Genomic DNA, 58,613 nt, shown 5'->3' with positions numbered 1-58,613 from the left:
AGAGACTGAAAATGCACTGTAGTGGAAATGCAGTGCACAGCTCCCACAGTGAGTGGGAACGAGAGGCTTCTAGGTCACACTGTCTGCCTGTTTTAGCGCTAGTGTGCATCTTGCTCACATCTTTAAACTTGGTTAAACTCACATCTTCACAAAGACCCTACTGTCTAAACACAGAAATGCACTCCATCCGAGAGCAACTCGCTGCATATTAAGGATCGGTTGAGGGCTGGGAAGTCCCCCTGTCAAATGTAAAATGGTAAACCAGATGTTGTTTCCTTGTTTTGCATTCATCCAGTCCCAGGTTGCACCCTGATAGAAAGCGAGACATGGCACATATTTCAGTCAATGTACAATTCTCAGGAAAGTATTGGTCAGGAAATAACTGGAGTGCTCTGACCAAAGACCAAAATATTTTGTACACAAGAAAGCGAATGTAACTGAACTAAATGACTATTGCCCCGTAGCACTCCTGTCATCATGAAGTGCTTTGAGTCTATTTAAGGATCATATCATCTCCACCTTACCTGACACCTTAGACCCACTTCAATTTGCATACAGCCACAATAGATCCACAGATGACACAATCGCCATTGCACTGCACACTGCCCTATCCCATCTGGACAAGAGGAATACCTATGTAAGAATGCTGTTCATTGACTATTGCTCAGCCTTCAACACCATAGTACCCTCCAAAATCATCATTAAGCTCAGGGCCCTGGGTCTGAACCCCGCCCTTTGAAATTGAGTCCTGGACTTCCTGGTGGTGAAGGTAGGCAACAACACCTCCACTACACTGATCCTCAACACGGGGGACCCACAAGAGTGCGTGCTCAGCCGCCTCCTGTACTCCCTGTTCACACTTGACTGCATGGCCAAGCACGTCTCCAACTCAATCAACAAGTTTGCAGACAACACAACAGTGGTAGGCCTGATTACCAACAACAATGAGACAGCCTACAGGGAGGAGGTGAGTGCCCTGGCCGAGTGGTGCCGGAAAATTAACCTATCCTTCGACATCAACAAAACAAAGGAGCTGATTGTGGACCTCAGGAGACAGCAGTGGAAGCACATCCCCATCGACGGGGCCGCTCTGGAGAAGGTAAAAAGCTTCAAGTTCCTCGGTGTACACATCACTGTCAATCTGAAATGGTCCACGCACACAGACAGTGTGGTGAAGAAAGCGCAATAGTGCTTTTTCAACCTCAGGCAGAAGAAATTCAGCTTGGCCCATAAGACCCTCAAACTTTTACAGATGCACCATTGAGAGCATGCTGTCGGGCTGTATCACCGCCAAGTACAGCAACTGCACCATCCACAACCGCAGGGCTCTCCAGAGGGTGGTGCGGTCGGCCCAACGAATCACCGGGGGCACACTGCCTGCCCTCCAGGACATCTACAGCACCCGGTGTCACAGGAAGGCCAAGAAGATCATCAAGGACCTGAGCCCCCTGAGCCATGGCCTATCAACCCCACTACCATCCAGAAGGCGAGGTCAGTACAGGTGCATCAAAGCTGGGACGAGAGACTTAAAAAGAGCTTCTATCTCAAGGCCATCAGACTGTTAGATAGTCACCACTAGCCGCCCCCCGCCCAGTACCCTGCCCTGAACTTTAGTCACTGTCACTAGGCGGCCACCACCTGGTTACTCTCTTAGAGGCTGCTGCCCTATGTACATGGTCATGGAACACAATGCTTGTGTTCCTAGCTCCAACAGTGCAGTAATATCTAACAATAATCATACATCTAAAAAGTAAACAAATGGAATTAAGAAATATTAGGACAAGTCCGTAGTATAAATATATATTTCTTAATTCCATTCGTTTAATTTTTAGATTTGTTTTGATTGTTAGCATTTCGCTACACCCACAATAACATCTGCTAAATATGTGTATGCGACCGATAACATTTGATTTGATTTGAAGTATGCATCCTTTTTACTGGGAGGCTATGTGAAATAGTTTTATTTTGGTGAGTTAGAGGGGATATAAAAGTCTTTGATAGGTTTGAATTCTGCTGGCAAAGGACCTTAGTGGCTTTTCAGAGAGCAGAATAGAATAGCACGGATCCGAAGGGAGTAGAATAGAATAGACAGAAACCAAATTAAATAGAATAGAAGGGAACATAATAGGCAAAAATATGATAGGTTTGAATGAATCTGTCTCATTATATGTTTGAAACATATGAACTAAGGTGGGGAAATTGAATATGTGGCCTCAGAAAGTTTTTATCTTTATTTTTTAAATGTAACCTTTATTTAACTAGGCAAGTCAGTTAAGAACAAATTCTTATTTACAATGACGGCCTACACCTATGGGACTCCCAAACATGACCGGTTGTGATACAGCCTGAAATAAAGGTTGGCCTGCTGCATAAAAATATGAAAACTAGCCTACTCTGACCATAAAAACTGTAAGCTCTCCTCTACACATCCCACCTGCCCACCCTCCACCCTCCACCTATTCCCAAATCGTTGGGATAGGAAGGAAATATACACCTGTGTGAAGCTAACCACAATATAGAATAAAAGTCCCCCATTGAAAGTGATTTCAAAATGATAGAAATAGTGGGAATTATGCCATATTTGGGCTAGATAATGTTAAACATTATGATCTTATATAAATTCAACAATTCAACAAAATATACAATATGAATGTTTAGTACATAGTAGGTTGACTGGTGACTTAATGTGGCTCATTTCACTCCGATTTCAAAGTCCCGCAATATGTGCTACGACACAAATATTAGTGAAAACCCTTCATAGTTGTGGTCGGTCTGTCACCGAGTAGGCTGATAACCCATTCCGTGGGTGCAACATCCATAGGTTATGCTGTACAGTGCATATAAGCATATAAGCATGCCCCAATGCAATTCTAAAGTCTAATACATCCACAGTGCGATTTTTTTAGTGTTGAATTAGTTGTCCTTGGTTGCATTTATATAACAACATTCAGACCTTGTTTAGCATTATCTATTGCAAATATGGCATGATTCCACTATTTGCATCCGTTTGAATCACTTTCAATGGGGGGGGATTTTATTTTGAAGGCGAACCGCAAATTCCTCTATTGTGGCTTATCCTTATTGTGGCTAGCTTCACACAGATGAAATATACGTGGTGGGAGAGACGTGCTGAAACTCCTTTCGGTTTATCCAAAAAGATCTCTCAAGCTGCCTATAGCATTCGGAAAGAACAGAAACATGTAAGTATTCCGAAAGGTTCTTTATTGTGTTAGCATTCGATGTTAGGATACAACGTAGCTTCGCACGAACACGTAGAGCGCGAGGGACATTGCACGCACCCCGAATGTAAATATAGCCGACATAGCCAATTTTACAGTAGCCGACTTCATTCGATGTTACACTTTTTGATACTGTGTATCAGGACGTTGTTAGAATCAAAGTTACTTTATACAATGTTACTGTCGCACATGATATTTAGGCCTATGTGTTTCTCGTCATATCAGGGAAGTATTATGGTTGTGTGGAATGCTGAACTGTCCTCAATGTGTCACTGTCTGTTATTGTTGTTAAAATACAAACTGCTATGTAGCAGTAGCCTGTAAATCTATCACGTTCAAAAACAACCCGCTAAACCTGATCGACAATGGGCAATTCCACGAGAACGGAATTACGCTGAGACTTTCAGATTTGTCACTTTATGCCAAACAAAAACCATTGATTTCAAAGTTTAACAAATCATACAACTCTATGCACAAGGACTACGTTGGAGCAATTTACACATACATCTTCACAAAAACACGTTTACTTGGAGAACTGTGCAGATGCAACGTTTGGGAACAGTATTACGGTAAAATCTCCCTCGCGTTTTCCAAAAACGGTTAATTATCTGCTCAGAATTAAGATTCAAAGATGTCTGCAGAAAGAATGCGGTTTCAGCTGTGACATGACACCTTGACTTTGAGAAAATCTATTTTGGTTATTGAACTACACTGTCAGTGAAGTGGATTTACACCCAGTAACGGAATGAAATCATAGGTCCCCCTTTCAGTACTAAACATACATGATTAATTATGGATATGAACGTCATTTTATACAAGGTGATGCATCCTGAATAGGTACACAAAGGTAGAAATATGCAATATCATCCTTTGCATATATGGGTATTATTCTACACATTGGCTATTATTCTAATGAGCTCAGCCCCGAAACAAGACCAAATTTGGGTTGCTCAGTAAAAGACCAAATCTGAACCAATCATAGACGTCTATATTTCACAAGTTTGGACATCACAGTATGGCACATCACAGTAGAGTTCAGTACATTATACTGTACTCTAGTGTACTGCACTCTACTGTACTTAACTATACTCTACTTTTCTTTACTGTACTATACTGTGCTTCACTGTACTGTCCAAGAGTGCATAATCGTGAGGGATATAGAGAGCAGCTGTAGCTTCGCGAGGTAACTCGACCTGAATATGCAGTACATGATCCAAGTGATTTGATAGTTGATATTCAGCAGTCAAAAGTATGCCTTATTTACTTTGAAGAACTACAAAATAGTGATTTTTGTTAGACAGCATAGACGGCAGCTCTATAGAGATGAGATTAAAGAAATAATTGTCATCAAATGTAATATTCACAACTGAAATATTTTTGTCAAGTAATGTGAATAAAATATGGTTAATACGTGATAAGCAGTAATGGGCAGTCACTACCATCATGGGACTTTTATTCATTGTTTTATTCTGTGTCATGCATTCAACCAAAATAATCGAAACCAAAATGGGAAAAAAAAATATATAAATATATATATATATATATTAATAATCGATATATATTAATAATCGAGCCGAAACTAAACTGACCTCCAAAAAGCCAATCGCTCAGCATTACAGGGTAATCAAATTAAGATCCCACATCTGTATATGGGTCATTCTACAGAAGTGGTGAAAATTGGTGGTTAAAAAAAAGCTAATTCGCATCCCATTTTTCCCAAACTTTCAGTGCACATGTCTTCCAACATATCCCAGGTAGAAACACCTGTACAATACAGTGGCTTGTGAAAGTATTCACCCCTTTGGCATTTGTACTATTTTGTTGCCAAACAACCTGGAATTAAGAGATTTTTGGGGGGGGAGTGTTTATCGTTTGATTTACACAACATGCCAACCACTTTGAAGATACAAAATATTTTTTAAGGAGAAACAAACAATAAATAGGACAGAAAAAACAGAAAACTTGAGCGTGCATAACTATTCACCCCCCCAAAGTCAATACTTTGTAGAGCCACCTTTTGCAGCAATTACAGCTGCAAGTCTCTTGGGGTATGTCTCTATAAGCTTGGCACATCTAGCCACTGGGATTTTTGCCCATTCTTCAAGGCAAAACTGCTCCAGCTCCTTCAAGTTGGATGGGTTCTGCTGGTGTACAGCAATCTTTTAAGTCATACCACAGATTTTCAATTGGATTGAGGTCTGGGCTTTGACTAGGCCATTCCAAGACATTTCAATGTTTCCCCTCAAACCACTCGAGTGTTGCTTTAGCAGTATGCTTAGGGTCATTGTCCTGCTGGAAGGTGAACCTCCCGTCCCAGTTTCAAATCTCTGGAAGACTGAAACAGGTTTCCCTCAAGAATTTCCCTGTATTTTTAATTCCTTCAATTCTGACCAGTTTCCCAGTCCCTGCTGATGAAAAACATCCCCACAGCATTATGCTGCCACCACCATGCTTCACTTTTTTTGCATCGGGACCCAATTTGACCAGGTTGTCTGTCGCAACCCAATATTCGCATAAAAAAACAAATCGGCCAAAATGCAATCTGGAAAACTATTTTTAGTGCTATATTGACAGTAAATGTGACAATTATGACAAGGGAACAACATTCCCACCTTTTCCATTGTTTATAATTACATTTTGCCCATATTCTTGATTTAAGAATATGAATAAGCTCACTGGTTTGAGACCACAAGATCAACTAGATCTGCTAAATAGCGTTAATAGCTCTACATTGAAAATACTGGGATAAAAGAAAAATTGTTCAGGGATGAAGTTAGTTAAAAAAATATATATATATTTTTTTAACTAACTTCATCCCTTAACAATTTTTCTTGATATTTCTAAATACTTTCTACCTGGTTTTAGTCATTTCAGTTTAGACTGGAGTATTTTTTTCATGAACATTTATTTTTTAGACACCCGCTACCCACTCAAAAATCATTAAAAAATGTGGGTTGTGACTGATCAGATGAGAACTGCTGCATTACAGTACAGTACATTATAGATGTCTATGTTGTGGCCAATATTTGGGCTCTTGGGCGGTTTCAGCCCCCCTGCTGAATATGCATCTCAATAGTCTATACTTTTTCCTGTAGTGTGCACTTGTCCACAACCCACATGGTGGTTCTCTGTAGCTCAGTTGGTAGAGCACGGCGCATGCAACTTGCTGTCACAGACGCCATAATGGCACAGATACAAAGATGAGACCTATATATATTTCTATGGTGACTATTGTTTCAATTTTGACCGTTCCGGTTTGGACAATTTAAAAAAATGTATTTTGGACTTTAAAGAATCCCAATAGCTAACATATGGCTGGCTATCTTTAATTTGGACAGATGTATGTCCTAGGAAACATATATTTAAATCCCAAAACCGTAGTTTGAAAAATACATGAAGATATACCAACTTGCTTACTCATTTTCTCCAAAATGTTTGCAGACAGACTACTCACCATGTGGCCATGCTGGAGAGGGGTGCAATCCCCATCCCCTGGTGATAGGGGTGTGGCTTAAGGCACATTCATTCTACAGTATTTTTTATGTACAGTTGAAGTCGGAAGTTTCATTCAAACTCATTTTTCAACCACTCCACAAATTTCTTGTTAACAAACCTATAGTTTTGTCAAGTCTGTTAGGACATCTACTTTGTGCATGACACAAATAATTAGTAGATGATTTCACTTATAATTTACTGTATCACAATTCCAGTGGGTCAGAAGTTTATATACACTAAGTTGACTGTACCTTTAAACAGCTTGGAAAATTCCAGAAAATTATGTCATAACTTTAGAAGCTTCTGATAGGCTAATTGACATCATTTGAGTCAATTGAAGGTGTACCTGTGGATGTATTTCAAGGCCTACCTTCAAACTCAGTGCCTCTTTGCTTGACAATCAAAAGAAATCAGCCAAGACCTCAGAAAAAAAATTGTAGACCTCCACAAGTCTGGTTCATCCTTGGGAGCAATTTCCAAACGCCTGAAGGTACCATGTTCATCTGTACAAACAATAGTACGCAAGTATAAACACCATGGAACCACACAGCCGTCATACCGCTCAGGAAGGAGATACGCTCTGTCTTCTAGAGATGGACGTACTTTGGTGCGAAAAGTGCAAACCAATCCCTGAACAATAGCAAAGGACCTTGGGAAGATGCTGGAGGAAACAGGTACAAAAGTAGCTATATCCACAGTAAAACGAGTCCTATGTCGACATAACCTGAAAGGCTGCTCAGCAAGGAAGAAGCCACTGCTCCAAAACCGCCATAAAAAAGCCAGACTACAGTTTGCAAGTGCACATGGGGACAAAGATTGTACTTTTTGGAGAAATATCCTCTGGTCTGATGAAACAAAAATATAACTGTTTGGTAATAATGACCATCGTTATGATTGGAGGAAAAAGGGGGATGCTTGCAAGCCGAAGAACACCATCCCAACCGTGAAGCACGGGGGTGGCAGCATCATGTTGTGGGAGTGCTTTGCTGCAGGAGGGACAGGTGCACTTCACAAAATAGATGGCATCATGAGGAAGCAAAATTATGTGGATATATTGAAGCAACATCTCAAGACATCAGTCAGGAAGTTAAAGCTTGGGCGCAAATGGGTCTTCCAAATGGACCATGACCCCAAGCATACTTCCAAAGTTGTGGCAAAATGGCTTAAGGACAACAAAGTCAAGGTATTGGAGTGGCCATCAGAAAGCCCTGACCTCAATCCTATAGAAAATTTGTGGGCAGAACTGAAAAAGCATGTGCGAGCAAGGAGGCCTACAAACCTGACTCAGTTACACCAGCTCTGTCAGGAGGAATGGGACAAAATTCACCCAACTTATTGTGGGAAGCTTGTAGAAGGCTACCCAAAACGTTTGACCCAAGTTAAACAATTTAAAGGCAATGCTACCAAATGCTAATTGAGTGTATGTAAACTTCTGACACATTGGGAATGCGATGAAAGAAATAAAAGCTGAAATAAATCATTCTCTCTACTATTATTCTGACATTTCAGATTCTTAAAATAAAGTGGTGATTCTAACTGACCTAAAACAGGGAATTTTTACTAGAATTAAATGTCAGGAATTGTTAAACTGAGTTTAAATGTATTTGTCTAAGGTGTATGTACATTTCCGACTTCAACTGTGTTTCGGTATTGACATCAAAAGGTGGGACAGCTTTTTTTTTTAGGGCAAGGTGTTGAAAAAAGTGTAAAAAATTACAAATTAGATCAGTATCTTTCAATGTAATAGTGCTCAGTGTTTCCCCTAGGATTTTTTTTGCATAGTTGGTAAAGTTAGCGTGGGTGGGGGGTAGTGGGCGTGGCCAATGCTGCAGCCCTCCTCTCCTCAGATTGAGTTTTTTTAAAAGCTAATTTCCTGCAATTTTACACATTTTGGCATGGGACTGAGAGAACATTTTAGAGTTTTAAAGCTAGTTTCCTGCAATTCTACACATTCTGTCATGGAGCTGAGAGTACATTTGTAGTTTAAAGCTAATTTCCTGCAATTCTACACATTTTGCCAGTGCTAATGCTGTGTTCTTATGCTATCTGAGTAACTCAAACATTATAACAAAATCAATGCCATTTTTTTTTATGTTAGATTCTCCCTGAGTCTATTTTTTTGGTTGTTAGTTCTCAAAGATGATCTTATCAGTATATAGCTCCATTATCTTTTCTACATACTTTATCTGGTTTTAGTTGTTTAAGTTTACACTGAAAATGTTTTACCATCCCTATTTCTTTTTTAATCATATATTTTGGAGTGGCGGCAAAGATTTAGCAGTGGCGTCCCGCTAAATTAATTTAGGGGACACAATGATAGTAATATTAGAACAACTCAAGATGTTCTATTCAATTAAAAAAATACAAAAATAAGTAGAAGTTTGGGAGTCAGAGTTTGGGACAGCCACCTCTCAATAAAAAATAGCTCTATAAACAATACATTTGTACTACATTAATTAAAAAATGTTTCTTATTGCCTTGGATTAAATTAGAGCATATCATGATGTGAATAAATGTCCTAAGTTTGGAGACTTAACTGTTTTTTAAAAAGTCTTTCTTTGGAGTTGGGACTGCAATTTGCAGCACTTCTGTAGAATCACCCATTTAAGGAGTAGGTTGCCATTTGGTACACAGACCAAGTGTGCTGTGCTGCTATGTCTGATGGAAATAGTGATGCATACTTCAGCCGAGGCGGTACTCCCACTAATCCACTGTAACAAGGTTGAGGCTGCGCCCTTCAACCACTAGACAGCTGTTTGAATACAAGCAGGCACAAGTGGGCAATGCTGTAACATAGTCACACCACTGTTATGGTTTGGGGTTTTGTAGGGAAGTAGATGTCATACATTTGAAAGACCATCTCATCATTCTGAAGTCAAATGGGAGACATTTTAAAGTTGCTCGGCCTGAAGAAAGTGGAAAAACAAACACAAAATCATACAATGTGTGTAATCAACCATGACAAGGAGGATCTTTGTGCCTATGTGTAGCCAGCCTATATCATTCTGAAACATATTAACATATCTACTATTGTCTGGAGCTGAATGCAATGGAACCATGTCATTTGCATCCTTTTCATATAGGCCTACATAGCACACTGGCTGAGAACACCTACGCCAGAGCAATTTCAACCTTTCCAAATGTAGCAGTAGGTCTTCATATACTGTACAGCCAACTAAGCAGATGATTGTATTCAGTGAAGTGACAGGAAATGGAAATAACACATTGATGTATTACAATGTAAATGTACTTTTTTTTGTACTCAAGACATGTGAGGGCGCACTGAGATACCCGATGGGTTGGACGAAACTTTTCTCGTCAATCGTCTTCACATCATTTTGACTTTAACTGTAAACCAACCAATCCTCCAGTGTTAACGCAATGGAAAGGTCAAATGTTTTATTATCGAAATGCTGAAAGTGTGTGGGCGACGGAGAGAAACTGATGGTGCAGTTTGAGGCCATGTGGTGGCGAGTGATACGGGCGCTGGAGATGGGGGGTGTGAGCATGTGGGTCCGGGTAGGGGTGATGTTTTGTATGTTTGTATGCATCTGTATTTTTATCATTTGGATGTGTATATTTTGTATTATAAAAAATCAGTTATCAGGAAATGACACAATGTGAACCAGTGGTGTGAGCAGGTGGTTGATGTGGCCAAAACCAATAAAGGCCAATCGTCTAGAAAAAAGCTCCACATGTTTAATATAATAATATTAGCTATAATAGGTCTAACCATGTTATTACACCAATCAATTCAACACTGAAGGGAGTGAAGTGTATTTCTGGCAAAGTCAATCTCTTCTTACTTCATACCTGTGCGTTTCTCGTTTGTTTGCCCAAAAAACACACGGTGACTGTTTGAATAACTGAAAACCCCAAACCACACCTTTTTATTGCACTGTTCTATATGTCCCATATACTTTCCCCTATCAGTGATACGCGAAAGTAAGCATGTAACATAATGTAGGAGGGCGTGTGTTGATAGGTATTGGTTACAGAGCGGTTGAGTTTAGGGCCTTGTGCACTCGCAGTGGAAACAAGGACATGAGTCAAAGATGTGTGTGTGTGTGGCAGCTTGCATGTGTGGTCGACTATAAAAAGGTTGAATGTCAGCTTGGCCACATTCAGGTTCTCTTTTCTTCTTCTTGCTTTTTCTCTCTCTCTGTTTTCTGGTCCTAAAAATAATACCAAAAACTCAATTCCCTTGTGTGTGTGTGTGTGCAGGAAACCATGAGATTTGGGAGGCTAGGACTAAGACACAGCTGTACACATACAAAGAGAGCGAGAGAAGGGAAAACTGCAAAGAGAGAGGGTAAGTAGGGATAAAGTCAGAGGGAGGAGACAAGCAGATGGAGAGGGAGGGAGCTATTCTGAGGTCCTGGTACTTTGGCCCCAGGAGGGCCCCTGCTCTGCTCTGTGTGTCGCTCTGGACACAGGAGGTCTGCAGCCAGGTGGCTAGGTGGTCTTGCTTTTGTTCCAGCGCATCACTGACACCTGATTTCAGCTTGTCCGCTTATTATGGTCTTCAGTTTAGATAGTTAATTGAAGTCTTCAATTGTCTTATATTTTGACAGTTAGTTTTCAGCAATGTCTTTCCACAGCTAACACAGGTAGCATACAGTGTTGGTTTTCATTTGACGGTTTCGGCTTCTTTGGAAGCTGGTGTACAAAAAAACAGGGGTGTATCTATCTTTCTCTTGCTCGCGCTCTCTCTCCACCCCCTCTCTTTCTCCCTCTCTCCTCCCCCTCTCATTATCTCTGGTTGGTATGCAAACACTGTTTATCTTCCTTGTTGTGACCCCATTAGACAGATATTTTTGTTGCATTCCAGACACACTGTAATTAGGTTGAATGACTGAAAGCACATCCAACTTGTTACACTAGGCCTACAGTACACAAGTTGGATATGAAAAGAGCACCCAGTCTAGTAACTTAGTGCGGGACCCGTCCAGGCAGAGGGCACATTCGTAATGGCACTCTATTCTCTAAAGTGCTCTACTTTTGACCAGAGCCCCTGGTCAAAAGTAGAGCACCATCTACAGAATCGGGTGGCGTTTCAAAAAGCAGCCTGAGCGTATGGCCCAGGGAATGCAGTGAATGATCCATGAACACCAGAGCTTTTAATGGATATGTGCTGTAGCATTCAGGCCCATAGCCAGAGAGCCAGTCAAGGAGCATCAGCGTGTCCCAAGTGACAATTTTGTCGCGGAAATCAGCCTTGTTTACATAGCGGGGATGAAAAGAACATCATTTTTGGCTGTAATGGTCTTCCGAATTAGAAGCGTTAGCGCATCACACTGTTCATATAGCACTGGACGCTAAACAGCTCGAATCCCGTTGTGACGCTGTGGTGGACACTTTGGCGTGACGGGCCCCATGTAATGTTTTCACGGTTTCAAATATCTGTCCACAACGCCTCAGGCGACCTGTCTTCTCAACACCCTAACCTCACGGGAATGTCTGGAGGCTGAGAATGACTGAGCTCTCCTCTTACATCTTACTGTGCGTGTCTCTGCTTCCTCACCGCATAGTCACACACACGCATGCACTGAGCCGTGCATTGTTTGTACCGTCACTGCAGACTCTGTTCCTCATTTCCTTCGTTATAGCACAGCAGCAGTGTCCTGTCTGCAGGACACCGCTACTGTACAGACCTGTGTGTGTGTTAAGTTTTAATGTCACGTGCACAAGTGCAGTGAAATGGCTTTTTTGCAAGGTTTAAACCCAACAATGCAGTAATTGATATCAATGTAGTACTACAAATAACAAAAGGTAGTACAAAAACACACAAGGTATGAAAATAAGAAGAGCACGAGATAGTAAGAAAGCGTACTATATACAGGGTCAGTTTCAGTACCATATTTACAATGTGCAGGGATACTGGAGTGATAGAGGTATAGGGGTAAGGTGACTAGGCATAAGGATATATCATAAACAGAGTAGCAGCAGTGTATATGATGATTGTGTGTGTGGTGAGTCAGTATAAATGTGTGTGCATGTTATGTGTATGTGAGCAAATTATGGGTGTGGGCGTGTCAGTGTGCATGTGCGTGCGTCAACTCCGATTGTCTGTTTATCCATTTTGTTTGCTATTTATCAGTCTTATGGCTTGGGGATAGAAGCTGTTCAGGATACTGTTGGTGTCAGACTTGATGCACCGGTATGGCTTGGGTGGCTGGAATCTTTTCAGGATTTTCCTCGCCTTCCTTTCACACCACCTAATATAGAGGTCCTGGATGGCAGGGAGCTCAGCTCCAGTGATGTACTAGGCTGTCCCTCACCACCCACTGTGGTGCCATGGGATCGAGGGCGGTGCTGTTGCCATACCAAGCAGTGATGCAACCATTGAAAATGGTCTCAGTGGTGCAACTGTACAACTTTTTGAGGATTTAAGGGCCCATGCCAAACCTTTTCAACCTCCTGATGGGGAAGAGGCACTGTCACGCCTTCTTCACGACTGTGCGAGTGTGTAGTCCATTTATGTCCTTAGTGATTTGGACACCGAGGATGCCTACCATTGTTGTGTAATCAGCAAACTTGATGATGGAGTTGGAGGCGTGCGTGGCCACACAGTCGTGGGTGAACAGGGAGTACAGGAGGGGACTAAGAACACACCCCTGTGGGGCCTCAGTGTTGAGGGTCGATGTGGTGGAGGTGATGTTGCGTACCCTGGGGTCGGCCTGTCAGGAAGTCCAGGATGCAGTTGCAGAGGAAGGTGTTCAGTCTCATGGTCCTAAGCTTGGTCACGACAATGGTGTTTAACGCTGAGCTGTAGTCAATGAACAGATTTCGTCTATGAATCTATTGGGGTGGTATGCAAATTGGAGTGGGTCTAGGGTGTCTAGGGTTATGGAATTGATGTGTGTCATAACCAGCCTCTCAAAGCACTTCATGATTACATATGTGAGTACTAGAGGGTGGTAGTCATTGGCATGAAGCCTTAGAGTTCTTGGGAACAGGGATGATTGTGGTCATCTTAAATCATGTGGGGATTACAGACTGGGACAAGGAGAGGTTGGAAATGACTGTGAATTTGCCTGCCAGCTGTTCTGCGCATGCTCTGAGAACGCGCCCTGAAATACCACCCTGCGGTGTGTGTGTGTGTGTGTGTGTTGGGATCTCCAGGGCACCTGGCCAGGCTAAGTGTGTTAATCCCAGTGTGTTTACTCACCCAGCAGTGCTGTTCCTGTGCATCAGCCTGAACCCCTGAGCCACAGCCTTAACGCTGTGTGTTAGTTATTCCCACTGGGCCAGAGGTCACGTCACTACCTAGCAGCCCCTCTGAACACCAAATGCTCCCCCCAACGCTTCAGGCTCAACTTCAATGTTCCCCAATGCCCGTGATTGACGGGGGAGGGCGACATGGGAAACTGGCCTTGGAGAGATCCCATGGTCTGGGTGCATGCCATCCAGCCAGCTGAGCCTCACACTGGAGCGGAGCGGCCCGTTTGTAAACAGTCCCATGCCTCAGCCACGCTCACACTTCCTCCCCCTGGACAGACCCGGGGCGGCAGGAAATTTGGACCGTTGGTCTGTGTGCATGCTTGCATGGCCGGGCCTAGCTTTAAGCACCATTACCTCAACACCACATACAGGAGCTGGGGCCTCAGGCCTGGGCCCTTTGATGTCAGAAGGCTTTAGATAGTTGAAGATGCAGTCCAGGATCTTAAGCACTTACAAATTTGTAACATATTGTACAAATTTGAATGACATTTTTTTTGTTTTTAATATACTGTATATATTTTTTTTGCAGGATGTAACATATACTAAATGGATGACACAGTACATAATTGTGCACAATTTTTGGGGACGTGTTTTGGCTCGTGAGCACTACTTTCAAAACTCCTTGCTGAAATGATAGAAAATCTTTCGAGCGTCACTTTAAGCTATACTCTACCCTGACTATGGCCTCAATACAGCACGCTCACTATGGTCGTGTTCATGGGCACACTAAATGTTCAAACAGTTTGCAACTTAAAGAGCGTGTCTTATTGGACAGTTCCAGGTAGTCCATCCCTGTTTGGTCTGTCGTCTTCCGTTTGGTGCCTAATGAACACAACCCAACGGCCTCTGGTATTTGCAGTATCATTTTAAAACCGTCGAGAACATCAGCAGATGCACTTTTTGAAGCTTTGCACGGTGCGTCAGGGACTATGCAGGGGGAAGTTGTGCCGTAGTTAGTTCGACTAACCTATTGGGGAAAGTAGAAAAGGTCACTGAACGTTACCACATTAACATTTAGATGACCTGTTTTTCCTGCGCTTCGCATATAATTTATGGAAAGAAACACTTTGTTTTCAGAGAGATCATGAAGAGAGTTGGACTTGTGTTGAACTCATCAGTGTTTGGCTGTCATGGCATTTTAAAGGGGCAGTCTGGGATTCAAGGGGCTACAGGTGAGTAGGAGAGCGTAAGCAGCATAAGCCTTCCACCTCTCTCTGTAGCCAGCGTTGAAATGTTGACTTATGGCATTATAAACCCTCCCTAAGCCCCTTGTGAAATCTGCCCACTTGTATTCATATCAGGGATAAGCCGTGCCCCTCTGCTATTGGTGTGGTAGAGCGAGAGAGAGGGGAAGGGAGGGGAGTGTTGAATGTGACTGTCCCATAAAGAGTAGGAATGGTGTAGTAGCTGTGTACCGTTGACTACAGCTGTAGACTAGACCTAACTTATCGCTTCTTTGTCTGCTTAGCTGAAAGACCGAATTTTTGTATTTGTCTCTCTCCTATCGCTTTCCACTTCCTCTCTCTTTCTCTCTATCACCCCCCCAAACACGCACACTCCTCTTCCTCTCTCTCTCTCGCCTCCTCATCATCTCCTCCTTAGCAGCAGTGGAATGAGCAGGCTGAGGCGGGGAGATGCCTTACGTGGATCGGCAGAACCGGATCTGTGGCTTCCTGGACATCGAGGAGAATGAGAACAGCGGCAAGTTCCTCCGACGCTACTTCATCCTGGACACCAAGGAGGGTAGCCTGGTATGGTACATGGACAACCCACAGGTAGGACAGCAGAGGAGTACAGACGCAGACACACGTACACAGAACAGACACACGCACATACCTTGGGACGTGTAGTTCTGGACTACATGCATTTCACAGCGGAGATCATGAGTTGGGCTGTGACGCTCTCACTACCCTCAACAGTCGTCATTCTCTGTCTGTTTGCTTAACGCATGCATTTAGGCTGATGTCATTACTTGAATGGGCAGCAGCTGAAACTGACTCATGTACTTACTGTGTGCACTGTAGTAGGACAATGGCAGTCAGATGGATTGAATAGCTGCTTGTGTTTGGACTGAGCTAATCTCATAACGTGTTGGACTGGATTGATCTGTCTGGTCTGGCCAGACCTCTCTGGGCCCCATCAAGAAGAAATGTGTGTGTCGTCCGCTGGGGAGATGATGTTACATCTGGGATAACAAACCCCCCCCACACACACACACACACACCGCAACCCGTACGTCTGCCCAGCCATCCGTCGGTCCATTCGTCCGTCTACCTGTCCATCCCCCCCAGATCTCTACTCTTGTGACGTGTGGAGTAAGGCTCATGACCTGAGCTTTTTCATCTCTGAACTTCTTCTGGCATTTTACGCTCCCGTCGATATAAAGTCAAGATGCTTTACAGTTGGAACAGTAGTGCTCTATAGCAGGGGTACTCGAGTACTATTTGAGAAGGTCCGGTCACACAAATTTCCTAGGTGGCAAAGGTCCGGGTGGATAATGTAATTTATCCGCGTAGTAACACCCACCCCCAAACTGTTCACACCCCTCTTGTTGGTGGAAGAAAATGTTGCTGTTTTATAGCTAATTTCCTGCAATTGTATGCGTTCTTCCATGTCTTGTGTGCTTGTGATACCGGGGTCGAAGCCTGTCCCGTTCTTGTCCGTATTGACCCCGTTCTGGGTCCGGATCCGGTCAGCGGTCCGCCAGTTGAGTATGGAGGCTCTATAGTATAACAGCAGTGTTACTGATTTGGACATTCCTTTACATGGCATAAAATGACAAGAGAAAGGATTCATCTTGTAAACCTGATGTAGATGCTAACCAATCAATCAAACATCGGTGTAAACAGAAAATAAACTCTCCTGAGAATGCTGCTTTGCAGGCCATTTAAATGCATGTCATCTTGTTTGGCTGGGAGTGGGAGCTCAGTGAGGAATACTTGTACAAAGACCGATTTGGTCATGCCCCCAAAAAAAGATGTAATTTATTGATGCTGCCCTGGGCTCTGAATTATTTAATTCAGTTTAGTTTCCATCTCCTTCTCCAAGACCTGCTAAGGTTTCATGCTTTATCACTGTTGAATTTCTTGGATTCTCAGACAGTTTTCAGACTCTTAAGTTCTGTTCTCAAGTTCACTCCGGTTCTATTCTCCTCCGAACCTTCTCTAGCTGTCCCTTTGATTTCCTGTTCTACCACTGTCCTATTAATGCACTTTATATCATATTGTTTTCAGGTTTGCGATCTCACAATTTCTCTCTCCTCTCTCTCTCCGTCTCATGTTTAGAACCTGCCCAAAGGAGCTGAACATGTTGGCTCCCTCAAACTCTCTTACATCTCAAAGGTCAGTCAAGTTGTCCAATTATATCTTGTCTGACAGACACAGACATGGCAAACCACAGACTTAGGTGTGAACATCCAGTGTTTCCCTTAGGTTTTTATTTATTTGGTGGTGGCAACCGTGGTGGGGGTCATAATAGCCGTGGTCAGCACATTGGCGTGGTTTAAATGGGTCCATATTTGGCGGCAGAGAGAAAAATGTGCAGGTTTTTTTTGGCTAATTTCCTATTATTCTGTACATTTTTCCATGGAGCCGAGATATATATTTTTTTCCTTTGTGAAAACAAATTTCCCGCCATTCTATGCATTTTTCCATGGCTAATTCTGTGTTCTTATGCTCAAACATTATAATATAAAACCATTGGACGCCAATTGGGGCCCCTGGGGAGGTGCCCTGCGTGTCCTGTCAGTAATCCAGCCATGACAAAAATGCTCCTAAATTCATATTTATTTTTAAATTCTCCTTGACAGTCTAGCTTTTATTTATGGGGTTTTCTAGTTCTTAAAGATTATGATATAAAACAATACATAGGTAAATGATCTATTCTACATCCTTTCTGTTTAGTCATTTTAAGGTTCTGCTGAAAGTGTTTTTCTATTCCGAAAATGAATAGCAGCGATCGGGTGCCGTTGCTAAATGCGTATATGGGAAACATTAACATCTGCCCCACTTCCACTCATTCTCTTCCTCTCTTTCTATCACTCTCTCTCCTAGGTGAGTGATGCCACCAAGCTGCGACCCAAGGCGGAGTTCTGCTTCGGTAAGTCCTACAACCTCTGGATTTGACACAGTGGATCCGTGAACCAAATGTTTGCGACACTCGATGGTGGTTTTTATATGTGTATGAGTACTGTGTGTTCTGGCTAGCGCAGTGGTAAGTATTGTCTCTCAGTTTGGCGCTGGTTGGTGGCATTGTGCTGTCTGAGGGGGCTGTGAAGGAGGAAGCAGGGGCACTGGGGAGGGAGCGTTCGGGGGTTGGTAGTAGGCTTGTAGCGAGGAGGCCCCTAACCTTCAGCTATTGTTCATCAGCGTAGACCGGACAAACACACTGTAGGGGGCTTTGTCAACTCCTCTCCAGGGGATTCAAACGAGAAACCAGGGCCTCGTAACATGTGCTTTACACACACACACACACAATACTTAGGGTCTTCAGTGTCATTCTCTCAGGGCCCCTTCATACTAATTGGACTAGAATGAGTTAGTTCACTAAGGTGGATGATGTGAGGCCCCGTGCAGCTCATAGATGGTAGCCAGTAATTGCACTGTTCACCTGTCCCCTCCCTCCACAGTCTCCTTTTCCCTCTTTTCCTCCCTCCCTACGTTGCGGAGGTTTGGATGGGACAGTTTCCTATATGACGTGCTGTTGTTCAACAGGCCCTTTGTCCCTCAGCAGCCCCAGTCAGGAGTATAGCTCCCCCACACTCAATAGAAGGAAGCAGTAGGATGACCCGCCGGTAACTGCAAAGCGCTGGCTCGACCCAAGCATGTCATTGGATGAGGGGGGTGTCGGGGTCTCGCACTTTCCTGCATGACAGGATGCTGGCGTCCCAATCGGAACCCCCCCTCTCTAAATCTCTGGGCTATTTTTAGCCTAGTTATTTGCATGATCCAGATCCACTTTTGGATTCCTCCCCCAATAGTCCCATCAATCTATTCCGCCACTACACAGCTTTGTGTTGTGACTGCAGTTTCAGGACTAGCTACCTGACTGTCGAGGTTAACCTTCCTCAGCCCTGACTGAGTCTAACATATGGCCCTGCGCGTGTGCATTTGTGGGTTGGTGTGCTCTGGTGAAGCATTGTGAGGCTCATAGAAAAACGGAGAAGTTGAGTGGGATGGTGGAAGATGGATACACTGAGGGTACAAAATATTAGGAACAGCTGGTTTTTCCATGACAGACTGACCAGGTTAATTCAGGTGAATGCCATGATCCCTTATTGATGTCACTTGTTAAATCTACTTGAATCAGTGTAGCTGAAGGGAAGAAGACCGGTAAAAGAAGGATTTCTAAGCCTTGAGACATGGATTGTGTGTGTGTGCCATTCAGAGGGTGAATTGGAAGGGGTATGGTAGGTGCACCGGTGGAGAGTGTGAAGATGTGTGTAGTAATGGTGCTTAACATGCATTTTGAATGATTAACCCATCTTTGTATTTGTATTAAGCTTTGGATTGTGTATCAATTCACCCAGTCACTGCAAAGATACAGGCATCCTTCCTAACTCTGTTGCCGGAGAGGAAGGAAACTGCTCAGGGATTTCACCTCTTTAAAACAGTTAGAGTTTAGTGGCTGTGATAGGAGAACTGAGGATGGATCAACACCATTGTAGTTACTCCACAATACTAACCTAATTGACAAAGTGGAAAGAAGGAAGTCTGTACGGAGTAAAAATATTCCAAAACATGCATCCTGTTTGCAATAGAGCACTAAAGTAATACTGGAAAAAAGTTGGCAATTTTTGGGGGCAAACACAACACATCACTGTGTACCACTCTTTATATTTTCAAGCATGGTGGTGGCTGCGTCATGTTTTTATTTATTTTATTTAACTAGGCAAGTCAGTTAAGAACAAATTCTTATTTACAATGACGGCCTACGTTAAGGATATGCCCGTCATCGGCTAGGAGTAGGGAGTTTGTTAGGATAAAAATAAACTGAATAGAGCTAAGCACAGGCAAAATACTAGAGGAAAACCTGGTTGTCTGCTTTTCAACCGACACTGGGAGACAAGTTCACCTTTCAGCAGGACAATAACCTAAAACTCAACACAGTAAAATGTGGAAATAGTCAAGAAGTGTATCACTTCATTATCACTGCATTTTATAGATGGTGTCTAGTTACACTGTTTATGGAAAATAGTGTATTGTAGTATAGGGCCACTGAAATATGTATTGATTAGTGTCTCTTGAGGGTTGTTGAGGGCATCAGCAATGGTCCAATTGATAAAAGGCTGGATTTTTTTTAAATCACCAATTGCATAATTTCTATTACATTTGTTAACCAGCCACTGAACTAATGGCAACAGAATGATTAGGTAACATATTTCATTAAGTAACTTGTACGGTTAGAGAGCATCACTTTAAAATCATGATGGCCAGGGACAGAACAGATTGTAATCACCAATGTTCCTTTTTAGAGATCGTTTGTGTTTGCATGTCTTTGTGTTCAGAATATTAGTTTTATTAATTACCATCTTTAATAGTCTGTTGTATAGCAATGGCCAGCATTCTAAAGGTGTCCTCTGTCATTTGTTGAGTTATCCCAGCAAGTTCCAGATTTGGATCACTTGGGCTTGTATTATTTCTCAGTATGACAGATTTCCATAAAACAACCCCAATTATGTTTTGTAACATTATTGTTTCAATGATGAGTCAGTCTAGGTAGATCATTAGATCTGATGGCAAATATTTACCAAATTCTGTGGTTTTTAAGACAAGATCCACCCAATACAATGTTCCATTGTTTGAAATGGTCATTTTCAATGAGAATGTTTACATTCCAACTTGTCTCATCATTCCTTTATCAGCCTGCAAACATTCTATTGTGTAGACTCCCATAAACAAGATATGAAACTTAAAAAAGCGACTATTTTGGAGTGGCTATCATATTTTAATACCATCAAACTTTTGCCACCCCAAAGTGGACACATTTTTCCACTGGCCTGTGGACTAATAGAGTGCTATTTGGGATACAATAAAAGTTCTCAATAAAAGTTCTCTCTGGATTCTGAACTTGGGATCCAGTCGACTGTAAACAGCGTGATATTCTCTGAGTGTCAAGACTAGTTAGCAGGAATATATTACAGCAACACGTATGGGCCTAACTGACAGAACTGCTACTGTTCTCTTTTTGAAAACTGACCGGAAATCTGTCTATTTTTCTCTCTCAAGTCATCAATGCTGGTATGAGGAAGTTCTACCTCCAGGCCAACGATCAGCAGGATCTGGTAGAGTGGGTCAACGTGCTCAACAACGCCACCAAGATCACAGTGAGTGCCCCCCGCCCTGCTACCTGTCATAAGTAGCACTTTGTCACAGCCCCTACAGCACCACCTCCTGTAGTACAAGACTGCGCCCTTCTGAACCCCTCTGGGAAGGATCTGTTATTCACAATGAGGATGTGTTATCCCATTTCAGCTAGCATGAGTGGAAGTTTTACAGGACGAGAAGGGCGTGATGGAGGAGGATGACAGGGCAATACCACGCATGTGTCTACTGTAAAGTCAACAGGGGAGAGAAATACCTTATAAAACAGTCATTGCACACAGTGTTATGGTCTGCTGGGACCAGGAGCCCATGTCTGTCACCTAGAGGACATCCAAACCCCTCTGGATGGGGGGGGGGGGATCATTTCCCCTGAGTGCATCACTGAGGGCCAGAGCAGCGAAAGTGGCTTACTCTGCTCCTCTCCCTCCCCTCTGACTAGCCCTCGAATACACGCATGCACACACACATACACAGGCAGGCAGGTGCACGCACGCACACACAGACCAGAGCAGGCAGGACAAAGGGGAAGGCGAGTGTCGTGAGTCACGGGCTGTCTCTACAGATTTGAGGGCTTCCGAAAATAACGCTCTCCCTTTGAAAAGGCAGTGCAGGGACAGAACAGAGCTATGTCTCACTCCAATTACTCTTAAACCACATCCATGTATGAGGAAGGGACTGGGCGTTGAGTATAGTAACGTAATAATGAACTTTTTTAATGACTTCAATACAGTTGTGCTCATCATTGAATTATATCCGGCTGCTGACAGACTACAAAACCGTCTCACTGTTACTCAACAAGCTCCCATACAGTCTCACTGTTACTCAACGAGCTCCCACACACAGTCTCACTGTTACTCAACGAGCTCCCACACACAGTCTCACTGTTACTCAACGAGCTCCCACACACAGTCTCACTGTTACTCAACGAGCTCCCACACACAGTCTCACTGTTACTCAACGAGCTCCCACACACAGTCTCACTGTTACTCAACGAGCTCCCACACACAGTCTCACTGTTACTCAACGAGCTCCCACACACAGTCTCACTGTTACTCAACGAGCTCCCACACACAAACACACACTCTGTCAGGCATACAAAAGGCCCTACTACACACACTCCATATATTGTGCCACACACTGCTATTAATAGACCGATGGCTGTCAATGTTTGACTGTGTGTGTGCACTGGAGTGTGAGCCCTGGCCACTAGTAGAGGGGTGGGGATGTACCCTAATGCCTGCGGGCTGCAACACACACACACACACACACACACACACACACACACACACACACACACACACACACACCAATCGATGACCCCAGTCACCACAGTGTAGCAGTGGCTCTCTGAAGCCCCCAGGCTAGAGTTGATGGAAAATACACTAACAAGCAGGCAGGGAGTACATCACATCACTACAGAGACTGCAGAGGGACACATCTAACAAGCTATCGGAGCATGTTGTCCACTCTGCTGGTCCTGGACTCCTGGCTGCTGATGCACTCTGGGAGTTTATGTTTATTTAACATATTCCAGGTGCCAAAGTCGGGAGATGGCCAGCCCAGTGCAGAGATGCCTCAGGAGGTGCTGGGTTCCATGAAGCAGATCTCCTATAAGACGGAGATCATAGGGGGGGTACCCATCATCACTGCCACACAGGTAAGGAAGGATCACCAGTCTGGCCCAGCACTTAACGAACCCTAACCTTGCCCACTCATATGAACATGAGTAGGGTTGCAAAAAAATTCAAGTAACTGTAATGAAGTTTTCAGGTTTTCCAGAAGTCCTGGTTAGAATATTCCTGGAATCAAGAAGGAATAATTAGAATATCCAGGAATCGTTCGACCTGGGATTTGTGGAAAAAGTGGGACATTTCTGGAATTTTGGGAGAGTTACCGAAAACTTCTGGACATATCTGACATATATTTGAAGGCCACCTGCTCTGTTGTGGCTTGGAACAGTTCAGTCAAGTGTGGTTTCAGACATTTACAAGCAGTTACAGGCAAGGACATTCCGAGACTTGTCCCGAAGCCACTCCTGCGTTGTCTTGTCTGTGTGCTTAGGTTTGTTGTTCTGTTGGAAGGTGAACCTTAGCCCTAGTCTGAGGTCCTGAATGCTCTGGAGCAGGTTTTCATCAAGGATCTATCTGTGCTTTGCTCCGTTCATCTTTCCCTCCGGGTATCCCAGTCCCTGCCACTGAAAAACATTCCCACAGCATGATGCTGCCACCACTTCACCGTAGGGATGGTATTGGCCAGGTGATAAGCGGTGCCTGGTTTCCTCCAGACGTGACGCTTGCCATTCAGGCCAAAGAGTTCAATCTTGGTTTCATCAGACCAGAGAATCTTGTTTCTCATGGTCTGAGAGTCCTTTAGGTGGCTTTTGGCAAACTCCAAGCAGGCTGTCATGTGCCTTTTACAGAGGATTGGCCTCCGTCTGGCCACTCAAACAAAAAGGCCTGATTGGTGGAGTGTTCCAGAGATGGCTTTCCTTCTGGAAGGTTCTCCCATCTCCATCAGAGTGACCATTGGGTTCTTGGTCACCTCCCTGTGATCAAGGCCTTTCTCCCCCCGATTGCTCAGTTTGGCCGGGCAGCCAGCTCTAGGAAGAGTCTTGGTGGTTCCAAACTTCTTCTATTTAAGAATGATGGAGGCCACTGTGTTCTTGGGGACCTTCAATGCTGCAGAAATGTTTTGGTACCCTTCCCCAGGTCTGTGCCTCGACACAATCCTGTCTCGGCGCTCAACAGACAATCCCTTCGACCTCATTGCTTGGTTTTTGCGCTGACATGCACTGTCAACTGCGGGACCTTATACAGACAGGTGTGTGCCTTTTCTAAATCATGTCCAATCAATCGAATTTACCACAGATGGACTCAGTCAAGTTGAAGAAACATTTCAAGGGTGATCAATGGAAACAGGATGCACCTGAGCTCAATTTTGAGTCTCGCAGCAAAGCGTCTGAATAATTACTGTATGTAAATAATGTATTTCTATTTGAATGAATTTGCTAACATTTCTAAAAACCTGTTGTCATTATGGAGTATTGTGTGTAGATTGAGAATTAGTTTTTTTATTCAATCCATTTTAGAATAAGGCTGAAACGTAACAAAATGTGGAAAAAGTGAAGAGGTCTGAATACTTTCCGAATGTACTGTAAGTAGACTGTCTGTCTGAAGGTGTCCATGGATCAGGCCATCTTTTAGCTAGACAGACAGTGACAGACATTGAACATAGTCTTCCACTGTCTGAGGAGCTCACTCGCTTTTTGTTTGCTGCTGTGTATGAGCCATGAGCAGTACAAGTCATATCCTGTCTTGTGCTGGTATCTGGTGTATAGCCAGCCAATAGTAGCTGAAAGTGAAAATTCACATCCAGAAGCACAAGCTATGGCCTCTGATGTCACTTCCTGTGTGGGTGGTGGTGGTGAAGTGGGCCTCAACTTCTGCTTGACACATGCAACAGGCAGTGAATTCTCTATCATATCTCTAGTCACTGTAGACGATGTGGTGGGGGGCTTTTCCCACACACATCTGATTCTGTGTGTGCGTTGGCGTGCCAGATTGGTTTTGTGTGTGTGTGTTTTAATTAGTAATGGGAAATGCAATGAGACCAGGGTCTCATTTTCAAAGGTGCCCTGAGCACAGCAATACAACAGTACGAAAAATCTAACAAAGATTAAAAATAGATATTTTTTTAAGTGTATGTGTGTTTGTACTTCGTACACTTATAAACTCAGCAAAAAAAGAAACATCCCTTTTTCAGGATGCTGTCTTTCAAAGATAATTCATAAAAATTCAAAATAACTTCACAGATCTTCATTGTAAAGGGTTTAAACACTGTTTCCCATGCTTGGCCACACCAGATACTGACTGTTACTTTTGATTTTGACCCCCCCCCCCTTTGTTCAGGGACACATTATTCCATTTCTGTTAGTCACATGTCTGTGGAACTTGTTCAGTTTATGTCTCATTTGTTGTATCTTATGTTCTACAAACAGTTTACACATGTTAAGTTTGCTGAAAATAAACGCAGTTGACAGTGAGATGACGCTTCTTTTTTTTTTGCTGAGTTTGTGTATGTGTCCTCCCTCCTTCCCTGTGGTGCAGGAGCAGGGTGACGGGGGGCAGAATGGAGCAGACAGGGGGGGCCTGCGGAAGGCCCACAGCCAGCTGCCCTACTTCCTGGGGCGGGGGGTGCAGGACCAGGCGCTCATCAAGGCTGGATACTGTGTCAAGCAGGGAGCCCTGGTAGGTAGACCGTAGAGGAGGACGCTCTCTGGGGGGGGAGGGGAGAGTGCACTGTAGCAGGCTACACTCAAAACCATGGACGCATTCATAAAGGAATGCAGTGGAAAACGTTTTGCACAGACAATGAAAAGGAGTGTTTCTTATTGGACAAGTCCAGGTAGTCGCTCACGGTTTTTGTCCGTTTTCCTCTGGATGGTACCTAATGAATACACCACGGGCTCAGAGAGATTCTCTGTCAGCTACAAGCATTTAACACTACCAGTGCTGTGTGTTTGTTGTTGCGTTAGGATGATGATGAGTTAGAAAGCAGCTGACCAGATATTTTGGACACAGCCAGGGTGCTGAGGGTGAATTATATCCCTCATTGTTGTCCTACCCTTAACCTACTGTACCTTCTCTTATCCCCTATAAATAGACCATATTAACCACAGTAATCCAGCCATTCTAAAGCAAACCGTGGTCCTATACAATATCAGAATAGCAATCAATTAGCCACGTTCTTAGCAAGTCGAAGGATTTGGAGGTGCTGGAAATGTTGACAGCCATTTTGTATATGACTTTCGAATGTTTAACTTTCTCTTGCGCAGATGAAGAACTGGAAGAGGAGATACTTCTTACTGGAGGAGAACGCGCTCAGCTACTTTAAGTCAGACCTGGTGAGTGGGAATGTCTCTCCTCTCCACCGCTGCGGCTATGAGCGAGGTGACACACACTCCACATAAAATGTCCTTGAGCCGCCCACCCGCCTGCCCCATCACACACACACACACACACACACAATACAAAGGCGCTGTGTGACCCCGTTGGCCAGCAGTTCGTCTTTGTGTTGAGCCTGTGTTTCACAGACCCCTAGAGCCCCGGACAGACGGGGACACACACACACCAATCAGATAAGAGTTGACTCCAGCCCTGTGCATTGTTCACGGCTCCCAAAGCTCTTGGCACAGCCACTAATAAATAGGACTTCCAAATCGACAAGCCTGGTTTTGATTTCTCCTCTGAGGGCAAGGTTAGATTATTAGCGTTCACATTCTGAACTGTGGCTAAATGACTGCTAGATTGTTGATAGATCTGTTTTGTCCCACTCACATTCTGCACCTCCTCTCTCATGATCTGAGAGGTAGAGAACGAGTTCAGACAAGAGGGACACGTTGTCTGCCTCTTCCCCCTCCCTTAGGAGTGGTTGGTGTGCTGCTGCAGTGGAATTAGCTTGACTCCCATTGGCCCTAACACTGGTCCTGAGTGTGTGCTCTCTCTGTCCAGACCTCTTCATCTCTCCATCCTCTCCTACTGAAATGCCATTAGTGCCTCTATCCCAGGGCCAAAGACATGCAGAGATACGTCTCCTATAGAGATGATAATGCTGGGGTTGCGCTATTGACTGTCCCCGGGCTTGCAACGTCAACATATCCAGACAAGTGTAACCGGTCTGAAATGGCTAGCTAGTTAGCGGGGTGCGCGCTAATAGCGTTTCAATTGTTGACGTCACTCGCTCGGAGACCTTGAAGTAGTTGTTCTACTTCAAGGGCCGCGGGGTTTCTTTTTCGGAGCGATGGGTAACGATGCTTCGCGCGAGGCAGTTGTTGATGTGTGCAGAGGGTCCCTGGTTTGAGCCCAGGTTGGGGCGAGCAGAGGGACGGAAGCAAAACTGTTACACAAAGCAGACACACAACATATCCAGACAAACACACACATTGTAATCTCATAGTGTGTGTGTGGGGTTATAGGGGGACTGGGGTATTGCCTTTGGGGATTGTTGTTTCAGCACGTCGTGGAATGCGTCGTGAATTCCATTCCTGGTGCTCCACTTGTGGACAGCGTTGCCTGTCCCAGCCTGTGTGTGTGTGGATGGGTGGTTGGCAGCAGGTGGGCAGGGATCCTGTTATGTTCCTAATAATCTATAATAATGTCAGAGAGCCTATTGTCAATGATCATATGCTTAGTTCTAGAACCTTTTTAGCAGATGGGGAAAATGAGGCAAGTCCTCAGTTTAGTCCTAAAGTGGATTCATTTTTGTCCCCTAGCTTCATTCTAGGCCTGTGATAGCTGTTGTCCAGGGTGTTACGTGCTGATGCTGAGCCTCCCGTAAAAAGCAAGCGTGACGAAACGCCCTGGATCAGAGCTAGGCCTGTGAGGACAGATCATGAGTACTCCCCTTCATCCCCCTTTTACCCTCTCAGCCTGTCCTCTCTGTTCAGGGCACATCAAGGGAGAGGCTCCTGTGCTGTCATGTTACACTTTGTGTTTTGTTTATGTCATGTTGCTTGTGTTGAACTAATTATGTATTGTGATGGTGTAACATGTTCTGTGGCTATTTCCTCTCTCTCTTTTTCTTTCTTTTCTCTCTCTCTCTTTTCTCTCTCACTCAGGAGAGAGAGCCACTGCGTGTGATCCCACTGAAAGAGGTTCACAAAGTTCAGGAGTGCAAACAGAGGTCAGTGTCTTTACTCTTTAGTCACTGAGCTAGACAGATTGGCTATCGACATTGGCTGGACAAGTGCCAAGGTGATAGGGGCTGGGAGGGAAGACGTGGGCTGTGTCCCTAATGGCACCTTGTTCCCTATTTGCTGCACTGCTTTTGACCAGGGCCTACATACACTTTATAGGGAATAGCGTGCCATGTGGGACGCAGACATGGCTGCCAACTGTAGCGTCCTCACAGATGAGAAGTGTAAATGTTGGATATGGACTCACAGAATTGGCTTACTGTTGTCCTTCGATGGTGACGCGCTCTCTTACGTTCACACGTAAGAGTTACTGGGATGTTTGAATATTATTGAGAGGTTTTCATTTCTTTCTATCCAGTGACTTAATGCAGAGGGACAATCTATTTGAAGTGGTCACTAGCTCAAGGACCTTTTACATACAGGTGAGACAATTTCTTTCTCCAGTTAATGTCTGAATATATGGACTGAATTCCATTGAAGAGATAAAGTAACTGTCCATTGCCACACAGTAACCTATTCCTTCTCTCTCTCTCTCCCTCTGTTTTCTTTGTGACCCTGCTTCCTTCCTCTATAGTCGGACAGTCCAGAGGAGATGCACAGCTGGATAAAGGCCATCTCTGGAGCCATTGTGGCCCAGCGGGGGCCTGGACGCTCAGCTGCCTCTGTACGTATTCAGTCTGGGGCTGGGCCTGAGCCACTGGTCCTCCATACTGGCTCTGCCTGGGACCCACAGGGTGTCACAACTTTCAACACTTTAGTTCCAGCCCAGTATTACATGACACACCTGGTTCACTAACCAAGGGCTTGATGGTTAGTTGGATCAGGTGTGTTTGTGCTGGGCTAGAATAAAAGCCTGCACGTCATGTGGGTGCCCAGGAAGAGTATTGGAGATCTCTGCTCCGAGGGGGAGAAACTTGACTGTCTTTGCAGGAAACCATATTTTATCTAAATCCGCTGTTCCGGTTTGGCTAGAATGTCTCTAGTTAGTCTGTTTCTGGCTGTTGAAGATTAAACGTTAAGATCCGGTTTGGATGTAAACCATTCACCCACCCACCACCCCAGCTTAGAAACATAGAAACTCCTATCACAGTTGGGGGAGGGGTTCCAGGTTTTTCATTGACATACTGCAGGTGTAGCTTACACTACAGTACACAAGGCAGTGTTCTATCTCTACTCGACCTGGTCACGCTGCTAGATACCCCACCTCGAACCGTAACCGACGGTCACACCCGCACAGAATAGAAACCCCCACCTCAAAATCCAGCCACTCTCCCGTTCTCTCTCTCCTCCTTGCCTCTCTCCCTCTCTTGGCCGGAGTGTCCTCCCCCCATTTTCTCTCTCTCTCTCTCTCCTAACGAAGCTGTGCACTGCTGTGTTGTTGCAGATGCGTCAGGCCCGTCGGCTGTCCAACCCTTGTATACAGAGGTATACATTCCGCAATGGTGAATGCAGCACGTATGTGAGCCCCCGTGTCAGTCAAGCAGCTTCATTTCTGTTTTGCCAAGCAGTAGTCCTAGGTTGCGTCTGAAATGGCACACTCTTCCTTAAATAGTGCGCTACTTTTGACCAGGGGGAGCTCTGGTCAAAAGATGTGCACTATGTAGGGAATAGGGTGCCATTTCAAGACGCAGTCCTAGTCCAGTGTAGTGGAATGAAGCTTTGACTGCTTATTCCCCTCTGAAACACCCAAGCAAGCCCAGTTACTAGATAATAGATAGACTTCCATTTCATGCTTGAGTGCTGATCATTAGCCCCTCCCCCTTCTCCATCCTAACTGTTCTGGACAGTCATCCTCTAATCTGCCATTGATTGACCAGACTAACTCGCCTGGTCCACATGACCTCACTCCTCCTCCTTCCAGGGATCAGTATCGACTGGTCTGTTCTTGACTAGGCTTCTTGGAAAACTCCCTCTGGCATCATTGGTTACCTTCTTCCTCAACTGATTTGAATGCGTTTCTAACACATTTTGTGACTTCCAGGTCCGTTTTTGGCCATTTTTTTTTCCTGAGTTCCTGTTCCTTTATACAGACAATGGAGGAAAAAAATGAAAAGGGCCATCTATCTGGCCTTCATGTGCAAGCAATATTCCACATAGAAACCACTTGCGTCACTGGGTTCCAATGCACTGTAGTGCAGTAGTCTGTAGTACAGTAACCTGTAGCTCGTATCTAGGCCTAAGGCTGGTGTTGCATGTTCTCCGACCTATCCTAGAAACACGAGCTCCACACACACACACACACACACACACACACAGCAATCCTCAAGGTTGACCATCACAGTATATCTTCATTCATTCTTTCATTCATTCATTGGCTTCAACATCTTACACTTACCAACTTTGAGACTTTTTAACATTTCCACATGTCTTTTAGACTCTCTAGTTACCGTTTTGGTTTGGGGAAAGTGTGTCTAGTAGTTTGAAGCCTTTCATGCTCTAATCCCCCAGTAATACTGTGATTCTTGTCAACATGTCGTCGTGCACCCCCACCCCTTCAACGCACACTTACGTTCTCCTAGCTCTACCCATTTATTCTGATTTCATCCCCCTGCCCTTCTTGTCTCGAATCTCACCCTGTGTGTCACTTTTTCAACTTTTTCACTCCCTTGCTGGAACTCGCCATTCCTCAACGGGTTTTTAGCTCGTCGTAACTGGTCTTCTTTTCGCTAACGTTTGACCATCTGTTTTCTTTGTTTTGTCTCTGTCGTGTTTTTCAGAGAGTCAAATGTGACAGTGAGATACTAACATTCCCCAAGTGAGCTCTACTGTACATCCACTGTCTACTGTACCACCACTCTGTGCTGCCATCCTCCTTTTTCAACTACATCTTCTGCCTCAGTCTGTCGCTGCTTCCCTCCAGCTTCCTCCACTACTCCTCTTTGCTCCTGCACCACTATAGATACTACCACTGCTTCAACTACTGCTGATGCTGTCCTACCTCCCTTTGCCACCCTGTGCCACTGCCCCTGCTACAGCACTGTGACTGACCTGACTGACTCCCCTGCATCCAGTGCTTCTGAATCTGAATGACTTTGTCCCCCTCCCAACCTCCGTTCCCTCCCCAACACTCTGCAGGAGCACAGCGACCACACCCCCTCCGCCTTCTACTGTAGCAGCAATCAGGCGGGACCCCCCGTCCCTCGCTCGCCCATCCAGGCAGAGCTCCCTTACCACCAGCCCCAGGGGGGCCCGGGCCCTGACCTGGGACAGCCAGGACTTCTTGGGCCTGCTGCCCTGGCGCGGCCACCAGGGGGCACCACCACCGCACCGCTCCCGCCTCTCTCTCCAGGAGACCCCTCGTCTGTCCAAGTGAGCGCCTCATCCCGTTACCCCACCGCCGCCCACCAGGAGGATCTGTCGCCATGGAGACGTCGCAGCAAGGTAGAGGGTGACCAACCGGAACTCTCCTCCCTCAGCTTCGAGGACTCAGACCTGCATGTCAGCCAGGTGTGAGCCTCTAACCCTGACCCCTCCTGTCAGGATTCACACTGACAGAAAGGGGACTGGACATAGTGGACAGTCATCAACAACAACAAGAGGAAAGCCAATCAAACGTGACCAATCTGAGCCAACCTGGTCCCTCAGGAAGACAGGAAGTGGTCCCTGGCTGTGACCGTTGATCGTCTACTCTCCCCTGTATCCAGACCCTCTCTTAACACAAATGGCGTGACGTTTCAGGGCAAGGAGATGTCGTCAGATGTTCTATTTCAGTCTCTTTCGTTGTTGATATTTCTGTTGGGTGTTGCTCTTTCTCTCTTTTTGTTGGTATTGTATGATTCCTGAACATCCTCCCCTCTCCATTGGCTCAAGAGGTTACAAGAGGTGGACTGGGTTGGCTACTCTGCTGAGAAACTCACTAAGCATTTTTGTCATTATTTCCCACTCCACTTCCTCCTCCCAGACGTCACTTGATTTACAGTTATCAGGGTTGTTGGGACTAATATATAAAAAGGGGGCTAGATGTTATTTGTGTTCATAGTTATGTAAATTAAAAAGTTGTAACTGTTGTCAATGAGACAACCCCACTCACACACAAAAACATACACGTGTGGTGTAGATTTGTGTGTACTTTTAACATGACCGTTTAGTTTCTATCCAAAGCATGCCGTTGTTGAAGCGCATCATTAAATATGGAACCACATCCTAAAGATAACTTGGCGGATGAACTTCCCTGCAGCTTTCTTATTTCCAGCTAAGTTTTTAGAAAGAAAGTGGGTGTTATGTGTTATATTTCTGTTTTTATTCATCATTCAAATAGATACGCTTGGAGTCCTTCTGTTCATATGAAAGTTACACCTGCTGTGTTTTAGACTCTCGCGCTCTCTCTGTCACACCTCTTTTTTGCCAAATGAAGTGCTGCACCGTATTGTATGTGCCTGCCAATGTTAGCATGCATTTGAATAGAGACTTCTCCCTCAGGAGGACATAAACAGGACATGTATGTGTACAACACATCGATAGGCCTCTTGGCAGGGCCTCTCAAATGGCACTTTGTGGACACTCTTGTGGGCAGATAAGCTGCTCACTGCCCTTGATCTGTTTTATGGGTGTTCCTTTGTGGTCCTCTTTTCTACTGTGCAACTATTTTACAACTTTTCCATATGCTGTGACAGTTTGTGTGTCCGTGGGGAGGCATTCTGTGCCTCCCAGCTGTACTGTTCCTGTAACTTGTTACTGTGTTGCACACCTCTACTGTATAGCTGGTAAAGTGCCTGCATTCTCTTTATAGAGAGAACGGGGGAAAAAAACAAGATATTTTGACCCTTTTAATTGTGTACCTGATGTTCTGAATCATGTGCATTATTTATTAAGTGGAGTTTGAAAATAAATCAATGGATTCAAGATGGAGTGACTTTGATTCTTATTTGTGTTGACTCAAACCGTTGAAATATCTTTGTGTTGGATGCAGTCAAAACAGGAAATTGACACTGTCTAGTGCTGAAGGAAATAACTACAAGCCAGTGTTTTGTTCAAATATTTTTCTATTACCTACAATGTCTGCTATGTTCACTTCTTTTGTAACCCCCACCTTTTCCAGCATGTTATTGTAGATTGCATTTAGAGGTGTAACCCATTTTTACAGTGTTTTAAAAGTTGACACATCAAGGCCTGGTAAGACCATAGGAAAGGACTTGGCAATGCAGGGCTCTACTGCCATCTATGGCCAACTGAGATATTTAGTAAATGTCTCTCATTCATCTCAATTTGGTGTTCTGAACAAAGGTGAATTCCATCAGTCTGAATGATCAAGGCCACATACCCTTAAGACTGCGTCCAAAATGGAACCCTATTTCCTCTATAGTGCCCCAGAGCCCATACGGATCTGGTGAAAAGTAGTGCACAAAACCTAAACTTGGAGATGGCCAGTCCCTCACACTGACCAGTTGGCAGGAGCTGTCTGTTGTGACCGAGATGTCCCTGCTATCTCGTAGTAAACCCAGCTGGAATCCATCGTGCTCTGGGAGCAGGCCAGGCCTGACTCACGATCAGTGTTATGATGCACAGAGCCAGGTATGGGCAAACAAATCCTGCTCAAAAGCTGTTGTTTGGATGGGGAACCAATCAAGAGAGGGAGAAAGAGCAGGGGGCTCATCATTCCAACCATGTACTAATGATGCTAGGGCCTCCTTTTCTGCCTCTATTATTCTTACTATATTACACAAACATACATCCAATAAAAACACTCAAATAACAACCTGCTTAAACATACTGGAACAGGTCTCAGAGTTTGGATGTTACTGGCAGGGATTTGGTGTGGGCAAAGCTTGTTGTAGCAAATTGCATTGAGGACTCGACAAATGGAATCCCTCGCCGTTCCCGAGTTCAGGTTTGAGTAACTCTGACTTTGACTCAAACGGACATTCGTAGTGCTTCATTAGACGTGCGGGTTCACACGTAATGGGCTCTTATTGAGAAGGATGTGCTTGCCAGATAGTGTAACTCTAAAGAACACAAGCAGGAGACCCACTGGGCACAGACGTCAATTCAACGTCTATTCCACGTCGGTTCAATGTAATTTCATTGAAGTGATGTGGAAACAACGTAGATTCAACCAGTGTGTGCCCAGGGGGAAACCTATCTATATTGATGACTGCAGTGAGTGAAGTTGAACAGTTGATCTCTCCTCTGATGCCACCAATGCCAGTTAAAATGAACAGTGCTGGCGGGTTGCACTTCAGGCCATCGTTTTATATGGATGATAGCGTAAACATGAATCTTCAAGCTGGCCTCTGCTCTCATCTCGAAGAACCCCCTAGCTGTCATCTGTAGTTACATAACAGGCCCAAAGTTGTTTTTGGTCACGACATGGGGAACTAGCGACCTAGTCATGCAGGTTGGACACCACAGTGTAATGATGCTATGAAGACAGCAGGTGTCTAGCCACTGATCCCAGGTCTGTCCTGCTGGCCCTTGGCTGCCAGGTCTAGTTATACGCATCAGGTCCATTCTGATTCCAGGCCTTTTCAAAATATTTAGGGCTAGTTGTACGAATCAGGTCCATCCTGTCAAATCCAGAGCCCTTGGCGGGGATTGACGATGTCAGCAATGATGGAATGGCCCCTAACAGAGGCCTCTAAGTGAGTCAAGGACAACATAAACAGCTGGATGAACTCTGTAACCACAACAACGGGGATAAACAGAGCCTGCATGGTCCGCCCCAATGCGTGTCAACGGCCGCGTCCAGCTCTAGGCTGGGTCCAGCTCATTATTTTCCTGGGGTGCTGAGGATTTCTCCACACTGGTCCCTGGGTGCTTAATGGAGATCACCCACAATGAGAGAGTGGTTGGAGGCTAACATCTGCACAGCCAGAGAACACAGCAATCCAACCCACCCTCTCTACTTCCTTCCCTCCTTCCCACCCTCCCTCCTCGATTCATCGCAGTGTGTGCGTGCGTGCGTGTGTGTGTTGTCACTAGATCACCCACTTTAGTGTTACTTAAGAGGTGCTTGATTCCAGCTGTTACAATGTGACGGAGCAAAAGTGTATCTGAATGTTAGATATGCTGCTACATCTATATACATTTGACTGGTTCTGACTGGCCAATACATTTCCTGCTTAACTAATCACTGCTTTGCATGCCTGGCTTCCAGTTTCTTCTTCCATATCTTCTATGATGTTGCCAGACACAGCTGGTAAGCAATATGACCAATCACATGATTTAAGTTAGGATAAAGACACAAACAGCACAAGGCCTACACTACCAAAACAATGTACAAAACAAAACAGTAGTTAAATTGACCTGGAATGGTAAGCTCTCCACTCTGTCACTGCATTACTGTAATTAACTTCATTTCCCCCACGTGTATTGTTTATTTCCTGTTGTAAAAAATAATAAACGCTCCCAGATGAAATGAAAGTGAACAATAAATGTTACAAGAGATTACGTAAGTTGGACATCAATGTCACTTCGGCTCACGTTTTCCAACCAACCGTCTACTCTATACACCAACACAGACCTAGAAACGTCCAAACTGCGCCGCTGAAGCATCACTGCTGCACCACTGAGGTCTCCTTGTGCAACTTTACAGTCCCTTAATCTGTTAGAAAGAGCTACACTTGCTTCGTCAGCACTTGGTAGACACTTCTAAGCTTCATAATCAATTGAATGGACCATACAGCAGCACTTCAGCACCTAATAAGAGAAATGGTAGAACTCAGCCGGATCTTTTCCCCACCAGTACGGTTCAGTACGGTTTCTGTTCCCACAGAAAGATGGCTCTCTACAGCCAACTCTGGTTAACAAACATCCCCAAAGATTGCCAATATATTTTGCCGACGGAACAATGAGGATTGGGAGACTTGTTCAGGGATTGTTCTGTAAATAACATTGTATCTTGTGGCTAATGTGGCTCTCTTTGCCTTCCAGCACCAGTGTGCTGCAGTCCACTATTACTGTACTGTTGATCTTTCTCCCACCAACTGCTGTTGGCTCTTGTTTCTCAGCCGTAATGGGGATGTACTGTAGCACTAGCAGCAGCATGAAATGCGCCAGTAACATGGAAGGTAAACAGGATATGTCCTGGACAAGGGTGGGGAACTAGATGACCTCTGGTCAAAACCCTGTTGGTTTTGCTTGTGGTGTCTGGGCTGGCAGAAATAACATTAAAAGAGCATTGCAATTCAGCCATTCTGATATTTATAGTGTCTTGTTCCCCTTTGAGCATGAACGTTCTTACTTGTCAGTATCCACAGTATTACATAAGCTACAGTAAAGTTATGTTTCTTGTGGTGGTGATGTTGAGTCAAAGGTAAATTGGATCAGAGCTGTGGTGATGGGAATGGGTTGAGACTCATTAGCTTTGTGGGTCGTGTGGAGTGTGTCTATGTGTTGATGATGGGGCTGTGAAAAGCGAGCGGGTGTGACTCGTATGTACTGGGACAGCCAGGTTCAGAAGACATGGCGGAGGGAATGGAGAGGAGTGAAGCTCTGTTTGACTCCCCTCCAGCATCACTCATAAACTGTGATGAGATGTCGAGGGTCCCATGAAACGGCCCTTACAAAAAAAAAACACGTGTGAGTAAATCACGTGAAAACATTTCAGAATAATTTTCAGGAGTCAGATACGTGGTTTTCAGACATATGTGTGAAGTTTCATGTAATTGTTCTCTGGTTTTTACCTAATTTCCACACATTTATTTTTCACCACTTTCAGCTATATCTGGTCTCCCATCCAGTGACCAACAAGGACCATCCCTGCTTAGCTTTAGAGGTAAATCAGCAGTGGGACACAGGGTGCTATATTGCTGGTATTAATTTTTTAAAACTTGCAACTGTAAAAAAGAAGGCAAAAGAAAAGGCTAGTATAACAGCCATAGATAGGGACGTTTTATTTAATTGCGCATCCATTTACAAATAATTTGTTACACGCATTTATACATTATTTCCTTGCATTATTTTGCCTTGCTATGAATACCTAGGTGTTTGTTTTTATTTCAATATCATTCTTTTTGTTTGCAATACTAGGAATTTTGTTTTCAATTTAGTTGAAATGTTTTACCTTTATTTAAGCAGGGAGTCACCGTTGAGACCAGGGTCTCTTTCACAAGGGAGCGCTGCATATACCATTTCAAAATCAAAATGTGCTTTAAAACTAAAAAGCAGATTTACCTAGTTCGGTTGAGAACCTCAAGAGTTAACCAACCTTGTGAACGGGTTTGGTATCTCATGTTTTTTTTATATTTGGAACAGGGAAGTTAGGGAAGTCTGAAGCTGGTGCAGTAGAGATTTGCAAACAGAAAGGGAATAATGAGGTGATCTACGTGACTTTAAGGAGGACCAGCCAACCTTTTGATACAGGATGCAGTGGTGAGTATTAAAACTGTCGCCTGTGATAAATCGAAGGGCGCTGTAGTAGACAACATTCAAAGGTTTAAGAGTAGCTGCAATCTGTTAAACGGTGTCAGCATAGTCCAAAACTGGCAGGAAAGTTGACTGTACAATCTGCTTCCTGCTATGAGGCAAGATCTATTTCTTAAAAAGAAGCCCGCTTTAAATCTTAGCTTTTTAACTAGCTCAGCCATATGGTTTGTTAACATTACATCTTTGTCGATCCAAGTGCCCAGATATTTATATGGGAGAACCCGGTCGATGGAAGAACCATCCAATGAATAAATATGTAGTTCATCTGATTTTTGGGGGGAGAATTAGAAAACAGCATTCTGTATATTTAGACTTGCCCGCATTAAGTACACATTTTAAACGAACCAGGGCTTTCTGTAAGGTAACAAGGTCAGATTGCAGCTCTAACATAGCCTGGTCAACAGTTGGGGCAATGGCATACATAAGTGTCATCTGCATACAGATGAATATTACAAGATAACTATTTATATAAATAGTCAAGAGAACAGGTCCCAATACCGACCCCTGCGGTACACCTTTTGTAATATCCAGGAAACTACACTTGACACCATCAGAAATCCCGGATTGTATCCTATCTGACAGATCATTCTCAAGTCACTGGCAAGAAGCCTGATCCAGGCCTATTTCAGTCAGGCTTTGAATAAAAATGTTATGGTCAACAGTGTCGAAGGCCTTGGAAAGGCCTATAAATAAGACAGCACAATGTTTTTTATGATATAGGCAATTTAACACATCTAAAACAAGTGTAGCAGCTGAAACGGTGCTAAATCCAGGTCTAAAACCAGACTGGTGCACATTTAGAATAGAATGAGAAGTTTAAAAATGATTACCTAAGAGTTGGCCAGGGATTCTAAACCTTTGAATTGGCAAGATACAGTGCATTCGAAAAGTATTCAGACCCCTTCCCTTTTTCCACATTTTGTTACGTTACAGCCTTATTTTAAACTCGATTAAATAAACAAAATTCTTATCAATCTACACACAATACCTGATAATGACAAAGCAAAAATCTTTTTCTATACATTTTTACAAATGTGTTAATAGTAAAAAAACAGAAATATCTTATATACACAAGCATTCAGACCCTCTGCTATGAGACTCGAAATTGAGCTCAGGTGCATCCTGTTTCCATTGATCATCCTTGAGATGTTTCTACAACTTGTTTGGAGTCCACCTGTGGTCAATTCGATGGATTAGACATGATTTGGAAAGGTACACACCTGTCTATATAAGGTCCCACAGTTGACAGTGCATGTCAGAGCAAAGACCAAGCAATGAGGTTGGAGGAATTGTCTGTAGAGCTCTGAGACAGGATTGTGTTGAGGCACAAATCTGGGGAAGGGTACAAAACAATTTCTGCCTCATTGAAAGTCCCCAAGAACACAATGGCCTCCATCATTCTGCTAAATGACTTAAATGTAAATGTAATGTAATCATTCTAAAATGGAAGAAGTTTGGAACCACAAAGACTCTACCTAGAGCTGGTCACTCGGCCCAAATGAGCAATTGGGGGAGAAGGGCCTTGGTCAGGGAGGTGACCAAGAACCCGATGGTCACTCTGACAGAGCTCCAGAGTTCCTCCGTGGAGATGGGAGAACCTTCCAGAAAGACAACCATCTCTGCAGCACTCCACCAATCAGGCCTTTAAGGTAGAGTGGCCAGACGGAAGCCACTCTTCAGTAAAAGGCACATGACAGTCGCTTGGAGTTGTCAAAAGATTCTCTGGTCTGATGAAACCAAGATGGAACTCTTTGTCTGAATGCCAAGCGTCACGTCTGGAGGAAACCTGGCACCATCCTTACGGTGAAGCATAGTGGTGGCAGCATCATGCTGTGGGGATGTTTTTCAGCAGCAGGGACTGGGAGACTAGTCAGGATCGAGGGAAAGATGAACGGAGCAAAGTACAGAGAGATCCTTGATGAAAACCTGCTCTAGAGTGCTCAGCACCTCAGACTGGGGTGAAGGTTCACCTTCAAACAGGACAACAACCCTAAGGACACAGCCAAGACAATGCAGGAGTGGCTTAGGACAAGTCTCTGAATGTCCATGAGTGGCCCAGCCAAAGCACGGACTTGAATCTCATCGAACATCTCTGGAGAGACCTGAAAATAGCTGTGTAGCGACGCTCCCCATCCAACCTGACAGAGCTTGTATTAAAGTAGTCAAAAGTTTAGTATTTGGTCTCATATTCCAAGCACACAATGATTACATCAAGCTTGTGACTCGACAAACTTGTTGGATGCATTTGCTGTTTGTTTTGGTTGAGTTTCAGATTATTTTGTGCCCAGTAGAAAAGAATAGTAAATAATGTATTGTGTCATTTTGGAGTCACATTTATTGTAAATAAGAATATAATGTTTCTAAACAGATCTACATTAATGTTGATACTACTATGATTACGGATAGTCCTGAATGAATCGTGAATAACGATGAGTGAGAAAGTTACAGACGCACAAATATCATAACCCCCAAAAAATGCATGTCTTGGGGGTATGATATTTGCACGTCTGTAACTTTAAAGTTGGAGCAAGTAGGTTTAGTTATCTGATGAGTTATATTTAGCTCAGTAAAAATATATTTCAGCCTATCTGAAACTGGCATCAACCAATCCAGATTTAAATCACCCAAAATTAATAATTCAGATTTAGATATAATAATAATTCAGACAGTAATTCAGACAATTTGCTTAGAGCACATATTTCTTTAATATTAATTGCACAAAGTAACTCGCCCCACTAAGGAATTGCACCATATAATAACACTATGACTCTATTAAAGGTGTTTAAAGCGGCAATCTTTAATTGAAACATTAACCAAGTGTTCTGCCCGCCAAAGTGTTCTCCCCGTTTCAGTAAAAAGCTGAGGGATGGGGCTGGAGAAATGCAACCGCTCTCAAACCCATAGACTACGCTATGGATGCAAGGACTGACCATCCATGATATCAATATTATAGTTTTAACCATGTTTTTTAATCAGTAGTTGTTTACCTTGGATGTAGCAACTACAGTATGTCGCCATTTGAAAGTGATCCAGTAGCCTGCCCCCCAAAAATGTATTCTGTCCGCTGTTCCGCGAATGTCCCGCAAAATTGTTCCCTTGTCCCGCATTTTGACTTTTTATTCCACCGATGGAAACAATTGCTACTGCAACATGTTTTAACACCATCTTTTCACATGTGAGGAGAATAACATTATTTCAACCCCATATGAGAATCTGCAATTCCACATGTGAAAGTGAGATTTTCACAGTTGGAGTTTTCTTACATTTGAAACTGCATATTTGATTTTCACTTTCACATGTGGATATTGCAAATTCACATGAAAAACTATGTGGACGTTTTTCACATATGAAACTGCAAATGTGATTTTAACGTGAATGGTTTTCACATGTGAAAATACAATTCCACGTGTAAAATTCAGATTTTCATATGTGGAATTTTCTTACATGTGAACCTACAAATTAGATTTTCACGTGATTGATTTTCATATTGGAACTTGCAATTCCACATGTGAAAGTGAGATTTTCACATGTGAATGCTTTTCACATCTGAAACTGCAAAGTCGACTTTTACATGTGATTGTTCTTAACATGCGAACTCTAAATTTATAGTGCCTTAAAAAAAGTTTTCACACCCCTTGACTTTTTCCATATTTTGTTGTGTTACAGCCTAAATTTGAATTGGATTACATTTAGATTTTGTGTCACTAATCTACACACAATACCACATAATGTCAAAGTGGAATTATGTTTTTAGATTATTTTACATTTTTATCAATACAAAATAATTAATAGCTTAAATGTCTTGAGTCAAAAAGTATTCAACCTCTTTGTTATGGCAAGCCTAAATAACATCAGGAGTAAAAATTTGCTTAACAAATCAGATAATAAGTTGCATGGACTTTTTGAATGACTACCGCACCTCTCTACCCCACACTATCTGTAAGGTCCATCAATCGAGCAGTGACTTTCAAGCACAGATTCAACCACAAAGACAAGGGAGGTTTTCCAATGCCTCACAAAGAAGGGCACCAATTCGTAGATACATTTGTTTTAAAGCAGACATTGAATATCCCTTTTAGAATGGTGAAGTTATTAATTACACTTTGGATGGTGTATCAATTACACCCAGTCACAACAAAGACACAGGCATCCTTCCTAACTCAGTTGACGGAGAGGAAGGAAACCGCTTAGGGATTTTGCCATGAGGTCAATGGTGATTTTAAACCAGTTACAGAGTTAAATGGCTGTGATAGGAGAAAACTGGGGATGGATCAACAACGTTGTAGTTACTCCAAAATACTAAACTAAATGACAAAGACTAGGGAGGTTTTTTTTATAAAAAGAAAAGGAATATAACTAAGCACAGGCAAAGTCCTAGAGGAAAACCTGGTTCAGTTTGCTTTCCAACAGACACTGAGAGACAAATCCACATTTCAGCAGGACAATAACCTAAAACACAAGGCCTATTATACACTAGGGTTACTTACTAAGACGACATTGAATGTTCCTGAATGGCCTAGTTACAGTTTTGACTTAAATTGGCTTGAAAATCTATGGCAATACCTGAAAATGGCTGTCTAGCAATTATCAACAACCAACTTGATAGAGCTTGAATAATTTGTTAAAGAATAATGGACAAATATTGTACAATTCATGTTTGCAAAGCTCTTAGAGACTTGACTTACCAAGAAATACTCACAGCTGTAATCGCTGACAAAGGTGATTCTAACATGTATTGACTCAGGGGGTTCAATATTTATCTCATCAAAATATATTAGTGTTTCAGTTTCCATTAATTGAAAAAACAAATCGAAATTTTCTTCCACTTTGAAATTACAGAGTATGTTGTGTAGATGGCAACAACAAAAAATAACAATAAAATACATTTGAATCCCACTTGGTAACACATCTAAATGTGGAAAAAGTAAAGGGGTGTGAATACTTTCTGAAGGCACTGTAATACAGTACTGTATTACACTTTGATTCAGTCAACTCTGACAATCGTTGATGCACTACTAATCTAGGCTTGATGTTCGTGGTTTTCTGTAGTGGCATCCTAGAGAAGCTAGTTATGATCATACGTCACCATTTCCTGTCACAATCTGTCAAATCCTACAAGTGGTCAACACAACTCCCAAACACTCCCAATGCTCTCACTCCCAGTGGATATGATAGAAAGGGAGAGTAGACTGTTTCTCCAGCGTAACTGCCTGGGAATTAGTGTTACATTCACTGTAGCTGTCGACACTTAGACAAACAGAGAGCGCTCTTGCTGTTCCTGTTGCCTTGTAGTTGGTCCTTAGGTCATACTAAAGGCCTCCCTCAGGTCTACTCAAACTCTACGGGTCTCTATGGCAATGAGGGAGGTAACAGTTACACATACAAACACAGTTAGTTTCACAGCGCTCGTGGAAATGACTGTTGCAAGCATCTGTCGTTTAAAATGCAATATGAGTTTAGGGTATTCGATCAATCCATTCCAAACAGCACATGGAAGTGATTACATTTGCTTTTGAGTTCCTGTAGAATGCCATGGAATGGATGAGCATTCCGGAATACTGACGTAGACATTAGGGCTCTCGGGAATAATGTGATACGCCTCTAGCATGCAGAAACCTCTGACTTAATCCTGACCCACTCCAATCTGAGAGGGGAGATAACACGGGCGGATGCCTGGCCCCTACCCAGACCGTCAACCCCAAAAACAAAGGGCTGCAACCCTGAACGTTTAAACTGAACTACGATAACCTTTGCATTCAATTCATTTAATCACTTTTCCTGCTGTAAATTCAACTTCAGAGGATTTTATACGTTTTCTTTACAACTGCTTTTGTTTCACGTAACCAGTTTGTTTAACATTGATAGTCTGGCAATGGAAAAGTCAATGATCAACAGGCATGCAGTTGCTTCTGGCATCTTTTACTTGCAGCACAACAATAATTAGGCCTTGTCCAGTGCGGTAATTGAATCTATGGTAGGCCTACTCAATTATACACAGTGGAAATTGAAGGGCTTATGCTACTACAAGAGCAAACATGTTTTGACATATTTTCTTTGCTCAGCTGAATGAAGCAATGTATCCTATAGGAACATAGAACAGTATAAGCAGTTTGAGATGAACTCGGTAACACTCTGGCATTGTGTTTGTAAGGGGGTGGGTGGAGAAGGCATGCATGCTGCACCCTCTGCACATCAGAAGAGTCCACCAATCGCCTGTCTTGTTTATATTGCCACAACGTGCCAGTTGCCTTTATAAACTCTGGAGCCTCACAGAGAGAGTTGGAGCATCTTTGTTGACTGACAGCAGTAGACCAACAAAGCTCATTTTAGTGAAAAGCGTCTGACATTTATTTGCAAATGTATGTAACGTTTATTTATGCAGATCAAACATATTTTTGTAGCAAGTCGTAAAGTTTTAAGAGTCGTTTTTTTTGGCAACTTTGTACCTTTTTAGATACTTTAATATTTAACAATGTTTTGGTGCGTCTTCTGCGCAACTTTTATTCTTGCTCCTTTAGTTTGCGAGTCAAGAGCCAAGCGATATGTCATCGGCTGTCCAGATAAATGTGACAAATTTCTATGTCCCCCGATCCCTGCGGACTGTTTGGCCGGCGACATCCTTGACCAATGCGACTGCTGTCCGGTCTGTGCGCACGGAGAAGGTGAGGTGTGCGGCGGCACGGGGAGACTAGGGGACCCGGAGTGCGGAGAGGGCATGGACTGCTCGATATCGGACGGAATTGGGGTGTCCGCCACAGTAAGGCGTCGGGGCAAAAACGGTGTGTGCGTCTGCAAAGTTGCGGACCCGGTGTGCGGCAGTGACGGGGTGTCCTACCGAAACATCTGCGAACTGAAGAGATTGAGTAACCGGGCTCTGAAGCTTCAGCAGCCACCGGTCATCTTCATACAGAGAGGAACCTGTAGCAAAGGTATGTGTCAATGTTGGAATTCAACATAATGTATCAAAATCACTGTTTGTTTTGGTAGACCCATCAGCAAGCATGTACGATATTGTGCGTAAAACCATAACGTGTAAAAGGTGTAGGCCTAAACCAAATGGAGATATTATCCAGTGAATTGCGGTAAATTATGCTCCCTAAATAATATGTTGCAAAGAAATGAAATGAAATGACTGTAAATATGAAGGTTCAAAGGGATCTGTTTTACTGTGGCGTAAGCAGTTTGGACCCAGTGGTAGAGCCAGTTTGTCAGAATGTATCACAATCACACCCAAGACATTTAACAGTAGCCTACCAGTCAAACTAGACAGAGCTTTAGTGTGTTTAAAAAAATGTCACAAGGAGATATGTGATGTTAATGATATCATGTCTAAAAAATATCTTAAATTGTTGGTTAATAATACATTTTAATGCAGTTTGATTGACATTTCAGTGGTGTGCCTTCATGGCTGTTTTGACTTATTAAGTGACTTGTACGACTCCACATGCAGATAGTTTGATCTGAGTTGGCACAAAGCTGGCTGCAAACATCAGCTCTCAGCACTTCAGGGTCAAAACCTGTTGAAATCGGACTTTCTTGGGAACTTGGTGTATGCAGTGTAAATAAATACTGGCTTTCTGCCGATGTATATAGTTGTGATGCTTGGCCTTGAGGTATATATATCGAAAACACACACACACACACACACACACACACACACACACACACACACACACACACACACACACACACACACACACACACACACACACACACACACACACACACACACACACACACACACAGCTGTGAACACACCATTCACACCTAGATCATTTTGTGGCAGTTCGTTTTCTGCTACAGTAGAGACTCTCTGTTATAACTTGAGCCCTATCAGATTAGACAGACTACAGAGCACAGGAAGGTGAAATCTCAGCTCATTTTAGCCCCTGTCTGAACATTTGAGTATCCAACTCCTGCTCCCCATTCTTCACTCCCTCCTCCTCCTCCCCCTCCTTTTCATCCTCTTCCTCCTCCTTCTCCTCCCTCCCCTGACTTTTGAACACAAAACTCCGTCCCAGATTCTTGTTTCCCCCCTTCAGGTCAGAGGACTGGCTTACCTTGATATGAGTTTACCTCACCACCCCAAAAATAGCTGTTTCACTCAATAACCGAGCACAAGACCGCTCAGAGCTGAGTGAGGTCTCCGGGAGTTTCAGCCAAGCCAAAGATCTGGAAGGTCTCCGAGTCACAAGCTATTACATGAGCTGCTTCCACCGGTGATGTCATAGCATCTGGTCCTCATGGAGTCAGTAGATTGTATAACTCCTACCAGATGGATCCAGATCTAGGTTAAATTCTACAGTCATAGAGCCATGTTTTGTCAACCCATTTCTTCATGAGGTGACTCGTTTCGCATATGCAGTACGTGTGACTGACAGGCATGGATACAAGATCAACGAAACACTGTAGGTAGAAAGTTCACTGGGCTGGTGACTTAATACCTTTTGAATGGAAAGAAATGTGAATGAAATCTCCTACCATAACATGTTTTGAACACAACAGATTTAGTTGGTTCAAAGCAAATTGGTTAAGTTTGTTTTATTTAATTGGTAAGCTAAGTTAACTAATACTTAGTTAATACCTCTTTATTTATTTCTCTTGATGATGCTCTGTTCTCGGTTTGAGTGACACGATGGAGATCGCTGTGACCATCAGACAGTGAAAGACCATCGCCCAGACTCTGAAGAGCTGAAGGTTGATCTGAAGGTAGTCAGAGGATCCAGACTGAAATGCATCCTGCTACCCAGTGCATTCAGTAGAGGGAGAGGGGCAGCTTCCGCATGGAAAAAACGTATAAACCAGTGATGTCAAGAGCACCATGGGAATAACAGTGGATGCTGGACTAGAATGCACATGTGCAGGCATGAACACGCTGGTCACATGAATGGGCGGGGATGGATGGGTGACTGATTGACTGATCGACCAGCGTTGTTTCAAGGACGAGGGCACTAAGTTAGCCCGGCAGAGGTTTTGATCTATTGCGAAACGTGGTAGTATTTCAATAGACCCACAGATTCTGCAAGAAATCCCTCAATCATGCTAACAGTTGGAAATGAAAAATAACTTGTTGAGGTAGATTTATTCCACACAGTTGTCTTAGACTATATCTACAGTATTAGGTCATTACAATTACCCTTCCTGCCAGCCTCTGTCTTTCTATGTTCTCACTTCACTCAGAGAGTGTGATATGAGAGGGACCCATGCGGCCAGACAGCCAGCCAAGCCAAGTGTCAGTGTCATACAGTATAACTGATGGGCATTTCAGTGGGCAAGAATAGACTAGCCATGCCCTATATTCAAGAGATCTGCTAGGAGATACTCACATCTGTAAGGGTAGTGGGATATTATTTTCTCTCGCTATGTGATACAATTTAAATTTGGTGTGTGTGTGTGTGTGTGTGTGTGTGTGTGTGTGTGTGTGTGTGTGTGTGTGTGTGTGTGTGTGTGTGTGTGTGTGTGTGTGTGTGTGTGTGTGTGTGTGTGTGAGTCTGTTCTCGAGCGCGTGTGTGTCCAGAGTTTTCTGATTTCTCTCGCATATCATCCACAAAATATGTTTATAATATATGGATGATAATTCCATTATGTTTAGCTCATTGGAGTCAAATTAACATGCCACAAAACGACTTCTGTATATCTATTTCCCAACCTGCCTGTGTGTCTCTGTTCAATGTAGGCTTTCAGTGCACCAAAGAGATGGCGTGACTGTTAGTGATTAAGAAAGTCCTCCATTCACAGCATATTCTTTGATCTTTTATAAAATCGGAGGTCTTTTTATGTGATTTGATTAAAGGCCGTTTTACATGGCATGCCAGAGTGCATGTCTCTATCTGCAGGTCGGGTCGAGGGAATTGTTTTTAGGTCTGTGAAACTCCTTAGACTGAGATCATATTAATGGAACTGTTAGGACCTGTTGGATGGACACCATGTTGCCAGAGGCTAATACACCACAATGCAGAGCAAGGAGAATGTCTACGCATCATCCAGCACTGTGTCTGGCTCAATCTAGTGCTATTTAGAACCTATAAGGGTTCTTTGGCTGTCCCCATAAGAGAACCCTTTGAAGAACCCTTTTTTGGTTCCATGTAGAACCATTTTGGTTCCAGGTAGAACCGTTTTGGGTTCCTTGTAGGACCCTTTCCACAGAGGGTTCTACATGGAATCCAAAATGCTTCTGCATGGAACCAAAAAGGGTTCTCCCTGGAACCAAAAAAGGATTCTCCTATGGTTACAGCCCGAAGAACCCTTTTGTAACCCTTATTTCTAAGAGTGTAGGTGTCAGTGTGACTGTCCCTGTTGTTGTGGTTGGGGGTGATTGGGAGAGCTCAGTCCAGCCCAGTTCAGCCCATCTGCAGTGCATTATGTTTAGCCTATCATAGGTTGTGTGAGACCAAACCACACCAAATAGGGGTTTTAAAAGAACTCTTTCATCAGTTTGCGAGGTGGGTTGGAAAGGTGCTATTTATTAGAAAGAGGAAATGGAGTATAGGCCTAGAGATATTCGTTAACTGGACCGACACAGATCCAATTGGAAGAGATGAATAACCAAATAAAAAGGGGTAATTGCAGATGTTTTGCACGCACTGCAGCTGTTTCCTAACCAAAGTTGCGCAAGTTAAAATAAAGTGTAATGGTTATACAAGTTCAGATTTGAGTCACTTCCTGAGTTTTATAAGCTCAGTGAGGAGATCAGAAGACTGACCATGCTGTACAATATCGAGCCTCAAAGCGGATCTTCCAATTTCCCTATTTCAGATTGATCTGGATTCTGTCACTCACACTACCCTTGTGGATGTTATCAATAGAGTTGATTATACAGTATAGTGATGATAGGAGGCCGAATGCGCTCTTAAAAACTTCTTAGTAATCCCTTCGCGTGCCAATCCCGTTAACGGGATTGATTTGACAACACCCAGTGAAATAGCAGCGCGCCAAATTCAAAAACAGAAATACTCATAATAATAATTGATGAATCATACAAGTGTTAAACATCGGTTTAAAGATGAACTTCTTGTTAATCCAGCCACAGTGTCAGATTTCAAAAAGGCTTTACGGTGAAAGCAAACCGTGCTATTATCTGAGGACAGCACCCCATCAAACAAACACATGAAAATCACATTTCAACCCGCCAGGCGCGACACAAAAGTCAGAAATAACGATATAATTCATGCCTTACCTTTGAAGATCTTCTTCTGTTGGCACTCCAATAGGTACATTAAACATCACAAATGGTCCTTTTGTTCGATAAATTCTGTCGTTATATCTCCAAAATGTCAATTTATTTGGCGCGTGTGTTTCAGAAAATACACCGGTTCCAACTCTCGCAACATGACTACAAAGTATCTAATATAGTTACCTGTAAACTTGATCCAAACATTTCAAACAACTTTCATAATCCAACTTTAGGTATTTTTAAACATAAATAATCGATAAAATGTAAGACGGAATAAACTGTGTTCAATACAGGACGAAAACAAAGTGGAGCGAGCTTTCAGGTCGTGCGCCCCAACCACAACAGTACACTAGACTTGACCCTCGTTCTGAACAGCCATACTTCTTCATTACTCAAAGAAAAAACATCAACCAATTTCTAAAGACTGTTGACATCTAGTGGAAGCGATAGGAACTACAAGCAAGTGCCTTAGAAATCTAGATCCACATAGAAAACCCATTGAAAAGAGAGTGACCTAAAAAACAAAAGAATCCTGGATGGTTTGTCCTCGGGGTTTCACCTGCCAAATAAGTTCTGTTATACTCACAGACATAATTTTAACAGTTTTAGAAACTTTACAGTGTTTTCTATCCAAATCTACCAATTATATGCATATCCTTCTGGGCCTGAGTAGCAGGCAATCTACTCTGGGCACACTTTTCATCCGGACGTGAAAATAGTGCCCCTAGCCTTAAGAAGTTGTTTAACGGTTGTTTATAAATGTTTATACCACGGCATTGTTGAATACTTGTTTCTGATTGGCTTGAAAGGCATTGTAGAGCGTGCATTATTTCCCTATAACGCACAATATATTTGCATGGTATAATTCAATAGCTACAGTTCATTCTTACGTGTTCTATGTTTGAGCTGCTTTTTACTGCAAAATTCGAATTGAAAACATAATTGGTTGATTTCGATTTTCATAATGGCAAGCCAAGACTGATGGTTTGGTTAGCTAAAATAGCAAGTCTGTTTGTTTGGTTACCATGGCAACTACTGTAGCTATCTAGTAAACTTGCTACCTATTTCAGTGGATGTTGAACACATTTTTACCGGGCTCTGTGTGTTCTCTGGAAAATAATGGAAGGTCAGTCCCACTCCACTAGCGCGTCGTGGAACACACCTTCCACTTAATTCATTATTTTCCAGAGAACGCATAGCCCCTGTTGATTATCTCTTACGTATCGTAGAGTATACAGTATAGGGTATACAGTTGAAGTTGGAAGTTTACATACACTTAGGTTGGAGTCATTAAAACTCGTTTTTCAACCACTCCACAAATTTCTTGTTAACAAACTAGTTTGTGCATGACACAAGTAATTATTCCAACAATTGTTTACAGACAGATTATTTCACTTATAATTCACTGTATCACAATTCCAGTGGGTCAGAAGTTTACATACACTAAATTGACTGTGCCTTTAAACAGCTTGAAAAAATCCAGAAAATGATGTCATGACTTTAGAAGCTTCTGATAGGCTAATTGACATCATTTGAGTCAATTGAAGGTGTACCTGTGGATGAATTTCAAGGCCTACCTTCAAACACAGTGCCTCTTTGCTTGACATCTTGGGAAAATCTAAAGAAATCAGCCAAGACCTCAGAAAAACAATTGTAGACCTCCACAAGTCTGGTTCATACTTGGGAGCAATTTCCAAACGCCTGAAGGTACCACATTCATCTGTACAAACAATAGTATGCAAGTATAAACACCATGGGACCACGCAGCCATCATACCACTCAGGAGGAGACACGTTTCTGTCTTCTAGAGATCAACGTACTTTGGTGCGAAAAGTGCAAATCAATCCCAGAACAACAGCAAAGGACCTTGGGAAGATGCTGGAGGAAACAGGTACAAAAGTATCTATATCCACAGTAAAACGAGTCCTATATTGACATAACCTGAAAGGCCGCTCAGCAAGGAAGAAGCCACTGCTCCAAAACCGCCATAAAAAAGTCAGACTCCAGTTTGCAACTGCACATGGGGACAAAGATCGTACATTTGGAGAAATGTCCTCTGGTCTGGTGAAACTTTTTGGCCATAATGACATTCGTTATGTTTTGGAGGAAAAAGGGGGAGGCTTGCAAGCCGAAGAACACCATCCCAACCATGAAGCACGGGGTGGCAGCTTCATGTTGTGGGGGTGCTTTGCTGCAGGAGGGACTGGAGCACTTCACAAAATAGATGGCATCATGAGGTAGGAAAATTATGTGGATATATTGAAGCAACATCTCAAGACATCAGTCAGGAAGTTAAAGCTTGGTCGCAAATGGGTCTTAAAAATGGACAATGACCCCAAGCATACTTCCAAAGTTGTGGCAAAATGGCTTAAGGGCAACAAAGTCAAGGTATTGGAGCAGCCACCACAAAGCCCTGACCTCAGTCCAATAGAAAATGTGTGGGCAGAACTGAAAAAGCATCTGCGAGCAAGGAGGCCTACAAACCTGACTCAGTTACACCAGCTCTGTCAGGAGGAATGGGCCAAAATTCACCCAACTTATTGTGGGAAGCATGTGGAAGGCTACCCGAAACGTTTGACCCGAGTTAAACAATTTAAATGCAATGCTACCAAATACTAATTGAGTGTATGTAAACTTCTGACCCACTGGGAATGTGATGAAAGAAATAAAAGCTGAAATAAATAATTCTCTCTACTATTATTCTATTAAACATTTCACATTCTTAAAATAAAGTGTTGATCCTAAATGAACTAAAACAGGGAATTTTTACTGGGATTAAATGTCAGGAATTGTGAAAAACTGAGTTTAAATGTATTTGGCTAAGGTGTGTGTAAACTTCTGACTACAACTGTATATACAGTACCAGTCAAAAGTTTGGACACGCCACTCATTCAAGGGTTTTTCATTGTAGAATAATAGTGAAGACATCAAAACTATGAAATAACACATATGGAATCATGTAGTAACCAAAAAAGTGTTAAACAAATCAAAATATATTTTATATTCTAGCTTCTTTAAAGTAGCCACCCTTTGCCTTGATGCAGCTCTGCACACGCTTGGCATTCTCTCAACCAGCTTCACCTGCAATGCTTTTCCAGCAGTCTTGAAGGAGTTCCCACATATGCTGAGCACTTGTTGGCTGATTTTCCTTCACTCTGTGGTCCAACTCATCCCAAACCTTGAATTCTAAATAAATCACAGACACTGTCATCAGCAAAGCACCCCCTCACCATCAGACCTTCTCCTCCATGCTTCATGGTGGGAACCACACATGCAGAGATCCTCCGTTCACCTACTCTGCTTCTCATAAAGACACAGCAGTTGGAACAAAAATCTGAAATTTAGACTCATCTGACCAAATGACAGATTTCCACCAGTCTAATGTCCATTGCTCGTGTTTCTTGGCCCAAGCAAGTCTCTTCTTCTTATTGATGTCCTTTAGTGGTGGTTTCTTTGCAGCAATTCGACCATGAAGACCTGATTCACGCAGACTCCTCTGAACAGTTGATGTTGAGATGTGTCTGTTAATTGACCTCTGTGAAGCATTTATTTGGGCTGCAATCTGAGGTGCATTTAACTCTAATGAATTTATCCTCTGCAGCGGAGTCTGGGTCTTCCTTTCCTGTGGAGGTCCTCATGAGAGCCATTTTCATCATAGCGCTTGATGGTTTTTGCGACTGAACTCGAAGAAACTTTTTGAAATTTTCCAGATTGACTGACCTTCATGTCTTAAAGTAATGATGGACTGTCTTTTCTCATTGCTTATTTGAGCTGTTCTTGCCATAATATGGACTTGGTCTTTTACCAAATAGGGTTGTCTTCTGTATACCACCCCTACCTTGTCACAACAAAACTGATTGACTAAAATGCATTAAGAAGGAAAGAAATTCCACAAATTAACTTTTAACAAGGCACACCTGTTAATTGAAATGCATTACAGGTGACTGGCTGTGAGAATGCCAAGAGTGTGCAAAGCTGCATCAAGGCAAAGGGTGGCTACTTTAAAGAATATAGAATATAAAATATGTTTTGATATGTTTAACACTTTTTTGGTTACTACATGATTCCATATGTGTTATTTCATAGTTTAGATGTCTTCACTATTATTCCACAATGTAGAAAATAGTTAAAATAAAGAAAAACCCTTGAATGAGCAGGTGTGTCCAAACTTTTGACTGGTGCTGTATACATATATAGATTCGGGAAGTATTCATGTCTTGACTTTTTCCACATTGTCTTACATTACAGCCTTATTCTAAAATTGATTAAATAGTGTATTTTCCTCATCAATTTATACACAATACCCCATAATGACAAAGCAAAAACAGGTTTTTAGAATTTCTTGCAAATTTATTAAAAAAAAAAAAATGTAAAACTGAAATGTCAAATTTCAATAAGTATTCAGACCCTTTACTCCGTACCTTGTTGAAGCACCTTTGTCAGCGATTACAGTCTCGAGACTTCTTGGGTATGATGCTGCCACCACCATGCTTCACAGTAGGGATGATGCCAGGTTTCCTGCAGATGTGACGCTTGGTATTCATGCCAAAGTGTTCAATCTTGGTTTCATCAGACCAGAGAATCTTGTTTCTCATGGTCTGAGAGTCCTTTAGGTGCCTTTTGGCAAACTCCATGCAGGCTGTCATGTGCCTTTTACTGAAGAATGGTTTTCGTCTGGCCACTCTACCATAAAGGCCTGATTGGTAGAGTGTAGCAGAGTTGGTTGTCCTTCTGGAAGGTTCTCCCATCTCCACATAGGAACTCTGGAGCTCTGTCAGATTGACCATCGGGTTCTTGGTCACCTCCCTAACCAAGGCCCTTCTCCTCTGATTGCTCAGTTTGACCGAGCGGCCAGCTCTAGGAAGAGTCTTGGTGGTTCTAAACTTCTTCCATTTAAGAATGATGGAGGCCACTGTGTTCTTGGGGATTTTCACTGCTGCAGAAATGTTTTGGTACCCTTCCCCAGATCTGTGCCTCGACACAATCCTGTCTCGGAGTTCTACGGACAATTCCTTCAACCCCATGGCTTGGTTTTTTCTCTGACATGCACTGTCAACTGTGGGACCTTCTATAGACAGGTGTGTGCCTTTCCAAATCATGTCCAATCAATTGAATTTACCACAGGTGGACTCCAATCAAGTTGGAGAAACATCTCAAGGATGATCAATGGAAATAGGATGCACTCAGGTCAATTTCGAGTCGCATAGCAAAGGGTCTGAATACTTATGTAAATAAGGTATTTCTATATATTTTTTTTATAAATGGGCAAACATTTATAAAAACCTGTTTTCGCTTTGTCATTATGGGGTGTTGTGTGTAGATTGATGAGGAAAATGATGTATTTAATACATTTTAGAATGAGGCTGTAACATAACAAAATGTGGAAACAGTTAAGAGGTCTAAATACTTTCTGAATGAAGTGTATATGTATATATAGTTTAGTGCTCAGACTTTGAACAAACATTTTATACAGATAGATACAGTGGACTGGTCCTTTCCAAGCCAAAATAATCATTTTCCCCCCAGAAATTTCAGGGCTTGTATGAGATACCCTATCATATCAGGGCTTGTGGCAACATAGTATAACCCTGAACTAATTCCCCTGTATGTATTTGATGATTTGTTAATAGTGTGTTTCTGGAATTTTTTCTCAGGCCAGGAGAATCCAGACAGTCTGCGCCACAGATATAACTTCATCGCTGATGTGGTGGAGGAGATCGCTCCCGCTGTGGTTCATATTGAACTTTACCGCAAGTAAGGACCTCCCCTCTACACACACACACACACACACACACACACACACACACACACACACACACACACACACACACACACACACACACACACACACACACACACACACACACACACACACACTGACCACAGCAGATTTACAGGTATCTGGGCCGTATTCATAAAGCGTCTCCAAGTTCGAATGCTGATCAAGGATTAGGTCCTCCGTTTCTTATTCATTATCATTTAAAAGTCACAACATATCCTAGATCAGCACTGCTATACTCTGAGACACTTTGTGAATACGGGCTCAGGTATCTGATGCTGTTTTTCCCAGTAAAACTTATGACAACAAAGTTACCAACTATTACCCTAAGCAATTATATTGAGGTGGAGGGAGTGTTAGACAAATAAATACCTATATTTAGTACTGTAGATGTCAGGTCAGATCTCCTGCCTTGCACAGCTGTGTATATAGTTGTCAGCCTGACAAAGTGGATCCTGTTGTAGCCATAAGGAGACAAATATGCTCCCCGGCCCTCCTGTTAATAAACACGTCATCAGGTAATTTGTTCAAGTGATCTTCAAGAGGAATTGCCATGAGCAAAATCCCGGTGTATGTTTGGCAGTAGTAGCATGTGGTCTCCTCATGAACATGTGGACTTACACATATTTTCAGAACAGTTCTTCTACTTGTATGTGTTTTAGGTGCAAACAGATAAATAATGCTTCCCTGTTGCCCCGTTTCCCCGTCTCACCCTCTGTCCCCCTGTCTCACCTTGTCTCCCTGTCTCACCCGCTGTCTCCCTGTCTCACCCTCTGTCCCCCATCTTACCTTGTCTCTCTGTCTCACCCGCTGGCTCCCTGTCTCACCCTCTGTCCCCCCCGTCTCACCTTGTCTCTCTGTCTCACCCGCTGGCTCCCTCTCTCACCCTCTGTCCCCCTGTCTCACCTTCACTCTTTGTCTCACCCTGTGTCTCCCTGTCTCACCCTCTGTCCTCCTGTCTCACACTCTGTCTCCTGTCTGTCCTCTCCCCAGGATGGTGTTCTCTAAGCGTGAGGTGGCGGTGGCCAGCGGGTCTGGCTTCGTGGTGTCAGAGGACGGCTTGATTGTGACCAACGCCCACGTGGTGGCCAATAAGCACCGGGTGAAGGTGGAGCTGAAGAGTGGCGCCACCTTCGACGCCAAGATCACAGACGTGGACGAGAAGGCAGACATTGCCCTCATCAAGATCGACACCCCGGTATGGCCTGTTACCTCTCTCGATGCCTCTCTTCTCCAGCCATCTCTGAATTCACTGGTGCTTATTGTTATTTTTTTTACAAGCTCTTCTGTTTACATTTTACATTTACATTTCCGTCATTTAGCAGACGCTCTTATCCAGAGCGACTTACATCAACTTCGCTTTTCTCTCTCTCTTTAACTCCCTCCTTCCCTATCTAGCTCGCCATCTTGATCTCACTCGTGCACTTGCCCTCTCCCTTTCCATCTCTTTCTCTGAGATGATGCCAGAGAACAGGAATGCAATGGAGAGATTAAGAGCGGCTATTAATGGAGTAGACAAATACGTCTAACATAAGTGTCTTTTTTAGATAGTCTTTCATCTGCCAACACAGACGGGATTCATTTATTTATGGCCGACAAATTCCTGCATGAAAAAATGGTCTTCATAACATTCTTGGAGCAGGCCAGGTTTAATATATTAGCATGGCGGGATTGTTGATATAGGGCGCCTCAGCAACGAGCATTATTTATTGTAAAAACGGTGAAAAACGTTCAAGAGCAGGAGGGTCTTTTTGTGCTATGATTTAGATGTAATTTACTGTTTTTAACCTTGCTAGCACACGCTACCGCCCTCCAACACTCAAGTGTTGTTTTAGCAGTATGCTTAGGGTTATTGTCCTGCTGGAAGGTGAACCTCCGTCCCAGTCTCAAATCTCTGGAAGACTGAAACAGGTTTCCCTCAAGAATTTCCCTGTATTTAGCGCCATCCATCATTCTTTCAATTCTGACCAGTTTCCCAGTCCTTGCCGATGAAAAACATCCCCACAGCATGATGCTGCCACCACCATGCTTCACTATGGGGATGGTCTTCTCGGGGTGATGAGAGGTGTTGGGTTTGTGCCAGACATAGCGTTTTCCTTGATGGCCAAAAAGATCAATTTTAGAGTTCCTTCTTCCATTTGTTTGGGGAGTCTCCCACATGCCTTTTGGCGAATGTGTTTTTTTCTTTAAGCAATGGCTTTTTTCTGGCCACTTCCGTAAAGCCCAGCTCTGTGGAGTGTACGGCTTACAGTGGTCCTATGGACAGATACTCCAATCTCCGCTGTGGAGCTTTGCAGCTCCTTCAGGGTTATCTTTGGTCTCTTTGTTGTCTCTGATTAATGCCCTCCTTGCCTGATCCATGAGTTTTGGTGGGCGGCCCTCTCTTGGCAGGTTTGTTGTGGTGCCATATTCTTTCCATTTTTTAATAATGTATTTAATGGTGCTCCGTAGGATGTTCAAAGTTTCGAGATTTTTTTTTTTATAACCCAACCCTGATCTGTACTTCTCCACAACTTTGTCCCTGACCTGTTTGGAGAGCTCCTTGGTCTTCATGGTGCCACTTGCTTGGTGGTGCCCCTTGCTTAGTGGTGTTGCAGACTCTGGGGCCTTTCAGAATAGGTGTATATATACTGAGATCATGTGACGGATCATGTGACACTTAGATTGCACACAGGTGGACTTTATTTAATGAATCATGTGACTTCTGAAGGTAATTCGTTGCACCATGTCTTATTTAAGGGCTTCATAGCAATGGGGGTGAATACATATGCACGCACCACTTTTCCATTTTTAATTTCTTAACATTTTTTGAAACAAGTAATTTTTTTCATTTCACTTCACCAATTTTGACTATTTTGTGTATGTCCATTACATGAAATCCAAATAAAAATCAATTTAAATTACAGGTTGTAATGTAACAAAATAGGAAAAACGGCAAGGGGATGAATACTTTTGCAAGGCACTGTATATCCTGTACATGTCTCGGTCTCCGTGAACTTTAGAGGAAGCCTGAACATCAATGTTAAACGACTGATCCTCTTTAGCACAAATTATAGTCCTCCATTGCATAGCCTATTGACAATGATGAAACATGTTTTCTGGAAATGCATAAATATTTTCAGCGATGCTATCTGCACACTGTATAATTATGGCCCTTGGGACTCGGCTGAGGATGTTCACTAATCTTAATACATGACCACAGTTGGACTGAGGTTAGATAGGCAGGAGAGTGGCGCTAAGGCTGATATCAGAGGGAAAACATGTATAGTGAATAGACTGTTACGTGATAGAGTTGATAGCTGTCGTACTGTTGAAGTTTTCTATGGAGGACAGATAGGTACAGTACATAAGGTTACAGGGAACCTTGCCAAAGTTACTCATTCCTAAGGAAAGAACGAACATCAAGCAGCCTATAATAAATACTGGTTGGGGAAATGTGTCCATGTTTAAATGTCACTAAGTGAATTCCTATGGATGAGTCACTTCCAAATGCTGTGTACGGTTCTGTCAAACTACAGGAGTGCCATGGTTAATCATAGTCCACACAACAAGAGAAGCCTTTGTTTTTCTGGCTATGGCTCTCTGTTGTTGTGGTGGCTAGGTTTTTATGTGGTTCATGTGATCTTCTGCGCTGTGTCATTGGAAGACAGTTCACACAAAAACAGACCTGCGATGTAGTATCTCCCTTGTAGTCTAGTACTTCATCTTCTGCAAGACGCCTCGACCAATATTATACCCTCTTACCATCATAAAAGATGGCACTTTTTGAAAATCCTTCCGTTCTTCATGTCTGCAGGGTGTCTTTGTTCAGCAGAAATTCTAGTCTAGATTTGGTAATCGTCCAACATGGATTCTATGGGCACAAAGGGCCATTGATTCTATTCCCTCAATGCCATCAAGCTTGGATGATGGCAAAGAACTGCATCCATTAGAGTATATTGTTACCATGCTCATTAATCAAACATCTACATTAACATATAATTGTAGGGGCCCTCAACTGACCTTTTCATTTCCCCGGATCTGTACAGTACAGAACATTTCCTGGGGCCATGCATCCTGCATCCAGGAGGATAAGGTTCCTAACTGTGCTACATAACCACCATCTGGAGGGCATTACCCATCATACTGAATGAACTGCCTTGAGCTCTCTGTGCAGTAGCAGTACATGCTATACCACTGCTTCACATCTGTCAAAGGACCCTTCTACAATTTCCCTCTTAAAACCTTTCCCTCTTAAAACCTCTTAAAACCTTTACAGGATCGCTGTTAATCTAACTGCACTGTCCAATTTACAGTGGCTATTACAGTGAAAGAATACCATGCT

At 43.2% G+C, this 58,613-nt stretch overlaps 2 protein-coding genes across 9 annotated transcripts in view; both read left to right on the top strand.

Moving 5' to 3' along the window:
- Positions 1–3,065: 3,065 nt before the first annotated feature.
- On the top strand, positions 3,066–32,816 carry pkha1 (Pleckstrin homology domain-containing family A member 1). Of its 7 annotated transcripts, none has more exons than XM_014178875.2 (13): positions 3,066–3,200; positions 15,561–15,733; positions 17,243–17,299; positions 18,011–18,056; positions 21,185–21,282; positions 22,815–22,937; positions 25,387–25,527; positions 26,115–26,183; positions 27,897–27,961; positions 28,333–28,396; positions 28,549–28,638; positions 29,359–29,399; positions 31,050–32,816. In XM_014178875.2, the coding sequence occupies exons 2-13, from the start codon at positions 15,593–15,595 to the stop codon at positions 31,285–31,287; spliced, it is 1,173 nt and encodes a 390-aa protein (XP_014034350.1). In that variant the 5' UTR covers positions 3,066–3,200; positions 15,561–15,592; the 3' UTR covers positions 31,288–32,816.
- A 10,789-nt stretch (positions 32,817–43,605) lies between these two features.
- Positions 43,606–58,613, top strand: part of htra1 (Serine protease HTRA1) — a 24,430-nt gene continuing 9,422 nt past the window's right edge. The window contains exons 1-3 of one of the 2 annotated variants that reach the window (XM_014178895.2): positions 43,606–44,266; positions 54,165–54,264; positions 55,283–55,487. In XM_014178895.2, coding sequence (XP_014034370.1) covers positions 43,810–44,266; positions 54,165–54,264; positions 55,283–55,487 — 762 coding nt within the window. In that variant the 5' untranslated portion in view covers positions 43,606–43,809. 2 annotated transcript variants of the gene reach the window in all.

Source organism: Salmo salar, chromosome ssa28, assembly GCF_905237065.1.
Source record: "Salmo salar chromosome ssa28, Ssal_v3.1, whole genome shotgun sequence".
Lineage (NCBI taxonomy): Eukaryota > Metazoa > Chordata > Actinopteri > Salmoniformes > Salmonidae > Salmo > Salmo salar.
Note: the sequence above shows the minus strand (reverse complement) of the source record. Positions and strands in the feature narration are given on the sequence as shown.

Bases quoted from the DNA above. Each gene is read 5' to 3' on its own strand.
- pkha1 (XM_014178871.2), top strand. From the start codon at position 15,593: ATGCCTTACGTGGATCGGCAGAACCGGATCTGTGGCTTCCTGGACATC. The intron at 15,734-17,242 runs GTAGGACAGCAG...TCTCATGTTTAG, and splicing joins GGTACATGGACAACCCACAG to AACCTGCCCAAAGGAGCTGA. The intron at 27,962-28,332 runs GTCAGTGTCTTT...CTTTCTATCCAG, and splicing joins GTTCAGGAGTGCAAACAGAG to TGACTTAATGCAGAGGGACA.